General features: G+C 41.8%; 2 protein-coding genes across 2 annotated transcripts; both read right to left on the bottom strand.

Moving 5' to 3' along the window:
* Positions 1 to 2,122: 2,122 nt before the first annotated feature.
* Positions 2,123 to 37,975, bottom strand: pip5k1bb (phosphatidylinositol-4-phosphate 5-kinase, type I, beta b). The gene is made up of 15 exons (XM_080498895.1): positions 37,838 to 37,975; positions 26,760 to 26,853; positions 26,604 to 26,672; positions 25,741 to 25,871; positions 22,409 to 22,526; positions 20,147 to 20,299; positions 18,306 to 18,605; positions 11,370 to 11,572; positions 10,918 to 11,001; positions 10,109 to 10,157; positions 9,900 to 9,984; positions 8,717 to 8,875; positions 5,714 to 5,840; positions 3,689 to 3,812; positions 2,123 to 3,303 (listed from the first exon to the last, which is right to left on the bottom strand). Exons 3-15 carry the CDS (start codon positions 26,670 to 26,672, stop codon positions 3,301 to 3,303), a joined length of 1,605 nt encoding a protein of 534 aa, XP_080355021.1. The 5' UTR covers positions 26,760 to 26,853; positions 37,838 to 37,975; the 3' UTR covers positions 2,123 to 3,300.
* Positions 37,976 to 49,732: 11,757 nt separating this feature from the next.
* unc45b (unc-45 myosin chaperone B) lies at positions 49,733 to 57,127 on the bottom strand. The gene is made up of 20 exons (XM_080499601.1): positions 57,005 to 57,127; positions 56,293 to 56,454; positions 56,168 to 56,204; positions 55,883 to 56,058; positions 55,670 to 55,759; positions 55,387 to 55,554; positions 55,136 to 55,301; positions 54,575 to 54,745; positions 54,291 to 54,462; positions 53,840 to 54,140; positions 53,559 to 53,653; positions 53,274 to 53,415; positions 52,671 to 52,811; positions 52,444 to 52,571; positions 52,069 to 52,135; positions 51,876 to 51,989; positions 51,290 to 51,405; positions 51,061 to 51,178; positions 50,785 to 50,940; positions 49,733 to 50,251 (listed from the first exon to the last, which is right to left on the bottom strand). The coding sequence occupies exons 2-20, from the start codon at positions 56,452 to 56,454 to the stop codon at positions 49,979 to 49,981; spliced, it is 2,793 nt and encodes a 930-aa protein (XP_080355727.1). The 5' UTR covers positions 57,005 to 57,127; the 3' UTR covers positions 49,733 to 49,978.
* Between the last annotated feature and the right edge of the window lie 2,042 nt (positions 57,128 to 59,169).

Here is a 59,169-nt window from a genome sequence, read left to right as displayed (position 1 = left end):
AGTTGTCTGGGGAAATTGTTTTTTTTTTTTTTGCTGATTAAAAGAGCTCCATCTCCAAGCAATGTCAGCTGAAGAACGTGTTGAGTGTTTTTAATTTTGATATCTGTCAGTAATCTACACACTTTGTATATTTCCAAGTTGTACATCAGAAGTGTTATTATTTGCACTAAATGTAATGCAATTTGACAATGTTCTGTAAATTAAAATTATTACACAGGAGATTGGATTCGGTGCGTTGCTTTTTAGCTGCCGGACCCCGAAGGAGCTGGACTGACGAGGCGGTAAGGGTCCGTCAGAGTACACACACACACACACACACACACACACACACACACACACACACACACTGCGGAGGAACACTCGGGGCCACATATCAGTCAGGAAATCCAGACAGGAAGACCTCGGATAGGCTCAAAACTCATTCTTCAAGAGCCAATCTCACCAAGAACTTCCTTTTTTTATTACTGTATGAAGTTAAACCAGACTAAACTTCACCTGTTTTAGGTCATTTAGGATTCTCTAAATTATTTCTATTTGCTAAATGCTGCAATTATGAGAGAGAATTTGTTAAAGGTTTTTTTTTTATGAGTCAAACTTTACGTACATATCTTTGGTAGGATTGCCTTTTAAACTGTATTTGTTTAGTCTTTGTCCGTTTGGAAGATCCATTTGTGTCCAAGCTTTAACCTCCTGTCATGCAAAAACAGCCTGACGACATGATACTGCCACTGCCGTGCCTCACAGTTGGAATGGTGTTCTGAGGCCTACATGCTTTTTCCTTTTTCCTCCAAATGTAACCAGACATATCTTGGGCTGATTTCTTTTGATTTTTCCCACGACGTCAAACAAGGAAGCAGTGTGTTTCAGGTGTGGCTTTTAAAAGAAGCATCCTCAGGTGTGCCTCCAATTAACTGGGATGGTGTCAGTGAACCAATTAGAAGCTTCCAAAGCCATGACATCATCAACTAGGCTTTCCAACACTTAGTTATCCTTGTGTTTCTACATTTTTGACGTCAAATAAAGTAACAAGACATGCTTGAAGAAATGCTCACTCTCATTATTGCGGCATTTAGCAAATAGAAATAGTTTCGACTGTCCTAAAACAGGAGAGGTTTAGTCAGATCTAATTTCATACAGTGGAAAAAAAAGGTTATTTTCATACAGTGTGTGTAAACTTGCTGACTTGACTGTTTTCAACTGTACCTGTGTGTGAGCGAGCTTGAGGGAAAAGCCTTGGTTTCACATTTAATGTCATAATAGAACATGCAATCTGTTCTACCGTGTGGAAATGAACCCTCGTCACTGTGAACAGTGTCAGCTTTTATAGAGAAGTTTTAAAAGCATACATGAAATCTCACATACCTTCCACATACATAGTTTTGCTAGAAATATTTATACTATTATAAATGATATATGAAGCCATTTCCTTTTCATGTTGTATGGGAAATCTTCAATAGAAGGCTTGATATGATGTAACCAAATCAAATCAAACAGACCTGAAGGTTAAAATATATATACAGTAATTTACCACTATAATATACTGCATTAACTTTCATGGTACAAAGAAAAGCTGAAACATGATTCAGTAAAACAAAATGATACAATATGTATATCATATATAGATCTGAGAACTTATTTACACCATAAATCTAATCCATTTTATTTAACATTTCAGAATCTATAAGAAAACATACAATACACTAATGCAATATATGTGGAAGGACTGAGAAAGAATTCCACTCATATATATAAAAATGTAATTGTAAAAAAAGCTCTACTGTGTGCAAACAGCCTCCACACTGACCTGAAATTAGATGTTTGTTTTATGACTAATTGTTTTCAAGCTGCCTGGATTTATTTTAATTTTGTGTACGTGGAGTTAATCAGCATTAGCGTGTGTTACAAGATGCATCTCAATATGAGACACATTGGTGAATGTCATCCACGACTGGACTGTCGAACCGCAGCGCTGGAGGCTTTCTCTAACATTTTGAAGTGTACATCCAAAAACCTGTTTGTGGCAACATGATAGGAACAACAACAACAACAAAAAAGAAGCATGTCGAGATAGTTATAAAGGAGACAATGAATTTTAGTCTTTTATTTATAGGAGTCTCATATATGTATTTATATATATATTTCTTTCTTTATATAAATATGCATTGTCTTTACATTCAGCGATTAAAGTTTTTCAGCAAATGGTAAAATATTGAGATTTACATAATAAATTATGGTCTCAAATGACTGGTGATCATGGAGTTGGACATTTATAATTGGGTGTGATCTTGATGAAGAGGTATCAGACAGCTTCTACATGTAGGATGCCTGTCTTACAACGTCCTGGAGGACATACTTCTCCTGTATCAAGTGAAATCCTGAGTAAAAGCATCTTCAGTCACGACTTTCCTTCATTGTCTCTGTTACATGTAGCATCGATGACAAACAGAACTGTGCATTTGTGTCGTTAAAAAGAAAAAGAAAAGTGCATGTTCACACATCCAGATCTGTGCTTAATGTCGTGTCATTCCTGCCCCTCCACCACCAACACCCACCTAAGCAAAGTCCACACAGAAAAAAAAAAGTGTTACAGTAATCATAACCAATTTCAAAAGTGCCTTTATACCAAGAGCCTGTGCATCGTCTCTCTCTGCTCGGTGCTTCGTCCAGCGTCCGGTGACTCTCGCCTCACTGTCAGAGCAGCACAAACCCCGACACAGTGAGGAGGAAGCTTCACCACGTGACAGTCTGCGTGACACACGGAGTCTCTCGTCGTCCATGTTGGCTGCGATCACAGACTGGCCTGTGGGTGATCTTGTGAGACAGTGACGCCGTCGTAAACATATCTCGTCAGCAGCCGGTGTCGCCGCCGGTTTCAATGTGTCTTTCACTTGTCTCTGATCGGCGAGGAAACACATTTAAAGAAATGGATGGTGCGCATTTGCCCTCTTCTCATTTATATACACAGGTAACGCTCTGATCGCCGTGTGGGTCATGAAAACAGTCGACATATATAAAACTTTACGCCGCTTCGTTGACGTATACCCCAAGAAGCATCAGTTTAGCCTCCTGCTCAGAACACGACACGATTTGGCTCCCGCAGAAGTCCGCTGCTGGGATTTTTCCTTCAGTCCATCAGCCAATGGGGAATCTCAGTACTTTTATGTGTTGGCAAATACAAATGGCAACATGGATCTAGCAGCACTGAAAGTGGAGTCAAACGCCAGCCTGGCCCGTCCGGTGGAGAGTGGCGATTGTCTTATGCTTGGCAGGAAGAAATGAAGATTGTAAAGCTGCTCTTTTTCACTGCAGGCGAAAGAGAAAGGTTCATATTAAAAAGAGTTCACGTATATTTATTTGAATGACAATGTGAATAAGCCAAGTGTCTTCACTCGGACTTGGCGGCCTTAAGGTGTGGAGTCTGCATGTTCTCCCTGTAGGTGTGTGGACATGACAGAGACGGAGAGAACCTATAGTAGTGGACGCTTGCTCTATTAGCTATGGAATAATTATTCATATATAGGGAGCTTCCACAGTTTGCGAATCACAGGTCAAGAGGATGCAGAAGGGAAAATGCTATCTTGAATGTGACAAGAGGAATCCTGTTGACTTGGCTCAATGTCAACAGATAAACACAACAAGTCCGGAATGAGCAAGAATGACTCTGACACGTCAATAAGTGAAAGCTTACCAAGTAGACATCGAGAACAGAGCCGTCATCACGGTCTATGTCCACGTCCATGGTGCTCTGTTCCGAGGTGAGGCAGATCGCACTGTCCTCCAGGGTGAACGTGGAGCTGGAGGCGACGTCCTCTCTGAGGGAGAGACAATAGAGTCACTTACTCATTTAAATAAAGCAGCTGTACAGATATTGAAGATTGGTTGAAAAACACAGTCTCCAGAAACAAATCATACACAGCAGCAGAGACACCGACAATCAATAATACTGAGGGAAGAGTTGACTATGAGCATGATGGGCGATATGTGAGCATTAACGCATTAAAGCTGTGAGACATGTCTCACGGAAAGAGGATGAAATTGCGAGACGACTCGAGTGGACCAGCTGCAAAGACACAATGAAACTCTTGTGGCCTATATGGTAAATAACAAAGTAGATCAAATCACCTTTAACATGAAAAAAAGAAGGATATTCTTTAGAATCAGTAGTTAAAAGAGCCTAAATACAACAGGAAAAGAAACCCGTGTAATCATCGGTTAGGATTGGTTTCAAGAACAGAGACATTTCCCAACATGTATTTTTTTGAAGGTCCACTAATGGATCAATATGAAAACAGAGTTAATCCATTTGGATCACTTTTGACTGCATTCTCTCATCTACTGCGTTCTACCGCGTCGAATCACCAGTGAAGCCTGCAGTTCTTTATGTCAACCACTAGGGGGCAACAAAATAGCAGCTTTCTTCACATGTACATTCAGTGACTGGTGGCTTCAGAAATGCCTTTTAATGGTTCAACGTTTAAAATGCAACTGATGCCACGTGTGCGCTTTTCGGTGGCAGTCGTTAGTCACTGTAGTACTCAGTTTGTCTTTAGTTCAATTCTGGAATTTCAAGGCAAAGGTTTGCAGCCTCTGATGTGATTATTGTTCAGTCTTATTGGATTGACGACAGACTGGATGAGGTGGAGCGACATGCTTAGTTTACTAACCTCACCCATTCCTGCAAAGACTTCCACTGTTATTATGTTCTCTCAGCTCATTTTCTTTCATTTCTGCATGAAAATTATTCCATATTACACTTTTACCCCTTATTAAACAGTTTCACAAGGTCAAACTAACAAGCAGGCAGAGAGAAAAGAGGGAGAGTGGCGTTGGAGAGTCATCGATGAAAAAAAAAAAAGTCGCAACTTTATTGAATATAAAGGAAAATCCCATCAGAAGACTATATGTCAAGTAGAGTTTATTGTTAATGCCGATATGGAGTCACCAGCTCTGTGCTTGTCTTCTTTTGTCCACGTCTTTTTGTGGCACAAAGGAACCAAGTAAGACCGTGTCAAGCCGTTGTTTAAATATTTATGAAAACAGTTGACAGAACAATGTCAGGCCAGCGGCAGGTGAGTGATGGGAGGACGAGACTGGGCAGGTCACACAACGGCGCCTCAGAGAGAGCGAGCAAAAACCCCCCCGACACTGCTGGACAGGAGCGGAGGTGAAAGATGGGAGAAAAACACACAGAAACCCAGCGAGAAGGAAACAAAGCCTTCCGAGGCCAGGTGGTGTGGGGAAGTAAGAGAGGGCCTGTGAAAGGTGCGGTGAAAACCTGTCAATCTTTAATCAACGTTTGCTGAAAGAAGACCTCAGTGGTAAAGGAGATCAACTTTGAGCTGGTGTCTGTGAAACCATTTGGTCTCGCCCCGTCTTGTGCACTGGAAGAGACAAACAGTGGCCTCCGCCGCAACGCTCGTCTGTACATCGTGTCGGGAGTATGGACGAGTGCTGCCAAGTCAGCTGAGTCACCTGCTCCGTGACGCACGTCGCCAATAATAAAGCGCGTGACGCGACAGCGAAGGTGGCAATAATGGAGGCGTGTTCAGCGTGCGTGCGTGCATTTGTGTTTGTGACGTGCCTTAATTCACATCCTCAAGTGGTAGGGGAAAAAAAAGTGACAAGAGATCCACGATTTGAAGTGAGAAACACATGGAACTTCCCCCCAAAAAGTGTCGGAGCCGAATGCGGCAAGAGGGAGGAGACGCTGTACCTGTCCTCCGTTTGGTGGTCCACGTTCACAAAGATGGAGGAGGTGGATATGGTTCCCATGGAGGAGCCCTCGTAGAAGGACGGGTTGGTGGGGACCAGATCGGGACGCAGAAACGAACCGAACACCGCTGAAGAGACAAAGATAACGACGATGAGATGTGATGGAAGAAAACTCACGCTCCTTTCCCCTAAAACATCGTGGCTTTATGGGAGGCGTGACTGATGTAGATAGATACTCCGATAGCTGAATCTATGATCAGAGCCACACCCACCGCACAAAAAACAAAAGAGTTGTAAAACCTGTGGACTTCCTCTTAAAGCTGGATAATTGTACATCATCGCCTGCGTTTATCATTTCCAGGAAGAGCATAAAGCCTCATTAGTCATCAATCAATGTAAGCAACACAGTGTTTAATGCCTGTTGTTTGACTGTTTGCTGGGATTTCCCCGGTGGCTTTTGAAAATCCCACACTGCCATAAAACACAAATCTAATTAAGTGGATTTTCTTTAGTTCCTAAGATAAATATCCGTCAATAGAACAGAGCGACTTCTTAAAGCCACAACATGGTTGCAAAGCAGGGTTATTATTCCATTTTAAGGGGGGGCCACATGGAAAAACAAGGACTTCAGAGCATAGCAGAGACATCATTTCTACTCAATATGAATATATCTAAAGAAAAAGCTACTGTTCCTGCTCTGCATCAAGTTTTTCTATTTATTGACGTGACTTTCCGAGAATAATGGTTTAAATGGTAATCAACATAGTGAAAACAGCTAACGGATAATAGATCAATATATACACTTTAATAATGGAATAAAGTGGAAATTCTAGATTTAAATATAAATTTTTCAATTATTTATTCTTTGTTAGTATCCCGCTAATGGCCTTCCAGCAGAATATTGTATCCTCACAGTGAATGAGCCACGGAGGAATTATACGAGGTGGATCCAGACTTTTCGGATCAGAGATTGGCAGTAACAATATTAAAATAATTATTTTCAGCTCGTCTTTGAATTCCCCAAAATGTTAATACAGTTTTGTGTGATCAAAAAAAAATTTTTCTCATTCAATTTATCTGCTGTACTGGCACAGTCCTTTTAACAACTTATATGTTCACTTTCTATTTCACTTTATCCTGGACGCGTTCATCACAGCACACACACACACACACACACACACACACACACACACACACACACACACACACACACACACACACACACACACACACACACACACACACACACACACACACACACACACACACACACACACACACACACACACACACACACACACACACACACACACACACACACACACACACCCATTCACTCCTGAAGGTAATTTGCAACTTCGGTTAGCTTGCAGTTTATGTTCTTTGGACCGAGGAAACCAAATTACCTGGTAGAAAATGGACACGCAGGGAGAACATGCAAACCCTGCACAGAGTCCAGCCCCGACTCACATCATATTCTCTACTAGGTGACAGTGTTACATTACATGCGTGACCCATCATTATTTTGTCTTCTTTATTATTTAATATTATTTCATGCGTGTTGTTTTCTTGTCCGCACCTGTTTTGGTGTCGTTTTCTTATTCAGCTCTAAATTTTCCTAACAAGATTTATTGAGTTTGTTTGTTGTGATTGTATGTGTTTCAGATGACTCTATTATGATAAATGCATTTAGAATAATGTGGACTTTTTTGTTTTTTTTTTACAAGGGAATGTAAACATAGTTAAATTTTATGAATTGAATGGTTCCCACGTCCTTGACTGTAATCTCTCTCTATGGATTTCTCAGGCTGCGCCGTCTCGGACAAGACTGAATGACCATAAAGAGCAGGTCAGGAAGTGTTGCTTTATAGTGAGTTGCGTCACATCTGGATGTGCCTGCATGTAAAGGGAAAGAGGACATATGACCCCATGACTTCACTTTCTGCTCCACATCCACACCTACGCCCTTGTTTCTTCCGGTGCGATGCAGGCAAACAGCAGTTTGTCATATCAAACGCAAAGGTCAGATGCCGCCGTGTTTCTTTAATAACTCGCCGGAGTCACTCCCTTATCAGATTATGATCATGATTAACACGGGAGGGAGAGGAGCAGCTCCACTTCCCACTATTAACATCCCCCTACAGGAACACACAGACGCTGGCACTGCATCTGATGGGGGTGCTATTAATAAGATAGCCTCAATTGTCTTCCTCTCAGGGCCTAACACCAACTCCAGCAGCGGCAGCTTCCTCCGCTGAGAGGGCAGCATTTTTATGGCCAAATGCAAGTGGTTGCTTATAGTCACTCACAAGTTTCTCAAAGGCTCTAATAAGCCACAAAACACTAAAAATGTAAGGCTTAGGTGAAAATGGTGTCTCAGTTATCAGCTCGGAGAGAAACACAAGGAGAATGTTGATGAACCAGTGATATAGAATCCCTTGTCCAATCAGGATGTAAGCTCATAACTCAGTTTTTTGCTGGTACACATTCATTTTAGAAATACCGGTAATTTGTAAAAACTCGAATCAACCACAAAAGTATCGCCACTCACAGGTGAAATCAGCATGTCACCTGATCCTCGGTGGTATTTATTAGACAACCGCCTAATAAATACCACTGAGGACGACGTGTCTGGACATGTTGTCCTCTAAGGTGCAGACAAAAAAAAAAAAAAAAAGGAAAGCGTGACAATTGGAGCACGTTTGACATGATGGCTGGACAGCTTCATCACAGCTTCTCCAAAATGGCAGCTATTGTGGTCTGTTGCCCGTCTGTGGTGAACGTTAGCTGTGGTAAATCAGTGACAGGATCATTTGCTGTCAGGTCGAAGCGAGCTCAAACTGCAGCCGCAGTTCTCACTTTGTTGCTCATAGTTCAGCAAAAGGGCATTTTACTTAACAGTAGGCAGGTCTTCATGATTTCATATCTGATCCGAGTGAAAAGTTTCACACTGAATTCTAAATTTGTCACAGTTGACATGATTTCTTTCGACAAACTCGAGCACCTTGTCCATCCAGACTGGCCAGGCTTCGGGCTCCTCCCAGCCGTTCCCTCTTGTCCTCTTCATTCCTCTCATCCGCCCGCAATGAAAGGATCTCCTGTGAAGACGATTTCAGAGCCGGGATGGACGTGCGCGTCCTCTTTGACGGGGAAAATCGAATTGCTGCAGAGCAAAGAGAGGGGGAAGAAAAAAAAGAAGCATTTGAGTCGGTGAAAGGAGGGAAATGAGTCTTGTCGAAGCAGCAGAGGGAGAGGAGAGGATAATTGGGGGAGATAAAGGAAAGTGGCTGTTACCCTCCGATTGAAGCAACATTCACACACAATGAAACCCCAATGCTTTCCCTCCAAAATTAGCGGTTTAGTTTTTGAACTGTGAAATAAAGGCACAATGGCGATTACACAAGTGTCCCCTGGGCCTCCGGAGCAGGGCATGAAATGAAATCCCTTCCTGTCATCTCATTCCGACAGGGCTTGGCAATGGTTAATAGCTCGACTAAATCCTCAAATCATCGCCTCAATCGCGTCCATTTCCACAGGGGGTCCCCGCGCGGTTGCATAACGTTTGTTTCTATATTCGAAGTTCCCAAACACCTTCCTGCCTTTACCTCCAGCCCCAGCCGTGACACTGAGAACAAACTGTACCCAACGTTAATGTGTTTATCAGAGGATCGCTGTGTGCATCAGCTATGCATGCCTCAATTCTGCACAGTTCCATAGGGACTAAAAAGACCAAATCTGTATTCACCTGAAAACATGTGGACTTGAACATTTGAACTCTTTTTGTGTGGTGAAGTTTTGTCATTATTAGTGATTCCTTTTTTTTTTTTTAATGCAGATTTTTAGAACTATTACCACTGTTACTTTGCACTACCGAGAAGCATGGCTTTCCCAAAATCAACATAAAACATTCATGTTTAAAAGGGCAAATTCAACTAATTTCTACCACATTGAAAAGTTAATCTGTCGGCACACAGTGGATCATGTGGCTCAACTCACAACTAACAATGAAAGATCATCACAGGCAAGTCGAGGAGAAACAATATTTCACTACCATCAGACTTATTATATCATAGCGACTCCTGGATGATACATATCAAAGAAAGTCCTCCTGATTCACTCTGCTTATCAGGTCACAACGTACTTCACACTGCTGCCCCCATCTCTTTGTTTGCGATTGTGAGACTTACACTGAGTCTTCCTGAACACCCACGTGCTCATGAACTTGAGGAAGCGGCTTGCATAGAACCCGGGCCGGTGGACCGAGACGGAGTCCTGGGGACAAACGGGAGAAAAGGAGCTTTTGCCAGGCAGCCACTAACAGACATATGAGGACGCAGCCAAATAAAGGGCTCATTCACAAAAGCAAATTCAGGTTTGAAGCAGGCGATCGACTTACGCCGTCGTACACCAGGGCTTTCCACGAGTGTTCCAACTTCTTAATGAACCTGGGGGGGGGGGGGGGGGGGGGGGGGACAAGAGGAGGCCTTGTCACACTCGTATCCTCTTATACAACTTTACTTTTATGCTCGACCGAACATGCAAGGCTTCCCTCTCCCTCTCTGGTGCAGCACAAATTAAGTATATTTTGGTGGCACTTCAGCAGAAAATAAATCTTTCCTGTTATGTGACATTAATTATTTTGGGTTTGACTCGAGTGAGGCAAGTTAGAAGACATAAACACAAATAAAATGAACCTTGCCCATGCTGTGTTCGTCTGATGCCCTGACCCACACAAAGATTTATGTCAGGCCTTTAAATATCCACAGGTCTAAAAAGCTCCTTTCCCCTCTTCAGTTATCCAGCTTGCTTGCTCTCGGGACAAACAAAAAATAAAAATCAATGTGTAAATAAGGAAAACCAATAGTCTGCCGTGTCCGTTTAAATCGAGACGGACAGAGAAAAGGTTGAGTCCACTCGGGAGTGTAGTAAAGTGTCTTTCCATCAGAGCAGGGAGATCATTCAATGCAAGACGTCTGCAGCAGTAACTACGTGAAAATCAAGCTGTCCTACTGACTCATATATTAAATCTGGACCCACCGACACGTCTTTCTATTTAAAAAAAAAAAAAAACTTTATGAACGTTCTAACACTCTAGAGTCAGATCTCATAAGAATGAATTACCGAAAAGTCAACACACCTATGATATTTGCACTTCATGTTTTTGCACTGGAAATAAATCATTGTACAAACAGTTGCTTTAAATACCGGTATGACTGCAGAATATCTATGATTCCCAAGTAGATGAGCAGCTTTTCTTCTTTGTGTGTTTTTGCAGGAATCCCACCCATCCTAGTAAAAGAAGCACAACCACAGTCAGAAAAACAGCGACAGCTCCTCTGCAACACTGTTTAAATAAATGCACTGTGCGCCCCTCTTTTACAAGTGTCTGTAAAAGAGCCACTTGCAGTATTAACATTCATGTATATTGCTGTAAATACCTATAACTGTGTTTGTATTTGTATTACTCAGTATATGTGTGTGTGTGTGTTTATTTCTTTTATATACTGAGCGCACATGCCACGGGTGACTCATGTCACCGCAGAAACAAAATACGAGGTCCCCAGAGGGTAAGTCTGTGGAAAACGACTGCAAGTCAGTCTGATGTCCCCATAAGACATGAAAACATAGTGTGTGTGCGTCCCGCTGAGCCAACTCACGTGTCGTCGGTGGTGAGAGCCTCGGCAGCCTTGCCGTCTCCTTGGATAGACTCCATGGCGGTGGAGTAGAGCACCCTCTGACCCACGGGTCTCTTCCCGTCGCCCCCCGCCTGGCCCGGCTCGCCACCCTCTCTCTGGCTGTGGTCCAGGACGTGCACGCCCAGCAGCAGACTGTAGTCCATGATTTTAAAACTTTCCAAAACCTAGCCAAAGTAATGAGAAATGTCGCTTTATAATAACTATTAAACATTCTCAAAGTGTGAGCAAATAGGACATTTTCTCGGAGACCTGAGGTCTGGTGATTCAGCATCAGTTTTCTTGGGGTTATTAGGGGTATTTTAATGAAAGTGTCATAAACCACATTTTCTTTTCAAAATGTTGCTTTAAAAACAATTGTTGATAAAAGGATGAATAAATAAATAAATTCACTGTTTTGCATTTGTCTATGCGTCTAAAAACATTTCCGGAAAAATCTATTATTAGAAAAAAGCAGTATGAGAAGCACTGAGCCAATCACCACCAGAAGGGGCAGATTTACCCTCAGCTCCCCGACAGTAAATACAACAACATGATCTTTTTTTTTTTCTCCCTCACTTTGAATCCTGAACACACTTTCATGTCTCAGAGAGCAGAACACCTGCATAAGGAAATCTCTGTTTGAACCAGTTCGAAGCCAAATAAACAAGGTGTTTTTCCACAGTGAGCCAAGTGTTACACATTGACCGGTCTGAGGAGTCCTTTGCCCAAGTTTCCCAGAAACTGTGACTTAATATCTGTCACGGCTCAAGAAAAGCAGTCTTACAACATAACTAGGGTAAAGAGAGAAGGAGAGCGGTGGGGGTCTTGATCTGGGAATCGGGGTCAGGGTCGCCGCCATGTTCTCAAGCTTATCTCATGACCTAGACAGGAAAATAATCTATTGTCCTTGTCTATCATTCTTATGGATTAATCTTATATAGCTCTGCCAAACAAAGGTTCAACAGTTTTTATTTGTGTGCGCGAATACGGAAAGGCCGAGGGAGTGAGAGAGCGAGAAGGGAAATGCATTGCAAAAAACTGAACCCAGTTAATAAATTCAATAAACCATATCATTGTAGTCTGGCACACTGAATTGTACAGTCTATGAAAGTACACATTCCTCTCCTACATAAGACAGATGAAAGAAAATATAAATAGTAGCATTATGCTATTACCCAGACATCTGATCTCTAACCAATTTCTAATGCTTGGTCCGAGAAGATTGTATCAGAGGTAAATCCATATAATGCATAAAATATATAACTTGCACACATCCATACACATGCATGAAAGCACATAAATCCAAACCCAACGACCGGCTCAAACACAGGGCCATTTGTTTGAGCATTGCAGCCCCATATCAACAATTTGCATCTCTTCACTCAAACTCCTCCAGTCTATTCAAACTGAAGCCATTTTGAAAAGAGTCATGCCCCCCACGCTGCCTTCAGAAAGCCAGTACTGTGCGTACTGGCCCAGCTTTACCCCCAGAAACAATGAAAACTGTCATAACAAAGAGAAAACGGCTTGAAAACTCGGGTTATCCGTGCAAAAGTTGTGAAAAGCTCAGTTTTCTTTCCAATGAATGAGAAAGTCCAACACTCCAACACTAATGTAGATGGTGAGCTTTGTCACAACACTCTCTGATCCTTCACAAACCCCTGATGTTTCTTAGTTTATTCCACCCTGAAGCACTCCTCTACCAATCCATCTCTGTGCCAGCGAGGCTACAGAGCTCCCCACAGTGCTGGCTCACATGCCCCACTTTGCAGTGACACCAATACACTGCAAGCTTTCTTGAGCCCGAGTCTGTCTGCTCAGAAGACGGCGCACACAGGCGCTTTGCTCTGTGGCACAGAATCCGAACGTACACACAGACCACGAGTCCAGATGCGATCGACAAAATGCCCGTGCTCATGCACGCATTCATAATGTACGAGTACAATCTGCTCCTCATGACATAATACTAAGACCTCAGACACACGGCCTTCAATTCTGCAGCTTATTACAGTTTTCTCTTTGAATTAAATGACAAACCTGAGCAACTATAAAATGTAAATTATGAATGTTTTTTTTAAATAAACCTTATGATTGTAGGACTATTCAGATCCATGAAAGAATATAAATGTCCTGTAACACAGATTTATCTGTTGGAGTTTTTGTGCATGTAATGTAGTGTAACAGTGTAATTTTCCCTAATTTAACCCAAGTAAAATAACAGACCCTAATGCTGGAATGCTGGTTTAGCGCTTGTTCTAAATTGATTGACTACATCTCCTATCCATATGCTCTCAGCCTATAAAAATAAACACATTTATTAATATTTTCACATTACAAATCAGTGTGTAGTTGCAATCATGATCCCAAAACAATTATTATCAGACAAGTCGTTTAAGGAGCCATGAACAGCCAGACTGAACTTTGCTGCGACCATGAAATGTTTCTGGTCTTAACCTTGAGTTCAACATTTCAACAGTTATATCAAATTTCAGATTTTGGGCTGGATGTACTATTCTTGTATATGAAAAAAGCAAACCTGCAAACTCAAGCGCAGAGCCTAAAACTTATTACACACTGCAAAGCAGAGACTCCCTGTTTTTTCCACAATAAAAGCTATTGCAAAGAAGTCTTAGGTATGTCTTCAAACAAAGCTCCACCATCACTGGGCCCATTACAAATTGTGGTTTTGTACTTGAAGATATTCTGAAATCGTACTTTGTCTTCATTGCCCTTAAATGACATTTGTTTCTAAAACCTTTTTTTTATTAAGATATATATGGTTTACTTTTCCCTTTTGATTATAGTTTAATTATACATTACACCTGAATATCATGACAAGTTTCAGTATCTAAGATGTTTTTTCTTTCTCACTTCACTCTTGTTTTGTTATCAGAAGACCACATGTTCAAGGTAACGACACAGTAAAACGCACCATAGTCACACTTACACTAACATTTTATTATTCACTACACCAAGTTCACGCCTGGACTAACTAAATCTTTTTAATTATAATTATTCCCCCCCCTCAAACATACTCTCATTACCTTGATCACTTTCAGTTGGCTGCAAGGTGAGAAAGTCTCCACACTTAATATATCTACTGTGGAGAAATCTCTGCTGACAGCTTCACGTCATCATCAGCGTCGGTGTCATTATCGCTTTTGTGTCACTGATGGCAGCTGTGCACACGCACACACACACACAAAGCCCCCCGTCTCACTCCCTCAGTACAGTAGAGTTCAACATAAATTATTAATGACGTATGTTGTTTTTGTGTTCGGGGAGTGTCAGGGGAGCTGCAGCGTAATGGAGAGGAGACTTAAAAGGAAGCGCAAGTACCAGACATTTTCCTAGAAGGGCCTTATGCTGCATAAAGATTCTCTCACATCTTTTTAAATTTGTCTGTCAACTCAATTCTACCCCCCTAACCCCACCACCCCCCACCCACCCAAATCCCTCTGCCATTCATTTAACATAAGAATAAGAGGACTCATCGCTCTGGCAAATAACCTGAACTTCTTTTCAGTAATCCTACCACTGCTATGACAAAAATCCCTTCCACTTCCCCGATCCGTCCACGCTCTCACCCCCCGTTGCTTGGCTTCAGCTGACCCCCCCCCCTCTGTGTTTTCGGCCGGTCCTGGGGTGACGGGGTCAGCTGCTTACTCATGGAAATGGAGAGAGATTCTGCTTAGAGGGCACTTTGCTTCCCGCTTAGGAGGCGAGAGCAGGAAGCCATGACAATAACAAACTACACGGCATAGAGTCTCTCACAACTGAGGCTAAGCAGATTCTCTCGTATATACTGTGGTATGGATACACACTCACACACACACATAAATAAAAACAAAACACATTGTAAATCTCAAAATCCAACCAAACAGATTTTCCTCTTTGCCACTTTTTTTTTAACCAATTGCTGCAAAACGTTTGCCAGATATCTAGTAAAGATATCAGCTACTGCACCAGCAATAGAGCTCATTTACTCTTTGTAATTAATGAAAAAAAGGTGGTGAGAGAACAAGGATAGCTGACGTCTAACACCTATCGAGGTGTGACACAGTGCATATTCTACCTTTCTATCAGAACCAGCATAAGCTTCTGTAGCCACCACACTGGCCGGTCTGCTGGACCACACCACACGGTCCAGACTTCATTCCCCAATGAGCATCAGTAAAGCCTTGACTGCACATAACGTTATCTTCAGTTCACCACTTTTCCTTTCCTGGACATTTTGTGATTGACACTGACCTCTGCAGAGCGGAAACGTCCCACTTGAGCTTCAGTTTAGGACATGCTCTAATCCAAACACCACAATTTGTCAGAGGTCACAAGATAACCGACTGTGTGTCACCACCGCATTTCATTGATATTTTTCTCTCATTTCTTTACTCTGTAGTTTCCTGCTGGTATCTGTGGCTGTTGACCTAAAAGTTTAATGTTTGATCTTGTCCTTTACTGATCCAATCGAAAAAAAACCACACCCTCTGAGTAGGGTTTGGCTGGACGTTTTGTTTTCCTATATAAAACTTCCTCCATAATTCTTTTGGAGGTTTATTGGTGAGTGATGTTGTAAATCTCATTGTAAATGAAATGCAGAGTATAAAAACAGGTTTGTATATCGTGCTTTGTTGTGTGTTGTATATTGAGCAAGAAATGTTAAGAGAACAATTTAGATAAATATATTCTGGAGGATGTTGATAAATGTGCACGTGTGCGTCAGTGGGTTTAAATATTAACGAAGCTCTGAGTTAACGTGAGGAGAGGACGTCGTTCTGGCTAAAACCTGCTTGGGAGAACAATACAGGAAAACAATGAGGAAGTCAGCATATCAGTTACTGATGATGAGAGGCCATAACCTGAGGAGATCACGTGAAGGTCCTTCTTTTATACTTCTATACATCACCCAAGCTTATGTAAACACTCATAATGGGGATTTAGTTGACAACAAGGGTGGGAAACGAAAGATGTATTCATGCCTGTAGCCGTCCTGGAGAGGTCCCCCCCCCACCAGCAGCATGATTAAACTGCAATTTTACTATAACCCAAGATCTGCCATGTCATTTTTGGTGCGATTGGAAAAAAAACACGCAGGAAAGACAAGAGCCACGAACTACAATGTGACGGCAGCGCTCAGTGAATTAACAGGCTAAATACATCCATAGCATCACACTGTTCATTACTCCTAACGCTCACCCATCCTCCCATCAATCTGTTTGCAGATAAAACTATCAAGGTTCCTCTATTCCCACACACTGGAAATTAAAAGCACAGTGTGGCGTGTTGGAAGTCATTAAGTTGTTAGTTGAATGGCACAGTGAGCACAGGGTGACCGGGTCTGGCAGGTTCGGTCCCGCGGCGCATGTACTCATCCAGGAAGCTTTTCTTCCTCATGTCTGGCCTCATCAAAAAAAACAAAAAAAAACAGTGCCACACGCTTACAGTAACAACCTGGTCAGATTCCAAGTTAAATAACAAATCGAAGACCTTTTGCTGACGTACAAATGGGATTACAAAATGGAGGGGGTTTTGGGTTATAAACCCCATCATTAGTCAGCAACTATCACTGCCTGGAAGTCATATTGTCATCGCCGATAAAGCTCTCCCAAGAACCCATTAGTTTCCTTGTAATGTTACAGGAAAGTCACTGCACTTCAGCCCCAGATATACATTAGTCTTCCATCGATCCCGGACGAAAGATTTACTGTTCTCAATGACCGTCACAGAGGTAATCCTAAATTGTACGGTCTGTACATTGATTTTCTCCGATTATAGCACATAAATGTGGTACTGATACTCTGCAAAGCTCCTTAAATGCACATTAAACTAAACGAGAATGATTACCAGGCAGAGCAGTACCGACAGCCTTCAAAACATCCATCTTCTGTACCTGCTTTACCGTCGTTCGGGTTGCAGGGGTCGGAGTTTATGCCAGCCAAGAGGGCAGGTTAGTGGGCTTTTCTGTATGGAGTTTGAGTAACGTCGATGATGGATGGGTTGATTCAATTAATGAATGAAGTTGATGACAATTAGAGTTAATTAAAATATAACGATTATAATATATTGTCATAATTTCAACAAATGGAAATTTTGCTAATCAAGCACAATTTCATTATTTCCAGTGTGTCCAGTCATTTAATATAGGAAGTGTGAAAGTTTTACAGATTTGGTTTCTGATTTAGATCAAGAAGTTAAACAATGAAGTCTGGGAGGCTTTTTGTTTTTTCCAGGAAGTGGTTGGGCTACAGAAAGCTATCAGTTTTAATATCTGGGAAATGCTCAGGTACCCCTGGCTATAATAATTCGGCTTCAACCTTGAAGTAGAGCAGAATGCGAGCCTTTAAATCGGAGGGCTATCTTTGGACTGAACTCCGAGTCTCTCAGGCTCATGTCTTAATCACATCCAGAGTTTGAAGAGCTGTCATGTGCTGAAACACAGCCGTGCAATGAGAGCAGACCCGGGGCAAACCAGACACACAGTGGAAACAAACTGCCTCCGAACCCTCTGGCAAACACATGGAAAATTCTCTTTTCAAAACATTTATCTCATCTCAAACTCACACACACACATGCACGTGCATGCACAAATTTGTACATCATGTAACGTACAGAGCAGCATATTTTGCTATTCAAGTGCCCATAATCAGGTGCAAGGAGAGGTCATTGACAAGAGCTCTGGCAACCCACTGGTTAGAAACGTATTCCCAGCCCTATTGCAACACAGTGAGCAGGTCAACATGTTCAGCAAAGGAATAAAGGCATGAAAATTCCACAGAAAGCATTCCTTTCATGAAACTAAAATGACCCAATCCTTGATTTCCTTACTTAGTTTCTTTTTTTAAGGAATAATAGCGGGCTTCCTGTTGCGAGCACACTTATGCAAGATGTATCCCGCGACGCGCTGACATAAACACCTACCCGACAGTCTCTTTGCAGGGTCTTCATCAGGTTGGCGTGCGTTTCTGCGTCAAAGTGGAGCCCCTCCTCGTGCATGTCCTGGAAGTCCAGATCTTTGTAGGTTGGACAGCTCTTCTCTCTCTCTTTTCTGGATGCTCGTCTCTTATAGGTGGATCCCTTCAGGTCATATTTGTAGTGCATTTTAACAGAGCGAGGCAGTACATTGTTCATTACGACCAGTCGTATGTTGATGCCTCCGGACTGGATACAGTACAGGCCGTAAAACTTTGGCAGAAGGGTTCGAGGATTCTGGTTCAAGTTCTGTGGGTGTAAAGAGAGTAGGGAGGATCAAATGAGACTAATTACCAAGAAATGTGGAAAGAAATACTGTCAAAAAAGTCTTTTTGAGCCTAAGATTAATTTCGTGTTCGCCTTCTATGTTTGGTTGAACAGAGTGGACTTTAAAGTTAAAAGAAACATCTTCCCGAGGAAGATTTACTCTGGATTCAAAGTGATGAGAGTCATGGGTCACACAGACGTTCAGTGATAATCGTGGACACAAAGTATCCATGGTTGTTGATACAGCAGTCGAACACAGAGTCATTTAATTTTAACAGAAACTCACTACTCGGTGTTCTTAAGTGTTGATCGAAACCTTTGCCCTATTTCTGCTGCATGGGTGTATGAATATGCAAATATTCCATTTCTGCCTCCACCCAGCCCTCTGCTGCTTACCTGCAGCTCAACCTTTCAAGTGACAAGTCCATGATTCAGAAAGAAACCCGTGTGCGTCACGTTAAGCGACATTATACAGGAAAAGACAGCATGAGTATGCAGATTATTTCCTCAGCTGACTGTATCAGTGTTTTCCAGACCGTCATGATACACTGCATTGCTTCAATGGAAACGTAACAATATGACTGCAAGCATTAAAGAAAAGACCTTATGATGCCCACCACTGTTGTTTTCATTTACATATCAGCAAATAACATCGTTTCACAAACTATTAAGACATTTATATTAAGTTTTTAGTTTATCTACAAGAAGGCACCAAATCCTTTTCATATAGTTTGGAGACTGAGGAATTATATGTGTTATGTACATAGACATGAATGCCACGTTTACGACTCTTTGTAATTTGATTTCCAGCACCATTGAGATATTTTTGGTACTAAACAGTGGCCATTGTATATCTAATAAAGAGTTCTAATGGGACGTGGAAGTATATTACTGTCATAATGTAGTATTTTTTGGATACTTGAACTTTTATGTGCTTTTTTTTTTTTTAAGTATTTAGTTTTGTCTAGTCATAGCTAAATAGAATTTACACTGTGTCATCGACATTCCTCTCTTTAACAATTTAAACTGGTTAGCAGGTGAACCCATCAGTTCAATTAATAATGACATTCTTTGATCAGCATTATTGCCACAAATAATTTCGAGACAAATTGCTGCATGATTTCCATATACTTTGTCTGAGAAATGTGCTTTGTCTACTGACAATGCAGTTAATACGTAACTAATTAGTATTTGAAAAAAAAAAAATTTAAAGGTGCACTTTGTACTTATCTTTGACTACATTTTAACCACAGTACGTTTAAAAGTAACTGACTACAATGAAAGCAATGCCCTCATACCAGTTTATCATGTTTATTACCCTGGTTATTATATATTTATTAGGACAATAACTGCTATGGTAACATGAAAATCTTATCAGTTGATTAAAGTGTGTTCGTCGGTCCCAGCACACACCTCAGCAACTCATTACAATCTGTTAAACTGTAACATCGAGTTAACGTTCAAAAACACTTGGGTCCAAAAGACAACGAGAAGTCGTCACACAGGCACATTTAACTTCTCACCATGTAGTATCCCGGTAGCAGCCTCTGCAGAAACTTGGCCTCTTTGTGCTGCACAGTTTTAATGATGAACTCGTCATCGCTGGTCAGGTAGAAAAGAGAGCCGCTGGCCCCCGGGTTGGTGAGCTCAATCAGAGGCTCGTTTACAAGGGAATACTGTTGAGGGGAGGACAAAAAGAGGTCAATATTTCACATGTGAATGACAAAAAAAAAGGTCTTTGCATGTGAGGAGACAGGAAATGGTGCATCGATCGTCAAAAAAGCCAGACACAAGATTTCAATCACATTATGAAAGAAATTAAGAACCGTTTTCATCAGAACCAAGAAGTCCTCATATTATTGATCGTAGAAGCTGTAATAATCCAATCCTTTTTTGTTTCATATTTATATTCTAATTGCTCATAAATCATGAACATTTTGTCATAAAACAGTGGAATATTGTATTACATCGGATGGGCTTTTTAAACTGAAGGCCATAATCATCATATCACTCAATTTTTATAAATGCTTGAAATGTAGAAATGAACAACTTTGCAATGACAAACTTTTTTTTTTTTAATGCACCTGCACTCAAAAGCAGCTCTGGGTCTGCAACAGCCTCCTCTTCCTATTAACCGTAGAAACACGAGTTGTGCTCCGTAATCACTAGAGTGTTTAACTGTTTGCCAAACTTCATGTGTATCTATCAATACCGGAGCGTCGCTGCTAAGAAACAGCCAAACAGCAAACTGTCAGGGACATTAACATAAGCCTCTTGGCTATGAAGAACAGCAGCAATTACTGCTCGTGTCGTGTTTCCAAGAAGAAGAAGAAGAAAAAAAACAGACAACAGATCAAGAGGCCTCTTCCCAAAGAGGCAATCATCGTGTGCGGGAGAGCCTGCGAGAGCAGCAGCGTATTAGAAGTTAATCAGGGAGATATGAGAGCAACGTGTTGGAGGCGTCCGCTCTCCCTCCGCGACAAGTTCCGCCGATGACCTTCAACAGTCCCTTTGATTTAGCAGCACAAACACATCCACAGTTTATTGCGTTTGCATTCGGGAGACCGTCTTTGTGTGTACATCCCCCTCTTTTTAATTACACTGTGCCGTTTCTGTCTGCATAAATTCCTCATCACTTCAAGGACGCCCGTCATTAGTGCATCCTCTAAGCTGCGACGCCTCACGCCGTCGTCCCTCCGCTGCCTCCAAGTCACATTTCGTCTCTCCTTCTCTCCTTCGGAGTCCCCTGTCTTTCACCAATGCAGCGTCAAATTGGGCATTCAAGAACAAGAATGCAGCTGGTTGAGCCTTTTCATGAAAAGGCTTGGAGGCAGATGGAGAATAGGAAAACGGCGTCATAACAGGATGAAGCCCAAGACAACACAAACACAAAATCTAATTCTGCTCCAAAAAAGAATACAAACTATATGCAGAGTTGCGAACAACATGATAAAAAGCTTTGAATTAACAAGGACTATTGCATGACGAGCACATGAGGGTTTTTGAACGTGCTTTGTGACTAATGCCAGATCACATTAGTAGGAACAAATATTTTCAAAGAAAAAAAAAAAAACACTCATGCAAATACGAGAACAAGCAAGCAATATAGAAAAGGGAGCCTCGAGTCAGTGTGAGGTTTCTGTTGAAAAACTGAGGCAGTATGTCTTTGCGTCAGCAGGAAGTTCACTGAGTCGTCTGCTGGTTTCACTCAGCTCTGTGTGCAGATCATCGTGATCCTAATAAAAAAGAATCCTCAGAGGTAGTCTGCACTACTACTGCATCACCCATCGTATACGCAATAAAAAACACTGATTCAGTAAGGGTAAAAAAATGTAATAATAAGAGCCAAACAAGCCACAAGGCCTTGTTTTTCCGATTATTCTTTTTACACACATTTCCGACAACAATACAACACAACTGAACCATGGTTATAAATAAATGCATAAAAATGAGGCACGTGGTCCAATACTAGCTCATCTAACACTGGAGGTGCGTCACTAATACATTTTATTTTCTTTCCTCTGCATTGATGATTAAAGAACATTGACTGGTTGACGATGGAGTAAAGAGTACTGTAACTGTGATGAAGCGGTTTAGTGGTTAGCACTCTCCTCTGACTGTCACTTCATTTGATGATCATTCATCTGACGTTCAGAGCAACACAAATCACATTGTGAGAAGTGGAACTTCGTTTGATCACTCAATCATGAGTCAAAATCAACATACAGGCGGATCAGTGGACAACCAGCCTTGTGTATTGTTTTGTTTCGTTTTTTCAATCTTACCAGGTAATCGTCCGGTTTGATGCCAAACAGATCTCTGAAGTAGCGAAAGGCCAGCGGCGCATACGTCTTGAAGCGGAAGTCCGGATAGTGGTGTGCTGGAGTTAAGTTGCTTCCCTCGCTGGTTTGCGTGGAAAATATAAAACAGAGAGGAAACACATTTTTACAACAATAAATAAACGGGTTAGACACGTGACTGAAGAGTGTCAATCACAGACACACTCTCAGCAAAGACACCTGCGGCCAGGGGAAATTAAGTCTCGCATCCAATCGGTGTGCCTATTGACTCTCTGTAAGTTTATCAGCTGGCCGCCGCAATCTTGTCCATTCACACACCGACAGGCTTCAAGTAAACTCACGGATGGGAACCCAGATTTACCAGCATTGTCGTTACAAACTGGCCCGCATTCAGTTCCTGGCCTGGGGAATGAAGACGTGTCTGATTACTCCATCTGAACAATACCAAACAACACACGAGCCCTGCCCCCAGAGGGGCTGCAGAGGATGCGCTAAAAGGTGTGTGGGGGAAAAAAAAAACCCCAACAATGACAAAATAACCTACATTTTGACTGGTCAATGAGGTGTTGCTTTTAGATGCACTTTGAAGTTGTGTAACCAACACAACCTGTGTTTCAGGGGAAAACCACAACACTGGAGTAAGCACATCTAATAAGGTTAGAGTGAGTCAGACGTCGAGTCTTTCATCTAATAAACTCTCAGTGGAATCAGTCTTGTTGACGCTAAGTGTACAAGTAGGTTAATAGAGGCTTTTGTTTTCCAGGGCACCTCTAAATCTTGTAACTTGACTGATGTTTGGTGCGAGAGGGCGACTGTGCTGTTGTTTCATGTGGGAAGATTATTCAATAATACAAATGAGGGCGAGAGGGAAAGCTGGCGGTGTAACTTTAGAGTGTCTAAGGGCGACAATGATCTCTCATGAACGAGTGACACTTGATGATGGTAATGTATACTTTGGATGGAGAACATTTAGTAATACACTGGAACCATTTGCTTCCGTGTAATTAATGGCCTTTTTTCTGCCTGCGGGAAGACGTGCGCTGGCTGTCAGAGATATATCCACCGAGTAAAAGGGGATGAAAAACACTGAGGTGGTGTATGCGTGTGTGTGAGTGGGAGTGAAAGTGATCCGCGACATCTCCAGCAAACCAAAACCAGACTGACAGGACAAACAACAGAGGAGAAGCCTCCAGAGGAGAACAGCAACAAAGGAGAGGAGGGAGGAAATAAAAGCATCTGAGAGCTGTCGCCATCACTCAGCCGCAGTCTCGGGAAACTCCGTGAGCTCAAAGAAAGAACGAGTGGGGGTTGAGTTTGTGTGCTATTACGCAACAAAAAATGCTTAGACAAGGAAAAGAGAGAAAAAGTGTGATGTCAGATGCTACAATGAAGACATTCATTTATCTTATTTAATACATTTTGTTTGTTGTAGCTCCAGTAATGTGATTTACGCTTGACCACAGTCTCTTTTTGTTTATGTGATGTTATTTTTTCACGGGGAAATGTTAAGCCTGGAAGACAACAAAAACTTTTCATTTGCAAGTTGAATTAAAAATCATGCTGGATGACCTTGAGGATGATAACAGAACACACTCCCTTCACAATACTCTTACTTTTGCACTTCAACATCTCACAGAGCCAAAGACTATTGTCTTTCCAACACTTGTCACTGCGGTGCCATCGTCAAAACGCTGGTTATGTTTGGTTGTTGCCGAGAGGCAGGAAACAATGAAAGATCATCGTGTGTGTCAAGGCCAGCTTTGAATAAACCAGACTGAGTTTGCATATCCTGGTGCACTTTCCCTGAGATGCGAGTCTAATCCTCTTCCTGAAACTTAAGAACAGTCGTCACTGATCTAAGTTTTTATCAGTTTATCCACAAACCCTCAACAAAATTTTCCCGACCAACACTTCTGTACATTAATTTCTATGTTATGTGAAAAAAAAAAAACCCGTCTTAAATGTCAAATGGTGTAATGGTTAGCAACCTTGCCTCACAATGACAAAAATCCCCGGTTTGATAACTCTCATTTCCCCCCGCAGTGTAGAAACATTCCTTTGAGGCTCATTGGTGAGTTGTTGTGCGAGTGTGCATGCGTCTGACTCTTTGTGTTTGCATTGTGATGGAGTGGTGACCTGTCAAGAGCATACTATACCCATAGTCGGCTGCGATCAGCTCCAGCACTCTGCAACCCTGCATTAGATAAAGTGTGACTGAAGATGGGTGGAGTTAGATTGTATTATCGTGGGTCAAAGTTTTAATTGCCTTCTGCAAAATGATTAAATTAAATTATGTAATGTGACAAAACTTTGAAAATACCCAGGAAAATATACCTTGGCAAACCATATATTTTAAAACATCTATAGCGGGGATGGGAAATTTTAATCATTCCTTCAACAAGGCGAAACTGTGACTAAACACAATAATGAAAATGTCTACAATTTTAGGGAAGGGTTAGGATTAGGATTGGGAATCCTGGACAGGTCACGGGTTTATACCTGATGATAGCAGTATGTATTCTTTAAAATAGAAAAAATTAAATAAGGAAATATTTTGTATCATCAGCCAAGAAACTCTGCAAGGACTGAAACTGGGAGCCTCTGGATTAGCTGTAAAAATGTTTTAGAGTTTGTGTCGGAGCAAGAACTGTGTTGATAGTAGTGCCACAATATATAACATGTTTCTTTAAGCTGATGATGTAATTGTGAAGACAGCCCAAGATGACAGGGCTGCCGCTACACTGATGTATGTTTTGCACTGTGGCAGTAAGAGGCACTCAGTAAGCTGATTTCATAATTCTTGTCAGGATAATCCATTAAAATTGTTTGATCCTGGCATCATGACTTATACAAGATAAATTCATTTTGTTCAGAAATGATGATGGCGGCAGTTTGCGGCGGAGGAGGAATTTCCTTGGACTTTATGTCCAGTGCCCGCACTTTTCACTGAGTGGGATTAATTATAGTTTTTAATACCAGACCCTGACATGTAACATTTGAACTTGGTCTTCACCCCCCCTTATCATTCATTCACTTTACAGAACCAGAAAAGTGTCACAGTCAAGGAGCAGCCTGTTACCACCTACACATAATCTGTTTCAAATGAAGCAGCTTTCTGATTCACCAGCTCCTGCAGATGAATAACCTTGAGCTTATGCAAGCGTCTCTTCCACTGTGAGGTCTGTTCTGATGACAGGGCGCAAACCTTTGCAAGACAATTAACTCGGCGGCTAAGACAGTGCTTCTAAAACAATATACAGTAAAAGAGTCTTGCTGTGTGCCTGTGCCTGAACGTGGTGACGTGACGTAGCACTGACCTGGGAAGAAAGACGCTCTCCACCACGTAGAAGTCTTGCATAAGCACATCTCTGTCGGGCTTGGAGGTGAGGTTACCGACTGTATAGCCAATACCAAGCTGAATAGCCCCTTTCAAGGCTGACGACGTGGTCTTTGAGAGGAAAATGTAAGAGAAAACATCACATTATCTTGGCTGCAGCGCAGTGTTACTGTTATGTAAATTCATCAATGACATAAATCACTTCAGCCATACAATACAACCAGTGTCATAATTGAGATGTAAAACAAAGGCTGCAACAACTTTGTTCAGCATGTAAAAAAAATGTTATGGTAATAAAAAAATAGCAGTTTGAACATATTAAATTAAACCAAGCAAAAGCATAGAAACCAAAATTAAAAGAAAGGCCCACTCATAAGTTCTGTTTAGAATATTTTCCACAGAAACAACCTCAACAGGCTGGGACATAAATATACTGGTGGTGTAACTGTGTGAATGGCTGCCACAAAGAGACCTTTGACTTCATAGTTCTGACCCAAACAAAGTTTGGTTCTGTAGAAAGCCTTGTGATGGCTCAATCTTAAAACAAGCTGCCATGAGCAGTGACATCTGTATAAAAAAAAAAAAGAAAGCAAGAAAGAAAGAAAACAAGTGTAACCAGCATTTGAGTGATCTCTGGCAGCTGGCCCTGGCAGGGGTCGGACATTATGTGCTCTCGAAAGACATTTTAAGGACTCAAATGACTCAGACTTAATGGCCTTTTGGACTTGTTGGCTCTAAACAACGTCATTCCAAAATAAATGTTATGGGACCATGTTCATATTCGCCATAACAGGCAAATAAAACCAAGCACACTGAGACTCTTATATTCATAGAGGAGTTCACCTTCTTGTATGTTTTCTCTCTGCTTGTACTCCAAGGCCCTCCCATCCCATTTTCTGTTGTTGTTGACATCTGAAAAAGACCCAAGTAACAGCTAGTTATTTCACAGCTCATAAAAAAAAACCCAAATTTGCTGAGAAGTACATTACACAAACTCACCTTGCTTCAGGAAAAGCTGTGCCTGACAAACAGCGATCAGGGCAACGACTCTCGTTTGACAGGTTCAGCAAACATCGGGAGATTTCCCAGGACCCTTTGCAAGTGTGCAGAAAAAAAAAAAAAAAAAAATCACAATCACACTATGCTTAGAAAATACAGGGCAAAATATTGCTGTCAGATAGTGCATTACAGTAAGTAAATCTGCTGAAACGTTGAGATGTGGCAGGCTGAGCACAACAGGGAATATGTCCACGAGCAAAAGCTCTTTAATTAACTGCGATACACTTGTGTGCTTTCAGTTTGAGGCCATTTTAATGCCGTCGCACTGCTCTTAATCACTGCCTTACAGCAGAGGCAATTTAGCTATCACCGTCACTCCTGACTCATGAACTGTGTACATCTGTGTGTAACAATCATCCTCTCATTAGAATAATACACACTGTCCCGCTGGTCACATCAATCCCCACTCCAGACAAGTGAAGATTGTACTTTAGAATATTTATCGCCTCGATTTCCATCGCAGCAAACTTTTCTGTTTCAATTTTTCCAGGTTTCATGAGGTCAGATAAACACTTCATAACAATTCATGAGGAAGCCCAACTATAAGTGTGAGCATACTTTATGTGAAAGAGGTTTAAGCCCCAGGGCTGGAAGTGATCCGCAGACTCGCAGTACAACAGCAGCCTCACTCTACACAACACACATCTCTCATTTCCCTAAATGTTCTCTATTAATTTCCCTGCACCTCTCCCCGTCTCTCCCTCTGCCTCCTAATTTCCGTGATCTGACTCTTTCCTCCCTCCCCAAAGGATTTAAGGCAGAATGACATAACTCGGTGAAATTGTGCCTCAGTGTTCTCTGAAATCAAGGACACGGGGAATGGAAGTGAGGAGCAAACGCTTGATTTAAACCCTAGCAAATTTTGGACCGTGCTTGACAAGTTCTGGCAAGTGTGCAGTCCTCACACCATCTGCATATAAATGTACCTGCTGGTCTCTGAGCCCCCCCTCTCGAGTATTACGCAATGTCTCTGTGTTTGTCAGTGCCCGCAGAGCGACGTTCTCCAGTCACCTGATTACTGAGGAACCACCAGAACATTTATCCCACCAAGTAAGAATGGCTCGAACTGATAATAGCCATTTCAGAAAAAACAAACAAAAAAACAACAACATTCAAGCATGAATGCATTCACTGCCCACTCCATTAGACAGTCTTGTAAGACTTGGTGTTTGATTTTCTGTAAAACGTGAGCACGGACTCATCAGTTGATCATGGCTCTTAAAATACATAGAAAATGAGAACATGTCCATTTGGCTGCTTCCAGGTAAAGGACAATAGACTTGGCTAACTTTTATGCGAGATGCCTTTCCTGCAACAAAACCCCGGTTACTCTCACTTCAGGTCGAGATTTTTAATTAGATCTGCCAAAACGCGTGACTAATATCCATTAACGTGCATTTAACAAAGGATGACTCACAAAACTTTGGAAACCTGGTTAGGTCAATATTCATGGGCTCAGATACTTTATTATGGTTATTCAGTCTTACTCAATGCATTGTTTTAATTAACTGTCACTGCACTTGTACTGTGCTCAGGTCCACAAATGTGGGTTTTAATAATTCTCAACTCACTCATCTTTCAATTATTTGTAATTATAAGAAAAAGGGCGTGCACCCACAGTCCCACTTGAGCAGATGTCCAAGATTGTGTCAAACTCCCTACGTCCCCTATTCATCTGTCCACACAAGACTAGATGTGCAATACCTATTCCTGTCTCTCTTGACAGAAGATAACAACTTCAATCAGTACCACAATGAAGACCAAGTTTTGTTTTGGTTTCCATCACATGTTTCGAATATGAGACAAATATTTACTGGCTTTGTAAAGATCAAGAGTGATTCAGGAGCTTCTGGTTTAATCCACTGCTGAACAACTAACGCATAAGGAACACTTTCGCTATCAAAGCTATCAAAACTATGCTGGTTGTATGTCTGTGTGACACCTTTGATTAAAGAAATAGTCATGTGCCTTGAGAGGAGTACACTTTCATATGTATAAGTCAGACGTGAAAAGAATGAAGCAGATACTCGGCTCCTATCTCCAGACTTCCCCCCCTTATCTGTGCATAGCCTCCTCTGTTGCTATAAACACAGAGACAACACCAGACAGGTTTTGGCTCCTCACCTCACTGCAGTATGTGTTTATCTTTGTTTTGGTTGAAACAGCATTTATATCTTTTCTATCACATTTATAATAATATCCTGTCTTTGTTATGAAGGGACACACACGCACACACACACACACGCACACACACACACACACACACACACACACACACACACACACACACACACACACACACACACACACACACACACACACACACACACACACACACACACACACACACACACACACACACACACACACACACACACACACACACACACACACACACACACACACACACACACACACACACACACAGACACACACACACACACACGCACACCCACACGCGCAGTTCATTAACTCAGCCTGACTGCAGAGACAATGATCTTCTCATAGCTTTAACCTGAACTGAGGTGACCTTATAAATGTATATATGACTGATTATTAGTTCTGTCAGTAGAAGTGAATCTGTGCAATAAGGTGTTGATCCACCTGAGCTGTAACACTCTCTGACTGGATATGTGCTCTGAACCCGAGGAATGTTAATAAGCCCATCTGGCTCTCAGCTCAGGCCTGGCCAGAGTGTCAGTGTCAAAATGAATTGTGTCAATGAGTTGTGTCTCTCTCTTTCTCTCTCACCTGACCCCAGAACCCAGCCAGCAATCAAACAGACTGTTTCCAGAACAATCTGCGAGAGGCCGGCAGCTGGAGAGAACAACAGCGGCTCTCTTGTTTGTCTGTTCACAAAAGAAAGCCAGACAGACCGACAGACACGTAGATGAAAATGGACGGAGGGATGATTGTAAGCAGCTGTGTCTTACCAATGTCATACACTCTCACTGCAAATAGCAGTGGCAAACAGGAATACAAGAGTGCACTTATATGCTGTTACACAGCATGTAAAACGATACATTGCAGGTCACAACTATAATACCGTGTCCTCCAAATAGAAAAATGCTCTCTTGTCAGATCAATGCTTCTGTAGAGGGTGGATGTTTTGTGGTTTGGATTTGGAAGAGAAACAAATGGGTAAAGTGACCCAACCAATCAATGAAAAAGAAACATTACACTTGAAAGTGTAAATCTGAATAATAAAGCACTTAGACCTGGCGCGTATAGAGGAGGGAAGCTGTGGATCATTTTTTTTCCTGTGGCTCTGGGAAAGTCAAGCAAGGTCACAGACTTCATGGTAAACCTGCTTCTGCACAGTGAAAAGATGAGGAACTCTGGCTCGAAATACCATTTTAAACTGCTTCAAGACAAAGACTATGTCCAGTACACTGCAAAACCTTTGCCACTGGAAAATCCCTTGGCAAATACAGTTCAGGATCAGCTGTGACCGGCTCTTTGTCAACATTCCGACTTGGTCAACAAAGTACTTTTTGCACACCTTATTTTTCTTCCCTGTCAAGCATTCTTCCCTGAAAAGGTGCTACATAATTAAACTTTGCTTACTTACCTCTTCTCATCAGCTGTCTCTTTGTTTTTGAACACACCCTCGTCAGAAACTCTACCACCCTTCAAACAAACACACTTGAGCGCAGATCAAACATTGCCTCTCATGCCATATCTCCTCCAAGGTTTCCTCACTTTTTGCCAACGGTGCTACTGAGCCTCCGAGGAAGTCACGTAACAGCTCTGCAGCCAAGCTCGCCAAGTGAAGGAAAATATGCTTCCGATATGCTTCTGGTGTGACCATTGTGCAAATCAAATAAATCTGATATGTCAAAAGGTCTGAGTAGCTGTAATGGTCCCTTTACGATCGCCATGGTTGTGATATCAAAGATCAAGGCAGGAGTCAAACAGATCAGTCAACATCTGCAAACTAAGCAAAAAGACAACAATTGAATATCAAGTATTTCTACAAACTGATATATGACAAAGACAGAACAACACTTCCTCACATTTATCCAAGACGTCAGTGACGAGTCCCACCATTCCCATCACAGGAACACAGATACCTCATATAGGTTCCCAATTTACTCTGCTTTGCTTCAGTCCCCAGATGCTATTGAATTACTTCAGCAGATTGGAGACTTAATGTAGAATCAATAGCAGAGCAGCAGTGCAGGGTGCCGAGGACTAAACCGCTGGGCTACCATGACCTCCACAATCCCACACTGAGATGTTAGATAAGCAGAGATCTGGATTTGGATGGACACAATAAAAAAGATGCACAGGAGGTGAGACTAGCTTGGCTAGAGGAGGATTGGCCTTATCAACTCAGTAGCTTTCATCCTTGAACCAAGTTCACAGGAACTAAAAGAACAAAATATTATATAATATTGTTTTTATCGCTGCCTCTGCTAATCTCTTTCAAGTAATTCACTACTATAAACAGTCAGTATTCAAACGTCATATTATGATGTGCAATTTTTCTATATCTAAAAGGATACAACACAAACTTTCACACACTTTCTACCAATGAATTAGTTTGGGTTGTTTTGTATTTTTTTCTGTCCTGTGGAGGTTTGTTTGTTTGTTATCATCTCTCTGACGGGACAAAATGTGATGAATTGTATCAGTGAACACAAGGCGCTGTGCAGCACTGCAGAGCTTTGTGTGTGTGTGTCTAATATATTAGAATTTGTACCCACATTACCGAAGCCTGGTTGAGCCTCGTACACATTGTGGTTTAGCATCCAATCAAAAACAAGAGTACTACATATGTAAAAAAAAAAAAAAAAGCCAAAACTATTTCAGATTAGTCCTCTGCAGAGTTTATCCTGATTTTCAATGTTAGTAGGCTTCCTACAACTTTGCAACAGGGGTAGAGTAGACTGAGCAAGTATGTTAACTTGTGCACAATAAGGATGACTAAAGTAAAGATTAACGTTTATGACTACTGGAAGCGCGAATCAATCTTTAAAAGTTTTATTGAAAATGTTTTTGTTTCGTTTCCCTTGATGATGAAGTTATCTGAACAACCACAGTGATGGACACAAACGCCAAGGCAGTGATAACGAGAGTTTGGTTGGTTAAAGATATAGTAAGAAAGCAAAATATTGGTGAAATGAGGAATGAGTCAGGATTAAATAATGGGTAACGATGCACTGGAAACAGCCATGATGCATTACCGAGTGCAGACAGAGCAGAACGCACAGTGTGTACCGAGGATCGCATCATCCTCAATCTGGAGATTATATTTCTAGTAGAGATTCAATAGTATGCATGGGTGAGATGTAGCACTGTCTGTAATTATACCTCTAAATGTACTTATAGAAATTGTTGTGCATGATAATGGTGTTTGACCTTTCAGTAACCTGGGGCATGGGGAAGTACTGACAGAGCACTTTGACCTTTCGTTTGAGACTCTTGGAAGCAGAGATGAACTGGTGGAGGAGGAGAAACAAAGGAAATTATGTAAAGTTTTGCACAGCTGTGTTGCTTCCCATGATCCATCAGTGTCCATCAGTGCCAAGTCGTTTTTCTTGCAGGAGAGAAATGAAACAATTGTGGTGTTGATTGCTGCATTGAAGAAAAGAGTGACTGTATTTCACTTTGCCTGATGAAGTGGATACCAGAAAGTCTCGGAGAAGGTTCGGTCTGTGCGTTTTTGTGATTCAAAGAGTGTTTCACTGGAGTTCCACTCTGCATGAGGAGCAGCGTGGAGGAGGTCACCCTCTGTGTCCAGAGAGTCATGTGATTCGGCTGAGGGAATGGAGGGGGTGAGGGAAATATAGAGGGTCGTATATGGAAAGAAAACAGACGATGTGTTCTAAAGACGCTGACGCAGAGAGGAGCCGCTTCGACGCAGCGACACAGCACAGCGCGACGCTCTCCGGGACGAGACCACATGACAGCAGACTTATTATGCTCAATATGCTGGCGAGCGATCCCCGGCTCCTCACGTGGATAACATGGTCACATGCATAAAGACAACAAAGCACAGACTTGTCCGTGATGGCCGAGCCCATCAAAATGGAACTCTGCAAAGGTCTTGTCAACCAAGACAGACGGGTTTGTTTTCGAGTCATCTCACTCTTACAAGTGGCTGGCCGTGAGACGAACAGCGGTGCTTATTGCCCTGCCATTATTGATTTGGAGTAACAGGTTGCTACAGGAAAGGGGGAAGAATTTTATTTGGTCAGCTCTCCACTCTTTGTTTTTCCTCCAGCTTGTTTGTCTTCACCCATCCTTTCTTGGTCCTGCTCTCTCACTCCAGCACCCGAGGGTCTCCTAAGTGGGCCCCTGCAAACCTCACAATTATCAGGGCAGGAAAGTGGGGAGGGATACACGGGGGACTGAGTGAGCCAAAACAACAACAACAAACATTACAACCTCCGAATAATCTGAATTCCTGCAAGGCTGCCAAACCAACCGCTCTGCCAGCAGTCACAAAACAACCGATCGTGAACACGGAATAATAATAAAGCATCACTGCAGCCCTCCTGTTTTGAACTCTCAGACGCTGGTGTCGACGTGCTGCGAGGCCACGGAGCAGGTTCCTCCACTTTTGAGGTCATTAAGATGGATACGATAACTCTGGGAAGTCCTGCATCCGCGTTCAGCTGCCGGAAAGTAAATGAACACCATTTTACTCTAACGCAGAGGCGAGACTGTTTGACGACGGGCTTGCACATCACAGTCTGTATGAACATGAATTAAAGACGCCAATAAGGCAGAAAAACGACTCAGAGAGCCAAGAATGTGTCAAGTCACATAATTGGGATTGCATAACATGCCGTGTGTATTTGTCTTTTAACTTTTGAGGATGCATGAAAAGTCTATCCACAGAGACTGAACAAGCACTCTATTTTTTTTGCCATCGTGCAATGCAGCAATATGACTTCTATCATGTAGGTTCAAAATGTTTAAAGTATGTGTTTACTAAACTAAGTTTAAATATCTGCCATTTCTCACACCAAGACTTGGTGAATACGTCCACCTCAAATGTTACACTAAACACCATCCAACAAAAACAACTTTTCTTTAGAGCCTTGTTTGTTGTACTTTTTCATGTTTTAATATACTCAGTTGACCTTTTAACTAAAACCACTGCCTGTGGTCTGTGACTGTGTGTATAACGTCAAAAGCTGCAAAGTTACGCAAAGTAAAGTACAAAAATCTTCTGAATCTATACTCACAAAATTCAACATTCTGTAACATGGAAACACTATAAAACACAGAGACGTCTACTTCTCTTGTAACATTACAGCAGGACTGATAAAACCTTTGATTTGCCGGCAAAGAATAAATAAGATGAACCGAGCGAAGCTGTACAGTCAATGCAGCTAAATCTAAAGGTATAAATGCATCTGTGCTCCAGAAAGTGAATGGAAAATGAAAGAATCTTCTTCAAGAATCTTTTAAACCACAGAACATGAAACAGCAGTCTCAAGTCAACACCCCTAATCAAAAAAACAAACAAAAAAAAAACCTGAAGTTGTCGTCACGCCATTTCCTTATTTTCACTAGTTTCTCTGCGCTTCACAACTCAAAAATTTAGTTTATAGTTCTGTGACTTGGAAAATGACAGGCTCTGCTCCTCACAAAAAAAAACACAAGCTTTAGAGTGATCATGTATGTGTGTGCAGCAAGGTAAGTTAATGGGAGGCTTGGAGGCAATCAGTAGTGTGTAATAGGTGCTGACATGAGTGCAGCCAGCCAATGAAAGAGGACAATAAAACAGATAAGAGCCAGAGGGAGCCGCCCACGCAGCACTGCTCACAAAGGTGTGGAGTTTCAATCTCATCAGATCAATAGAGTCAAACCTGAGGCCCATTTATAGTATTTATGCTTCAGAGCTTTCTTCCACGGTGCTCTGATTCACAGTGCTGGATATGAACTTCCAAAACAAATTATGATTCACTGATTTTAACAGCAGGGTGACGCGTGTATTTTTATGTCCGATTCAATACATCACTTACATGTCTCATCAACTCTAACTGAACATTAGATGCTGTATGAGCTTGATTAAATTTGATGTTGGACAATATAGTATGAAAAGGCATGTAAATGCATCCAGACTATATAAAAAAAAAAAAAAAAAAACTTTTCATTTGGATTCAAAGGCTTTTTTCACATCTTGTCCTAAATAGCGACTTTAACATCTGATCAACTGAACGCAGTGTTAGATTAACCAATAACATGGTAATCATTGATAGATGTGCCAAACAGCCTGGCAATGACGTGCAACAAAGAAGCAGCAGTTAATAACAGCGAGTGACAGCGACAAGATGATTAATAGCAAACTTGTCAATTACAGGAGTTGCAGTTAAAATAAAGTGATCACGTGTTTATTGCTGCAACTGAGCTGATGAAATAAACATCTAAAGAGCGGATGACCTGAGATTATTAGCCAAAAACAACATATATAACACAGTATATGACTACATACAAGTGGGGGTACGAGAAGAGAAATTAAGGTGTAGCACGAAGAGAAATCACATGAAAGACAAACTTTAACTGGTGGCAGATTACATTATGACAACACAGATGGGCTTTTTGTCTTATCAGAACATCTAGAATGTAACTCGAGACGATACGGAGCCACGCCCATGTGGACACTGGTCAGTTGAACCACTATCAGCAAGAGAGGGACGGCGCTGGAGAACTACTGTTCAGGGCACTGACTTATGCAACTGTCTTAATGAGGCTCATATGCTTGCTATTTCGGTCCTATCACTACTAGGATCTCATGGTACTGTATGAGCACAGTACACAAAGTGCTCTTTGACCCAAAATCACAAGACTACACTAAAAAAAAAAAAAAAAAATCCCTCCAGCTGGTAAGTGTCGTGCTACCTCTTCACAGGAACCTCAAGCAGCTGGATAAGGAAAACACTGGCAATAAGAAAAGGTGGCACTCGGCTTTGAGTTACAGTGTTGGTGATCAAGATCTGCAGCGAAAGAAATCATCAACTTGTTGCTAATTTGACACAAAGTGAGATGCACCACAGTGGAGATGGTGACAAAGAGAGTTGTGAGTCAAAAAAAAGAAAAAAATGACTTGTGTCAGTTTATGGTGCTTTTTGGGGTGACGGGCGCGACCTACCGATTATGCTGTACAAATAATGAATCCTTGATTAGAGCACATATTGGCTGATCACACAAGCATTGATCGATAAGGGTTAGGGTTAAGATCGTAAGTGTTAGGGTGAGGTTGTAAGTGTTAGGGTGAGGTCATAAGTGTTAGGGTGAGGTCGTAAGGGTTAGGGTTAATTTCGATCACTCTGAGCTAAAGGTTGGGGAGCAAAATTGACAGAGTTTTGCACAAATAATGGATTCATTATTGGAAAACGTATCGGCAGATCGTGCAAGTCGCCCAAAGCCCCTTAGATCAGCAAGGCTTTACTTCTGCGGTGCCGAGGCACTTTGCCGCTACTCTGGTGGAAAATATTACATAACACGCAGATGCTTTTTACTCCGATAAGCAACATATCAGTGCGAGGGGCTGCAGGCGGCACACGATAGGAGCTCAGGTGTCACTCCTAAAGAGACGGCAGGAGATTTGCACGAGCTGCTTTCCCTTTCAAATGTACTGTGCCGCAAGCCGATCAACCCGGGTCGAGTCCTCATCCCCCCAGGCAAATGAGGAAACACAGGGATCGTAAGAAAAACACACACTGATAGTTCAACATTACAAGTTGTTCTTTGCCTTAGGTTTGTCCTTTTGGTCTGCAATGTTTGTATGATTCACGTTTCTTGTTTTTATCGCTACTTAATAGCAGTTTGTCTGTTTCGTCCTCATTTCTCAAAACAATCATGATATGCGTTGGAGATATGATGTTCAGTTGAGACACAGTCACAGGACAATGTCGAACAAACTTTACATTTCAGACAGATGGACTATGATGAGGTTTAAATATGGGCTAATGTATTATTCAATCCACCCAGCTGGTGGAAATAGAAACACCATTGCACCTCTAACAAAGTGACATTGAAAATCAAACACCCTGCAGATGTACCGTTTTTTTTAACTGAATATACAAGGGTTTTGTGTTTTACTCAAACCCAGGCTCATGAGATGGCAATCAATGAAGATTTTACTAGCTCAGATTATAATTTTTAGATCATATGCCAAAACCTGTTGTCTCTCTTTCATGGCGTCTATCAGAAGCAGAGGTGGGCTGAATCAGGGTAGAGGGAGTTGTGAACTGCTGACATCCAGATGGGAGAAATGTAGCGCCTCACTGTAAAAAGCAGTGATAATGTGATAGATACTGAGAGGTGAGTGAGTTAAGCCAGTGGTGAACACAGAAATGCACCAAAGGGAACAGGAGCTGAATACAGACAATCTCAAATCTGAAGTGAAGCACATACAAAAATATTATAGCAGCAGCAGAAACCCTGGAGCAGAATGTAATATAAACATTGTTCTACCCACTGAAGGGTGTTCAAAAAAGAAAAAGTCAAATTGCCATTTTCACGGTCACTATTTCCTTCTCTGATCCCCTCATGTGCAATCTTGAAACAACCTTGCCTCATTTCCCATCAAACGACATGTTTCTGTCTGAATGGGCCAGACACAGCCGCAGACACACAAACAAAAAACACTTCCTCATAAATTAGGAAACAGCAGCATGATGTTGATACAGCAAACAGAGAATCCCACCAGACTCAAATACAGCACACAGTAAACAAAGCTGTATGTGTCTCAGTGCTTCCAGCAGGAATTGGTTGAAAAGGTTTGGAGGGAAACTGAACTGCCTTCAACAGCACACGTTCACTATCATTAAATAAAGAAGAAATCATGACTTCACGCAAAAAAAAAAATTGGTCTTCCATTTTTATACATGGGGAAATTGATCTTAATATCAGAGGAATTATTTCCACTGAATGATAAGAGCAGCTTTGTTGTTGTTGTTTTTTATCTCCTACTTCAACCCAAAACACAGAGAGGTGAAAGTCAGAGTCCGTGTCAGCAGCGACGAGTAGAAAAAAAAACATGCATCAAAACTCACAGTGATCGTCCTCTTCTGTCTGCAAATGCTTGTATTTCCCTCTGCGTGGCTGCTGCAGTCCTCTCAGAAAGCTCGGCTCCTCTCCTCCCTCGAGCAGCAGCCGATCCGCCGGCAGATAAATAAATGAGAATAATGTCCGCCGCGTTTATTTCCACCACAGGCTCACTGTCACTGCTGGAGTGTGTGTGTGTCTGTTCTGCTGAGAGCTCCAGTCCACTGTTTGTGTGTGTGTGTGTGTGTGTGTGTGTGTGTGTGTGTGTGTGTGTGTGTGTGTGTGTGTGTGTGTGTGTGTGTGTGTGTGTGTGTGTGTGTGTGTGTGTGTGTGTGTGTGTGTGTGTGTGTGTGTGTGTGCGCGCGCGTGTGCGTGTGTCACTGCCTCTTTACAACCCAGCCATCCAGTGCACCAACAACTGACGCATGTTGGAAAATAACACGAACCTGCCCTCTGCAGGACAAATCCCACATTTGCTGTTGTTTTTATTTCATTGCCGCACATAAAGTCAGCTTTTAAAAGGATTGTAAGAAAGGCACAATGAAAAGGCTCAAATGTGTGTGTGTGCGCGTGTGCGTGTGTGTGTGTGTGTGTGTGTGTGTGTGTGGGGGGGGGGGGGGGGGGGGGGGGGGTACTTCTCGGGATACAAGGATACAAAACTACTTACACAAAACAGAAAAAAATTTCAAAAAATTGTCTCCATAAAATGCTGAAAAAGGACAAAAAAGAAAAAGAACACCAGATAGAAAAGCTGCAGAAAATGTAATCAGATATTCAGCATCCAAAATTGTAACTGAAACTTTCGTGAATGCAACACAAGATAGTTTTTGTATCAAATGATATATGAAACTTTAGAAGCTGTCAGAGCCTCATTTTAAAAGTTGAACATGTTTTCAAATCAAATCAAATCAAATCCAAATCAATCTTTATTTATAGAGCACCTTTCATACAGCAAAAAATATGCAACTCAAAGTGCTTCACATAAAATAAAAATTGAAAGAAATTGAAATAAAATAGAAACACGCACACACACACACACCCAACCACAACCACAACCACAACCACAACCACAACCACAACCACACACACACACTCACACACACACACACACCCACGGCTCTTCCACATTTGGTGGAAAGTGATAAAAAAAAATTTAAAAAATGTCTCTTTTGGTCATAAAGCTGTCCAGGACCAGGATGAGATACAAGTGCATCGCAGGGAAGCCAGACACTAACATCACTAACACGCGGACGTACAAGAACAGAAAAGGTGGGGGGGGAATCATGAGCGTGAAAGAAAAGTTCCACTTTGGGAGCCGGTATAAAAAAAAAAAAAAAACAGTTTGCAGTTGATCTGAGCACCGCTGTCGTGTCAACAGACACTCCAAAAGTGAAGAAAGTTTTGCAGTTACACTCATTTTCGTGGAAAACAGGGCCTTAGATCTAAAGTGGAGTGCCCTCCATCACCAACACTAGGCTGTGAAAATGAAAAACCTACTGTCAAAAAACAGGAATGTGGACAAAAAAGGTTTGATAGATTGCAGCTGAGTCGTCACCCTGGGGAAGGAGAGGTGGCATCATCGAGCTTGAGCATCCCTAAAGACACAACAACAACGAAAGAAGTTATTTTAAGATTTTAAATATATATTGCTTGTATGACTGTATGTTCACGGTTCACTGACCCCAGCTCGGGTCCCCAGAGCTTTGCGTTCCTTCAACCAGAGCAGCTACACCTCGCCTGTGAAATAAGTTCATGTTAATATTATTTTGTCATCAGAGACACAAACAAAATTGTAGAAAAAGGATTTTCATTACCAGTTTTGGTTGTTGCATGGACATTGTTTCTCTTTTTCGTAACAGCACCAAGCACCTGCTGGTTCAAAAGACTCAAATTTATATAAATTAATCTACAGACTACAACAAGACACAAACAGAGACACAAACTAATCGAATGACGTCAGCAAATATAGATCTCACCTGACTTCTTTTGAAAGAATAGTCAGACCACCAGCGAAGCGAGAAGAGAGGCGGGGAGCAAAGCCACAACAAGTGGGGTCAGAGCAAAAGCCAGGCGGGCAGACAAGCAATTCTTCACGTAAAGCTTCAAGAGTGGACAGACTTGTCTTGTACGATCATCATCGTCGCTTTAGTACTGAGAGAATATGGAGACCATTTACCCAAAAACACGATCACAGATGCGATCACAGGCACGCCGATAGATATGATACGAGATACTGGAGGGCGGACTGTAGGGGCTCTCGGTTCCTTGGTTAGTGAAGCGGTCGTATTCGGTCGGGATGTTTCCTGCTTCCAGTCCCCGTCTCCACCTGGCCACGTGTTAAAGTGAGCAGGACAAGGAACCCCTGAATTACTCCTCATGGATGGACTAGGTGCCATTGGTGTGTGAATTTCATTAACAATGCAAAGTGATTTGGGAGCTGCTCAGTTGAAAACCACTACATAAGTGAAATCCATTTAGTATTTACCAATAACACAGAAAATGTGAATCACTGATCAATTAAAAACAACCAGCGGCATAGTGTAAATAGGTCCTGCAAATACTTACCACTGGGTAATTTACAGGTTGCGCTGAAGTCTGTGTGAGAAAACATAGAGAGTCGGTTTTACAATGGAATCTATCCTGTTGTTGACTATTTCACAATAAGATACTAAACTACAAAATGTGACTCCCTGAGAAAAAGTGTGGCAACTTTCATAATTTGCCTTTCTATTTGTCGATTAGATTTTTAAAAAATCAAAATGGACAATTTCTTGGGTCCAGTAGGAGTCTCGCGAAAGTAGAAGAAACAAGAGAAGCACCTAAGCAGTGACAATAACTTGTTCTTTTTCCTGTATTAAATGAATAAACTAAATTTAAAATGGTTGCATTTCATAAAAACAAAATTGTGGGAGAAAAAAGGACAGAAATTGAGGCGAGGGATCTACAGTATAAGTAAGCTCATCTTTAACATGAAGAAATTACCCATCTATTGTTTATTTTTTTATCTACAAAAGATGCAAAGGCAATTTTTACAATGTTATTAGGACCAAGATATTAACGCAATATGAACTTTGTTTTCTTTGCAATGACAGCAACTGTGAGGAAAAGAAAATTATTTACCAGAAGATTGTCCTCGGCCTGGAGTTGACGACCATTCCCTTCAAATTCACACGTTACGTTGATGGGAGGTGATACAAATGCGAGGCCGTTGCACTGACAGGGCTAGTATTGAGTGGTGGAGGGCCAGAGCACTCTGTCAGGGGGAAACTCAGCTGGAGTGGATCCTCGGAGTGGATCCTCGTTGCAAACAACTCGAGTGACATTGTCAGCACAGTTTGCCATGATGCAGTAATAAATCAGCCCAGTCGTACCTGTAACGTCACACAGTGTGTTTTCATTCGGGTGAGGAATCATCGGGGGAATATTGTGAACATGAGATGGAATGTAGGACACGATGTAACAGAAAAGCACTAATTAGGAGGAGAAAATACACAGAGTCACATTTGAAGTTTGTAAAGTGTCAAACCTACCAAGCATGTTGAAGATCGGTGTTGATAAAGCTCAGAGACTCAGTCCTGCTTTCCACTGCTGCTGTAATGTGTGGATCCTCACACTTCCTTCAATACACACATGACATCAGGAGATGGTCAGAGACAGAACAGTAAAATACTGACAACAAACGAGTTCACCAGGAAAACATTACAAGACACCAGTGCACAAGATGAGATTCACTGATTTATTTTTATTTTGACCATAAGTAAAAACAATATAAACTGAAGTTGGAAATCGAGGTGAAAACAAAAAGGAATAACGGCACATAAGAACAACGGGCAAATGAGAACAATATGCAAATCAGGCACAGAAGTATCTGGAGATAAGAAAACGCTTCCAAGTGCAGTACAGTAATCGGAAGTCAATATTCAGGCAAATGCTAAGCGTGTTTCCTTTTTATGGGCAGTATCCTATCGCAGTGAGACGCTTTCAGTATCTGAGTCATATCACTCGCTTTCCGGTAGGTCTTTGCGTTTGAATTGGGCTTACGTGTGGGCACAAACGGTACTGTAGCGACATTACTAACATTAGTAATGCAAATTTAACTCAACCAACTGAACAACTAAACAACAAAAACACAACAACACCAATAACAACACTACTAGTCCAATATAACCCACAATAATGACATTTAAAGTCCCAACAGCCCAAACTCCCATAGTACATTACAGCACAATGGTTCAGTCCTTTACTTGTGATTTTATCATGGAGCCCCTGGAGCACTGGTGTAAGCCACCCCTCACTTCGGAAAACGACGTCAAGCCAGCCCCCACTCAATTTAGCGGTGCGCTTATACGCCATGCATTAAGAGCAAACTCGGACCTATTTCAAAATAAAAGTAACGTTTCAATGAACGAAATATCGCCTTCATTCAGATAGTTAATGAAACACAAATTAATACTCTAACTAATAACAACAAAGAAAATAAATTACTTTATCATTGATACAAACTAATAAAATGAAATTAATAAAACTATTGCCCACAGAAGCCAAAAAATATGTATTTTTTATTAGTATTACTGTTATTATAATACAATAGATAAGGATCAGCCAGATCTGATTAGAAATTTCAAAATAAGAGCCATTTGAAATACCATATCTGAGTAACATTCATGCCAACTTTGAAGTGATATTAAATGGAATTTCCACGTTATCATTTCACCATTCCAAGTCAGACTGATAGTAGGGCACCCCAGTCTCCAGCCTGCCTCCCTGTCACAGGTAAACTCCACTCCCTTTTTTTTACACACACACACACACACACACACACACACACACACACACACACACACACACACACACACACACACACACACACACACACCCACACATACACACACACACACACACACACACACACACACACACACACACACACACACACACACAGCAAATGTTTTGGAAAGTTGTCACGTACTTTACTAACGTTGACATTCTGAAAACAGTGTGAAATAGACACTGACTGTATCACACAACAAAAAGTGAAACGACAGGTTGAAGTTTAACCTCATCGGTACGCAATGCTTTTTTTAAAGGCACGTGCGCGCGCTCACACACACACACACACACACACACACGCACACTCACACTCACACGCGTGTTCTTTTTTTTCTTTTTTCTTTTTTTTATTCAAAAAAAGAAAGACTTTTTAAATACATTACAGTCACTCCAATTTGCTTTTATAGAGAAAATAGAAAAGCCCAACATATCCACATGAGCAAGCAGGTGTGTTTGCCACTGTGGAAAGGAAAAACTCCCCCCAACAGGGACAAACCTTTGCAGAAACCAGACTCAGAGGTGGCGGCATTCTGCGGACCGGTTGGGGTGAAAGGACAGAGGAGAGGAGAGGATAGAGGAGAGGAGAGGAAAGACAGAAAGACTTGGTGGGGAGATACATACAATACCCTTGTTAGTGCTACATACATTTTTTTCTTTTTAATAATACTGTAATCACAGTGATCTAAATATTTTCCAACTGTCATGAAATTAAACCAGCCTGAGCAACAACAGAGCAAAAACCAAAATAATCACAACAATTATAACAAAAGCAAAAACAAAAGGACACAAAACAAAGAAAAAAAACAAAGAGGGGGGGGGGGGGGGGGGGGGGGCCGCAGCATCACCCCGGGGCCGAGGCCACCAGGGGTCCGTTTCACGAAGCAGGTTTAAGAAGCCATGGGCTTAACACCGAGCTCTGAATTGAGTTACACTGAGACAGAAAACGCGGAGTTTTCGGTTTCACGACGCCGGATTTTGATCAGTTTGATGAACTCGGAGTAGTTTCACCTGGAGTCAAGCGCGTGCACCACGACTCTAAAAAGACCGCATCAATGGAGCCCCGATTCAACGAGTCACCATGACAACTGAGACGCGGAGGGCGGAGTTTTTGACGCCAGTGGAGCAGGAAGTATTGATCCCATCATATGGCGAATATGAACATATAAAAAAAAAAAAATGCAACAGCGCAGCGGCTGCTAAAGAGAGGGAGGCGGCGTGGAAGAAGATTGCTGCTCAAGTGAATGCGTAAGTTCAAACGTCTTTGTCATCGCAACATTATTGCAAGGGAATACTGCTTGATGGTAGCTTATTAATGTATTTCTTTTGGGTGCAATTCCGCGGGGGAGAAGCGCTCTTGGCAGCAGCTGAAAGTGAAATATAAAAACATTGTCCAATCGGGTAAGACCGCTGCCAATTTAATTGTTAATCAATACATTTCTTAACGTAATTTCGATCATGTGTGACATTGTACAGTAAATATCAAGTAGCCATTTGACTGTGCAGGTGTTTTATTCCCAACATAATGCTGTTTTCAAACACATAAATGTCTTCTCACCCATATCATGTGCTGTCAAATAATTAAGGCTAAACTAAGGCAGACTTTACTCAGCCAACAGAAAGAAGGCAGATGCCTGTAAAACGGGTGGTGGCCCAGCACCTCCACCTTTAATAGAGGCAGAGGAGCCCTAAGCCAGAATGTTGGGAGGCCAGTGGCTGAGGGAATCCCTGGAGGAGCTCCTCTTCAGACCTCACCCCTCAAGATACCACTTCCTTCATAATATATAATATGCCGAGGCCTATATATCTCTTTAAGCCTCCTTTTGTTCATCTTTATTTCCCCATCATGTCTTTTTTTTGTCACCCAACAGATTGGGATGGTGCTCTCTGCCTGCTGGACCCCCTCATGCCACAACAGTCCTTGTAAGTAGGCAACACTCCAAAGATCTTGCAAAATGGTAGTTTAAATATACTGAAACATATTCATCTAGGATGAAGAGTACAGGAAACCCTGTCTGCTGCCTTTACAGAGGAGGATCCACAAAGGCCTGTAGAGGTATGATAGTTCTCATCCCGTTTACATTTCTGAAACATTGTGGTGGAATAAAGAGTGATATTTTGTCTACACTGAAGTATTGACACATTATCATCCTTTTTAACAGGGCATGGCTGGGCAGCAGCAGGAGGGTCCCTCAACATCCACTGCAGGGACTGACAGTGAGACAGATGTTCAGTAAACACCAGAGGTTCATTCTGTGGAATTCATGTCCAACTGTAATAATTGAATGTCCTCCTTACGTCTTCCCAGTTATCTGTAAAACAGATCTATAGACTCCACCTGCTCCAGAAGATGGAAAAAACTGGAGCACAAGTTAAGGGTGGGTGTACAGTCCCAGGTGAATTATGCTAACTACTAACTACATTAACTAAACTAGCGCTTGTATTTGTAGGAAATAAAAAAGACCAAATGAATTGTGCATCATGTCTTTATTTGGTGGTGGTGGTGGTGATCAGACCCCGAAGTGATGATGGCATATGGTGTCTCTGACAGCTCTGCTATTTACGAGGAAACGCAGCACAACACACAATATCTGCTATGACGTCAGGGCAAGGCTCAGCTGGTGATGTTGCTAATGTACAGAGCGATTAAACTGTGGCTGTACATAATGGTCTCGGCAGTAAAACGGTACCGCTCAAAAAGGAAGGTGTCTGCAAATGCCAGTACATCTATGCGCGGTCTGATGATGTGAATATTATCTGCGAATATTAAATTCTCGGCGAAGTAATGCTGCGCCTTCATCAATCGGATCATTATCAAAAGCACATTCCATATTGAGGGAATAAAGTTGACGTCTAATTTGCCTCGGGAATAAGGCACTGCAGAACTGTTTCACCAAAACTCCCCCGCTGAATGAGGAAATTAAATCCCGTGTCCGTCTGAAAGGGGGCGGAGCCAGAGCAAAACTCCGTGTTCACTGACAAAAACCTGCTCCCTACCAGGTTAGTGCTAGAGCGTCTGTTGCCATGGTAATTGACCGGGAGTTGACGTTACACCGCTTCGTGAAACAGGCTTGAGTTACCCCGCTTCCTCCGGTTTGAGTTACCTCCCTTTGTGAAACGGAAAATCCCGCATTTCCCTCAACTCGGTGTTCAATAACCTGGGGTAATCCTTAAACCTGCTTCGTGAAACGGACCCCAGGGCCAGACGCCGCCACTCCGGCACCCAACGACCCACCGGATCCAGGGAGGCCCCAACAAACCACCCCGGAGAGCCACGCCCCAACCCAGAAGGCACCAGACGGAGCGCGCAGAGAGGACCCCCCCCCCCCCCCAGGCCAGAGGGGCCCACAAGAGAAGGATAAAGGGCGCAGAGCCTGGGAGCCGGGTCGGGGCCCCGAGCCGCCAAGCCGGGACTGGCCAGTGCAGTGCTCCCAGGCCATGCGGGCAGGGAGCCCCCCCGGCCCCGACAGCGGAGCCCGCCGCACTCCCGGGGGGCATCCCCCCCACCGCCCCCCCAACCCCGGCGGGACAGAGAAGAGCCCAGCCGCGGAGCCCCAGACCAGCTCCCAGACCAGGAAGAGCGGAGGCCCAGCCAGGCCCGGCCGGAGGACAGCCACCCTCCATTATCCATTTCCAAACATTGGAAATAACACATAAATTAAACGTTTATCCACTTAAATTAACCACAAACATTTTAAATGATTAACTTATTACATTATTGCCCATATGAACTGTAGTACCTGTAAATGCTCCTCCTAATTCCTTCCAAATCAAATAACTTAAATTGCTGCTGTTTTAGATAAACTTAAATTATGTATCTTCTTAACCAACATCAATGAACTGTATTTAGGCTCCTGCATAAACAAAGATATGAATGCCGTCTTTGCTTTTTGGCTGCATGAGGTAACCCAAGATGTATTAACGTTTCCATTTCAGGAACGATATTCAGTCACCATATTTTTGTTTATGCAGGCAACCATTAACATAAGGTTGCGCCTCTGTAGAAGGTCAAAAGATGAGATGATACAAAGCAGACAAGCCCATTGAATTCTCTTTATCATTAAGTTTGATAATTTCTCATTCAAAATACTAATTAATTCTCAAGGCTACATCGCTCGCTGACATTCAGCCGCAAGGGGGCACATCGCGTAGTGGTATAGATTCAGACCGCATGCAATAAACCTTGCATCAATACAACGTCAATGGGTCCGTTTCACGAAGCAGGTTTAAGGATTACCCCAGGTTATTGAACACCGAGTTGAGGGAAATGCGGGATTTTCCGTTTCACAAAGGGAGGTAACTCAAACCGGAGGAAGCGGGGTAACTCAAGCCTGTTTCACGAAGCGGTGTAACGTCAACTCCCGGTCAGTTATCGGGGCAACAGACGCTCTAGAACTAACCTGGTCGGGAGCAGGTTTTTGTCAGTGAACACGGAGTTTTGCTCTGGTTCCGCCCCCTTTCCGACGGACAAGGGATTTAATTTCCTCATTCAGCGGGGGAGTTTTGGTGAAACAGTTCTGCAGTGCCTTATTCCAGAGGCAAATTAGACGTCAACTTTATTCCCTCAATATGGAATGTGCTTTTGATAATGATCCGATTGATGAAGGCGCAGCGTTACTTCGCCGAGAATTTAATATTCGCAGATAATATTCGCATCATCAGACCGCGCATAGATGTACTGGCATTACTGGCACCTTCCTTTTTGAGCGGTACCGTTTTACTGCAGAGACCATTATGTACATCCACAGTTTAATCGCTCTGTACATTAGCAACATCACCAGCTGAGCCTTGCCCTGACGTCATAGCAGATATTGTAAGTTGTGCTGCGTTTCCTCGTAAATGGCAGAGCTGTCAGAGACACCATATGCCATCATCACTTCGGGGTCTGATCACCACCACCACCACCAAATAAAGACATGATGCACAATTCATTTGGTCTTTTTTATTTCCTACAAATACAAGCGCTAGTTTAGTTAATGTAGTTAGTAGTTAGCATAATTCACCTGGGACTGTACACCCACCCTTAACTTGTGCTCCAGTTTTTTCCATCTTCTGGAGCAGAGGGAGTCTAGAGATCTGTTTTACAGATAACTGGGAAGACATAAGGAGGACATTCAATTATTACAGTTGGACATGAATTCCACAGAATGAACCTCTGGTGTTTACTGAACATCTGTCTCACTGTCAGTCCCTGCAGTGGATGTTGAGGGACCCTCCTGCTGCTGCCCAGCCATGCCCTGTTAAAAAGGATGATAATGTGTCAATACTTCAGTGTAGACAAACTATCACTCTTTATTCCACCACAATGTTTCAGAAATGTAAACGGGATGAGAACTATCATACCTCTACAGGCCTTTGTGGATCCTCCTCTGTAAAGGCAGCAGACAGGGTTTCCTGTACTCTTCATCCTAGATGAATATGTTTCAGTATATTTAAACTACCATTTTGCAAGATCTTTGGAGTGTTGCCTACTTACAAGGTCTGTTGTGGCATGAGGGGGTCCAGCAGGCAGAGAGCACCATCCCAATCTGTTGGGTGACAAAAAAAAGACATGATGGGGAAATAAAGATGAACAAAAGGAGGCTTAAAGAGATATATAGGCCTCGGCATATTATATATTATGAAGGAAGTGGTATCTTGAGGGGTGAGGTCTGAAGAGGAGCTCCTCCAGGGATTCCCTCAGCCACTGGCCTCCCAACATTCTGGCTTAGGGCTCCTCTGCCTCTGTTAAAGGTGGAGGTGCTGGGCCACCACCCGTTTTACAGGCATCTGCCTTCTTTCTGTTGGCTGAGTAAAGTCTGTCTTAGTTTAGCCTTAATTATTTGACAGCACATGATATGGGTGAGAAGACATTTATGTGTTTGAAAACAGCATTATGTTGGGAATAAAACACCTGCACAGTCAAATGGCCACTTGATATTTACTGTACAATGTCACACATGCTCGAAATTACGTTAAGAAATGTATTGATTAACAATTAAATTGGCAGCGGTCTTACCCGATTGGACAATGTTTTTATATTTCACTTTCAGCTGCTGCCAAGAGCGCTTGTCCCCCGCGGAATTGCACCCAAAAGAAATAAATCAATAAGCTACCATCAAGCAGTATTCCCTTGCAATAATGTTGCGATGACAAAGACGTTTACTTACGCATTCACTTGAGCAGCAATCTTCTTCCACGCCGCCTCCCTCTCTTTAGCAGCCGCTGCGCTGTTGCATTTTTTTTTTTAAAATATGTTCATATTCGCCATATGATGGGATCAATACTTCCTGCTCCACTGGCGTCAAAAACTCCGCCCTCCGCGTCTCAGTTGTCATGGTGACTCGTTGAATCGGGGCTCCATTGATGCGGTCTTTTTAGAGTCGTGGTGCACGCGCTTGACTCCAGGTGAAACTACTCCGAGTTCATCAAACTGATCAAAATCCGGCGTCGTGAAACCGAAAACTCCGCGTTTTCTGTCTCAGTGTAACTCAATTCAGAGCTCGGTGTTAAGCCCATGGCTTCTTAAACCTGCTTCGTGAAACGGACCCAATGTCTACATCTGTCTCTGTCTCCTATCTATTCTTGCCACAGGTTTGTAGTTAGTCATTTTAAATGATTGTGGATTGTTGCTTTTTTTTTCTCCCCATCTCCAGGGATTTATTGAAATTTGTCTTCACTGTATTTGCAAACTGAATTATATTATTATTTTATTTTATTTTTTTTAAGATCAACATGAAACCATTTCTCCATCCATCCATCCATCCATCGAAACCATTTGTATTTGGAGAAAATGACAGTAAGCCTAATGTGTCGTAAGTTTCCCCTTAGACTCATGTTCCTTCACTCCTCTTGAGTCACAATCTACAAGTTGGTAAATAAACAAACACTTCCAGGTGAAATTGCATTTTTGTCTCAATTGATCATGTAATCACTCTTCATCAAAGTGAAAAATATAGAATTGTACACTGTCTCTGTAGACAAGACAGCATGAGGTGTTGCTTAATATACACGTTTTGGCTCATTCAATCTTGAATACAAAACAAGACCCAGTGTAAACAAACACATGAAAACAAATCCATGTTTTTACCTTGACTCACTTACAGCTCAGCACAAACAAATAAAAAAATGACTTCTACTGTAAAACATGTTTTATGGCAATATATCCTCTATACATGTTGACTTGTTAACCAAACTCACATTAACAGTTTACATTATGAGGACTATGTTTAGAGATTTTAAGCCAGACTTTCAAAAAAAAAAAAAAAAATCACATTGAAAAAAGTCTCTATTTAACAGAGGAAACAGAGAAGAATGTCAGTTACAGTTTAGTTTGTTGCATTTTAAGAAGGGCTGCTGAAGGGCTTGATGAGACCAAGATCCATAGCTTTGACGAGGCAAGCACGTGCAGCATCGATGGGCTCCTGCCTCTTGGGATTATCTGCCGCCTTGCCGATGATTGTGAGGATTTCCAGCATCTCGCTCTCTATCAGCTGCTTGGTCAGCTCACTGTCATCAGAGCCGAGCATGTTACAGACGATCACAAGGCCCCGGTGCTGGACGTGGGGGTTATCGTGTAGACACAACCTCTGCAGGATCTCAAGCCACTGAGCAGTCTGTTGGGAGGTTAAAGTTTAATCAGTTCACGATAGCATGTCTTCTGTTTTTTTTTTTTTTTAAAGACTGCAATGACAGACAATGAAAAACGATATTTCGGTTTGTTCAACGGGGGTCAGCACCAGTCTTTGAAACCTTTTGTTTCCCCAGATGTAGTGGTGCTGTCACAGTGCTTTTGTTTCTATCAGGGAGTTTACTAATCAGAATCAAATTCAGTGTACGGTATTATGCACTGTAACTCATGGTGCAGCACTACATACACACACACACACTCACACACACACACACACACACACACACACACACACACACACACACACACACACACACACACACACACACACACACACACACACCTGTCAGAGATACACCCTGCCCGTCAATCAATGTCATCAGGAGTAGTTTCATATCTACTGCTGCACTATGTGACACCTATCAGGTGTAAATGGTGAGCTATTGGTCAAGTACACATGCCAACCGGACATTGCCTTGACCTTAGCATTTTAAACGCGCACGTGCGACTTGCACATACCACTTTGGTCATTTTAGTGCACAGCTTCTTCTGAGAAGCAGTGACCATGGCCAGAGCTCCGGCGGCAGCTATCTGAAGCTTTTCGTCATCTTCTCCACACAGCAACACCAGCAGCTTCAGTTTATCATTGCCATCTTCCAGGTATCGATCTTGGACCTAAAACAAATAGAAATAATGTCAAGTTGACCTGTCTGAAAAATTATTTTTTTATTATTTAGCAACAGTTTGTGCATTTGGGTTTAGGGTGTTCCATGTCATGGGCTTGGCTGTCCTCACCTCTTTACATGATACAAGGTTGCACATGCATTCAGTCGCAGCTTGTCTGATCTGGTCGTGCTCCTCAAACATGTAGTTTTCGATATCAGCCAAAGCCTTTTCTTTCACAATCTTTACTCTGAAAAACAAAGTTGAAATGAAAAACACACCTTGGAAAAAAGCTTGCAAGTTGCATTGAAATCACTTGTCATAATAATAGCTATCGAGGTTAAATAAAAAAGTTTGCTACCGTAGTTTTTCACTGAATCCAGCAAAGTTGGTGAGACCTCGCAGAGCTTCAAAGTTCTGCATCCCATCTCTGTCTGTGTGGAGGAGGTTAACTAAAGGACGGACCACCTCATACACCTGTCAACCAACACAGACCTGGACTGAGAATTCATTTTGAAAAAAAAGTCTTCTTTTAAACTATAAACTACTATGGAGCTAAACACCTACAAATTAGAGAGACATGCTGAGTTGTTTAAAACATAAACAAACGAGTTGTTGATGCAATAATGGAAGCCCATTTACAGACAATCAGGTAGAACGTGAGGCCTCCGAATGTAAATATGACATAAATAGGGCAAAGATGGAGGCAGCTGTAGATCAGGTTCTCTTTCAATCTTGTGTTTCTAAGTCAGATTCTCCATCTCTCTCGGTCCACGTGTTGAAATGTCCGTGGACAAGACACTGAACTCCACGTTTATTTGTTATTATGTGAATGTGACAAATCAAGTAATGCCCACAGACATTGATTATTTGGTAAAATAAGGTAAATGAGTATGAATACATGTACATTGAAGTAAACAAAGCATGTTACTTGTTGCATCACTTACCCTTTCACCAGGAAAGGCGATTTCCGGATTGGAAATCGCTGCTATCTTGGCGAGGGCATGACTGGCTTTCACCTTTCCAGACTCAGTTCCTTCCAGGGCGAGTGGGATCAATGTCTGAGGGCAAAGCCAAACGCGATTCCGGTTTAATGGCAGCGACAAAATACATTTACAATCGTCATGGTATGTCTCTTACCTTTCCACCACCTTGAGCAACAATAGTACCACGATCTTTTGGATCCTCAGACAATGCCAAAAAGACCCTAAAGTTGAAAACATAAATAGGTTTAGTCATCATGCTTGTGTGTGTCATATGAATAAATTCACACACCAAAGAAAATCTATTTATTTTGTGTGTAAAATGTGTATCAGGCCAATGTATGTGTGACGACGACAATGCACCCATTGCTATCAAAATATAAAAAAAAAAACTCTGAAAACTTGTGATCAGACTTCAGCGACATACAGCCACATAGATCTTTTTTTCATGTGTGGTGGCAAGTTTTACAGAGTCACATGATGTCTCAGACAACACATATCAACACTTAGCTGTAAAATAAATGCTTCTCACCTTGCCAGCATCTCCTTGGACTGGTCAGTCAGGATGGAGCTGTCCGCTTTGACCATGACGGCGAGAGCTGATATGACTCCGGCCTTCAGCAGACGCTTCACTCTTTTTTCTATGAAGTCTTTTTTGTCCTGAGAACAAAGAGGAATTGTATATTGTATACAATGAGCATGCATGTGTGACTAATATTTTCCATGTGCTGGTGATGTTTTGCCGTGGCCTTAGTTCACCTTGGGGTGTTGCTCAGGCACATGTTGCTTTGAGAACTTGGCCAGTTGAACCAGTTCCGGGATGATTTCCTTTTTTTCATAGCAGTTGGTGCAGTTAACCAGAATGCAAGTCACTGCGTACAGGATGGTCTTGTCTTTTGACTAAATACAAACAGAAAACGAATGTGGTTATAGTGGGACACTGGAGCAAGAAACTTGTGTAACATAACTGTTTAAATATGCAAATTAGCTTTAAGTGAATATTACAAATCAGGTTTTCACATTGAGGTGGAAATAAAACAAGGTTTAAATTATTCAAATCAAGTTTTCTTGCTTATTTCTTGAAAGAGTTTGGATTTGTGTCTTCACCACTTCATAAATCAAAACATTATCTGTATTAAGAAATGACCGGCCTGTTGTAATGTAGCATACATTCTCATTTTACTGTATATAGAGAAAATATACAGCGATACACACATGATTCTTTGAAAGCAAACAAATGATCAAACAAAATATCTATTTTGGGAATCGTTTTCCACTTGTCTGATAAGTGGCATGTTTTAGTAATAGCCCCAAATCAGAAAACTGACAATAAATGCTCTTTCTTATATCTGATTTCCATACTTTGGCCAGTTCGAACATGGCTTTCAGGGCCATTTCATCCTCCACAAAGTCATCTTTGACATCAGCATCGTTTGTCAGATAAGCAAGACCCTCAGTTGCCCACTTCCTTGTTCTGGCATCAATCTGGGGATTACAGAGCCACCTAAACACATCAAGACAAAGTGTTCAATAGTGTGGATGTGCAGCACTGCACACGTAGTTTAATGAGCCTTCAGAAAATATAACAACAAAAGAATTGTATTGTTTCTATGATTCATTTAAACTCTTATGTTCCAAAATACTCACTTCCTGCACTGCTTGGCGAGCTTCTCTGTGGAACCCTCAGCAAACTGCCTCAAACTGTAATCGTCCCCTCCAGCCGAGCCCAGCTTACAAAGACCCTGCAGAGCACATAGACATGAACAGGCTTGCAACACAAATTCAAATGTTTCTATGTTTCTATTCTCCTTTCAGTTTTTATGTATGAGTTACTAAAAATGTGATCTCGCATCTCATATCCCAACTATCCATAACGCCTTGCTATGTTCACTTTCCATTTGTCATTTGTTTGGCCCCTACACGCTCACCACCAGCGCTCGGATTTTAATCTTTTCGTTCTTGGTCTTCTTGTAGATATCCTTCAGCAGAGACACGCCATTGGTAATGATGAAGGTGGCCCGGCTCATCTTCGTAGACGAATGGATCAACGCCTCCACTGCAACCATCTGGTCCACCTCGCGCTCCGAGCCACAGAGAGCCACCATCATCTCCATGATGCCCTGGTGTCCAATCAGGGCGTTACCCACGTCGAAGGGACCCTGCAGCAGCCCTGAGATGGTGTTGATGGCGTGGATGGTCTTATCCATGTTGTTGGGGTCAATTTTGGATCTGTAGGGAATCGAATGGAAAATAAGATTACTCCTGATAGAAAACACATAGAGTCGCACACTGTGTCAGTACTGTGCTGACTGGGCTTTCATGCTGGATGCTTTATACGGTCACAAGCTTTTATAGTGCACTGCTGAGTAGTGGACATACTTGATATAATCATCACAGATGTCCCTGAAGTTGTCTCTCTCCGGGTCACATTTGAGGTCGTCATATAGCTTGTTGAGAAGCACGCTAGCAATCAGCTGTGTGTTTTCTGTCATTGGCAGCTGGTCGGGCAGTTCGGGAACCTGTCCACAAACCTTCAGGATCTTCTTCAGACCTGGACATACAATATGTAGAAAGATTTGAAGAAAAAAACTACTGCATCAGTTATTTGGCACCATATAGATAGGCTGTAGCTTAAGCCAAAACGGTGTAACTGACTGGCTCACCGTTGTCAATAGTGAAGAGGGACCTTGAGTTGTCCTTTTCCTTCTTCTCCCGGCGAGGCACATTCTTGCACAGGAGATTGAGTGCCTGATCTCTGCCATGGCTTGACACCTTCTTACTAGCAACCATCTCCAACAGAGAAAGAAGGATGCTTTTCAGATCTTTGGCTGCATCTGAGAACAAATGAAACCAAATAAATAATAAATACAGCAGCAGCTCATGAGCTTAACAGTTCAAGGAAGAACATCCAGAGAAAAACTTGTTCCACATCAAAATTACAAACATAAAATGGAGCAGGGAAAAGGTGGACTCATTGATTCCTTCATCCAACCTCATTCACATATGAAAACACAAGGAGTTTCATGTAAGGGGTTGCAAAAAAGAATATCAATGTTCTCCAATTTGCTAAAACATTACAGGGAATTATAGACACAGTCCCTCCTCTCCTTTTCCATGTGAGGGTCCTGTAATGGACCTGTTGATGATCCACCATGCCTAGATTGTGCTATGGTACCATGGCCTCATGGTAAAGCAGGTATAGATGGACGACCTTTCTAACTTACCTAAAACCAAAGAGGCTTCCTTCCCATAATCCCTTTTATCGCCACCACTGAGCGAGTCATTGATGCACTGGAAGAGGTTGCAGGTCGCCAGTGCGATCTCCTCATTGTCAACCGCCATGATACTGCAGATCTTATCAACGCCCATCATGTTAATGATGGCCATGGCCTGTTTGAGGGAAGACATTTTTTTTAATAGATATACATAGCTATGTTCTGAGAATAAAGAACTTTGCTGGATTATTTTGACTCACCCGTGCTTTGTGTCCGGTGCACATTCCTGACAACGTGCGAACAGCTGCCAGGATCATTTCTGGTTTGCCTGTCTCTATCATATTTTGTAGAAGCTGCACTCCATTATTCTGGAAGATTCTCTCTGCTCCGGCGTCCTCTCTTGACAAAACAATCAAGTTGTTGGCAGCCTGGATGGTAAACGTAAGTATATATTTGTCACAACCTCAGATAAAATGTCATGCCGCCTCCTTACCGATAGGAAGTTTACTCAATCAGAAATAGTGTCAAATTAAAAGTTCTCACTTTTTCCTTCTTGTCTTTATCCATTTCTTCATCCAGCAGAATGTCAAACATGTTCTGTACCCTTGAATCTGTGGAGAACGTTGTTTTGAGCTAAAGAGAAAAAAATATAAAATGTGAATTTTACATTTTATTCTAGCCCTATTTAATTACATGCCATGACATTTCTACCAACATTTACTTCAATCAGTATCGTGATTAGTGATTGATTCTCACCTTGGCCTGGATTTCGGCCCCCAGCCTGCGGAGAGTTTCTAGAAAGGTCTTGTTTTTTGGTTCAATGGTGGCACATCTCTGCACATCTTTGAAGGCCATGTCCAATTTCCCAAGCTTTTCCAGGGCTTGGCATCGTCGGTACAACGCTTTCACATCACCTGCATCAACGTCAATTGCTGTAAAAGAAGGCACAAAAAAAAATAAAATTGTCATGATGAATTTTGAGGCTTTTGCGATACTGAGAGTTTATTTGCAGTTGCTTCAATTTCTCAGTAATCACTCTACCTTTACTTGCATCAGATGCTGCATTGGAATAGTTTTCCTACAGGAGAAACAGCATCTTTTCTTAGTGAGACGATTTACAAATACAAATTTAGTTTGTGCCTGTGTTGTAGAATGAAACTGCTTACCTTCTTAAGATAGCATGCTGATCTGTTTCTGTGAATCACAGCCAACGCCTTTTTGTCCTTGCACACCTTGATGGCTTTAGTGTAGCACTCAATGGCCTGGTCAAACTCTCCTGCCTGAAAGTGTTTGTTTCCCTCGTCTTTTAATTGTGTCGGCTCTCCCATCTGGCAGGAACAAAAGAGACTGTGAGTGATCGCAAACTGATATATAGATATTAGAATGCTCGATTTGTAAAACGCACCTTTAGTCTAACTCTGTCTTTTTAACGATAGTCAAACCAGCCGAACACATTTTACAGTTTCAGTGTCTTCAGTCAACCAAATGTGATTTCCATAGTTTGAGTGCAATTAAATATCAAGCTTTACATAAACTTTACATCCTATAATGCAAGAATCATAATATGGCACCATTAAAAATTATATTTAAAGCTTATAGATTTTCTACTCGGAGCATTCTTCTTACCGTTGTCTAGTTGACCTGGCTCTGCTGAAGCAAATGGCCATACACGTGTTATCTCTAACTTTAAATGGCCTCCCTCACGCCTTATTTGGCATGATCTCGGACCCCCCTGTCTGAGCCTTACAACAAATGCGCCTTTCCTAAATGACTGACAGAATACCCTCCTGCTTCCCTGAGAGACAGCAGCCTGTGTACCTGCTGAAATTCCAGAGTCCCTCAGGACAGACAGATGTCTCGGTGAGGGCTGTACTGTACCTTCAGGTTGTGTGTCCTTTCTTCTTTGTTATTTGGATTTATGTATTCCTTCTGCTTAGATGAGCTGGACTTCAAGTCACTACTATGTGTGACTTTCTCTGACTTCAGTAACCTTCCCCCCTGCAGCAGTCTGAGTTTATCTTTATAGTAGACCACAATGTAGTGGGACAGGGCTAAGATGGACCATCTGAGACAAGCAGGGGATCATTCCTCAATACACACACCTTCCTGAACACGTCTTTGTGTCAAAAAGAATTAGAATAAAAACCCCTTTCACTGCAGAGAACATCTGCCTCTGTCCTTATAATTAATCCAGAACTTGATGATGAGGAAGTGTTTTTTCATAGAGTAAATTGTGTGAGAATAAACCCCTTGAAGGTGGTCCGCTCCTGATAAGGTCTATTTAGGGCACAGACAGCTGAGAACCTACTGGCAAATGCCTGGTGTGGGCAGAGAGGGGGGGGGGGTTAAAGTGTGTGTGTGGGGATACATTAGGGTGGGGGAGACAGCTGTTGGACCCCAGAGAAACCTGGTAGTTTCTAGAAACATTGGAATCGCTAACCTGCACTTACATGCTTTACGTGTCAAGAGAACAGTCTGGGGTTTCATCATACAGCACAATTGTCCAAATAAGATCCCACTGCTATTTTACTTGCATATTCATGTGGGGTTTTTTGTGTAAAAGATCAGATCAAATGTAAGTAAAATGCTTTTTAAACTGTATTCTTCTGCTTTTTAAAACTGCATTATTTTGTCTCAGTTTAAGCAGAGACAAAACAAAATAGTTTAAAATACACCCTGGGAAGACAAGTGGAAGCCTCCTTCAATGAGGCGGCAACCAAATTTGTTGAATGTCTTTATATTTAAGTCAAAAATGGCCAAAGATGCTGAGGATATCAGAGTATTTTAGGATATGCAACCCAGTCACAAAGCTCTTCATTCATCTTCATTCATGAAACTCTTCTCATGACAAAAGATGAAAATTCATTGTTCTCACAATACCATAAATAATAAATCAGAATCAGAGAGTCCAAAACCAAAAAAATCCTTCATGTGGTGCAAAGATAACAAACATCAAATTCCCACACTTCATGAAAAGGCTGTATAAAAACCAAGTCACAGAGCTAAAGACTGCCACCATCATCACAGTGTGCAAGAAAAGACATCTGGTATATCTATTTTTCTCTATATATGGCTATAAGTTTCAGAATTTAGCTTTTGTTGTGTTACTGATATAATTTCTCATAAAACTAAGTTTGATATAATGACATTTGTATCCCACACAAATTTCCAGGTTGAAAAAAAAGCATTTAACCAACATGGCTCGTGTAGCAGACTGAAAAAGAACCTGCCTCCTTTTTGTTTTCATTTCGTAGTTTATTGATGCCAAAGTAAAAATTGAAGCGACACTTTAAATGACAGTTTACAAAACTGTGAAAAAAGGTTCATAGTAATGAAATTAAGTTCCAATAAGTTCTTGACACCATACATTTTGATAATACTAAATAAATACTGGAGTATTGAGTTTATAAGGTAGTTAATGCTGCAGCACCTCCTAGTGGAGTGTAGAGGACGTAAATGTTTTGCATTCACATTCACAGATAAAAACGTTAAATATAGAAAAAAGATCAAATTCAACCCGATTTGCTTATAGCCTGACGCAATTATGCGTCCATTAATTAATGTGAAACTTGTGGGAAAATATAAATCTTTCCAAACTTGTCCACGTTTAATACATTTTATCTCAGAAATAGGTCCAAAGTGGAAATATTTCTCACTGGGGGGTCTGTAAGAAGTTTACATGTGCATGTATACATGTTACAACAGTGTTCATATCAATACATAACGGATTTTTTTTAAATACAAACACTGCGTCGGACTCAAATAAACACTGTGGGAGTGAATTCAACTCTGGGCTTTTAGCTTTTTATTGTCTATAAAACCCAGTAAAACAATAAGGACGTTAACAAATTTTAAAAAAGCTTTCTGATAAAGGGTACAGGAACTCTGCTATTACAATCGAAAAACACAGTGATCCACATGATATCTCTTGTATAAATATGGCGTTCAAGTGCCTTGTTGAGAATGGATGGATGGATCATCAGCTGCTACAGGCCATGCCAGCTGACAGTGCCTGGTGTCACTGTTTCATTCAGCATTAACTG

The sequence above is a fragment of the Blennius ocellaris genome, assembly GCF_963422515.1.
Source record: "Blennius ocellaris genome assembly, chromosome: 7".
NCBI classification, from domain to species: domain Eukaryota; kingdom Metazoa; phylum Chordata; class Actinopteri; order Blenniiformes; family Blenniidae; genus Blennius; species Blennius ocellaris.
This window is presented reverse-complemented; position numbering and strand designations above follow the sequence as displayed.

Excerpts from the sequence above, each read along its gene's own strand:
- unc45b (XM_080499601.1), bottom strand. The coding sequence starts at position 56,454 with ATGGGAGAGCCGACACAATTAAAAGACGAGGGAAACAAACACTTTCAG. Across the intron at positions 53,416-53,558 it reads CTCGCCAAGCAGTGCAGGAA|GTGGCTCTGTAATCCCCAGA; the intron begins GTGAGTATTTTG and ends TGATGTGTTTAG. Across the intron at positions 50,252-50,784 it reads GCACTAAAATGACCAAAGTG|ACTGCTCAGTGGCTTGAGAT; the intron begins GTATGTGCAAGT and ends ACCTCCCAACAG.
- pip5k1bb (XM_080498895.1), bottom strand. The coding sequence starts at position 26,672 with ATGTCAACAACAACAGAAAATGGGATGGGAGGGCCTTGGAGTACAAGC. Across the intron at positions 18,606-20,146 it reads TGCTACCGGGATACTACATG|AACTTGAACCAGAATCCTCG; the intron begins GTGAGAAGTTAA and ends TTACACCCACAG. Across the intron at positions 3,813-5,713 it reads GACCACCAAACGGAGGACAG|AGAGGACGTCGCCTCCAGCT; the intron begins GTACAGCGTCTC and ends TCTCTCCCTCAG.